This window comes from Thunnus thynnus, chromosome 6, assembly GCF_963924715.1.
Source record: "Thunnus thynnus chromosome 6, fThuThy2.1, whole genome shotgun sequence".
Lineage (NCBI taxonomy): Eukaryota > Metazoa > Chordata > Actinopteri > Scombriformes > Scombridae > Thunnus > Thunnus thynnus.
Genome location: NC_089522.1, coordinates 32,569,972 through 32,641,381, shown reverse-complemented (window position 1 = coordinate 32,641,381; position 71,410 = coordinate 32,569,972). Strand labels below are relative to the sequence as shown.

General features: G+C 39.9%; 3 protein-coding genes across 6 annotated transcripts in view; 1 reads left to right on the top strand and 2 right to left on the bottom strand.

The window, feature by feature from the left end:
* otud5a (OTU deubiquitinase 5a) overlaps positions 1 to 8,946 on the bottom strand; it is a 37,163-nt gene extending 28,217 nt beyond the window's left edge. Inside the window, exons 1-2 of one of the 2 annotated variants that reach the window (XM_067593447.1) lie at positions 8,091 to 8,946; positions 1,717 to 1,810 (exon numbers count right to left, since the gene is read on the bottom strand). In XM_067593447.1, coding sequence (XP_067449548.1) covers positions 1,717 to 1,810; positions 8,091 to 8,684 — 688 coding nt within the window. In that variant the 5' untranslated portion in view covers positions 8,685 to 8,946. The remainder of the gene's footprint in view (positions 1 to 1,716; positions 1,811 to 8,090) is intronic. The other variant, XM_067593448.1, reaches the window with a different exon arrangement.
* A 7,478-nt stretch (positions 8,947 to 16,424) lies between these two features.
* LOC137185151 (alpha-tectorin-like) lies at positions 16,425 to 36,558 on the top strand. 3 transcript variants are annotated; one of them, XM_067593446.1, is made up of 18 exons: positions 16,425 to 16,661; positions 17,347 to 17,432; positions 19,298 to 19,522; positions 19,601 to 19,681; positions 20,492 to 20,591; positions 21,169 to 21,292; positions 22,547 to 22,781; positions 23,048 to 23,204; positions 24,425 to 24,509; positions 24,618 to 24,680; positions 25,413 to 25,615; positions 26,286 to 26,417; positions 27,166 to 27,353; positions 29,723 to 29,877; positions 31,482 to 31,727; positions 33,095 to 33,257; positions 33,422 to 33,515; positions 34,561 to 36,558. In XM_067593446.1, the coding sequence occupies exons 1-17, from the start codon at positions 16,616 to 16,618 to the stop codon at positions 33,470 to 33,472; spliced, it is 2,340 nt and encodes a 779-aa protein (XP_067449547.1). In that variant the 5' UTR covers positions 16,425 to 16,615; the 3' UTR covers positions 33,473 to 33,515; positions 34,561 to 36,558. The 3 variants fall into 3 exon arrangements, with proteins under 3 accessions (XP_067449547.1, XP_067449545.1, XP_067449546.1); XM_067593444.1 differs by having other exon boundaries at positions 19,298 to 19,681; XM_067593445.1 differs by lacking the exon at positions 34,561 to 36,558 and having other exon boundaries at positions 19,298 to 19,681; positions 33,422 to 33,901.
* Positions 36,559 to 43,189: 6,631 nt separating this feature from the next.
* On the bottom strand, positions 43,190 to 55,948 carry si:ch211-180f4.1 (uncharacterized protein LOC100144405 homolog). Its single transcript, XM_067593443.1, has 12 exons — positions 55,767 to 55,948; positions 55,531 to 55,676; positions 54,938 to 55,039; positions 54,456 to 54,640; positions 53,616 to 53,858; positions 53,406 to 53,528; positions 51,911 to 52,033; positions 50,900 to 51,329; positions 50,667 to 50,796; positions 50,183 to 50,373; positions 49,886 to 50,044; positions 43,190 to 48,859 (listed from the first exon to the last, which is right to left on the bottom strand). Exons 1-12 carry the CDS (start codon positions 55,846 to 55,848, stop codon positions 48,296 to 48,298), a joined length of 2,478 nt encoding a protein of 825 aa, XP_067449544.1. The 5' UTR covers positions 55,849 to 55,948; the 3' UTR covers positions 43,190 to 48,295.
* Between the last annotated feature and the right edge of the window lie 15,462 nt (positions 55,949 to 71,410).

Here is a 71,410-nt window from a genome sequence, read left to right as displayed (position 1 = left end):
AGCCTCTGTCTGAAACAGGCCGTTTTAGCTCCTGTCTCTTTAAGGCCCCGCCTCCTGATGAGCCCACTCTGTTCTGATTGGTCAGCTTTCAGGAAGCTTCCTCCGGCTCCGGAGGCTACGTAAACAAACTATAGTAGCAGGATTTTATGTGTTTTTCTCCTTCTTTACTCCAAAAGGAAACTTATCAAATCCACCTGTAAGTGCTGCCCCATAAAAATCACCGAGTTGATGATGATGTTGATTCACTGTAGGTTTTTTTTTCTCCACGTTATGATACACAGAGTAACGCAGCCTGACAGGCCTAAACCACCTAAATACATAACAGTGATGGAAACAGAGGACAGCGTGACGCAGTGTGATGGTGTTTCCTGCTCTGAACTCTCAGCTCTGGTGTTAAATGTGCAGCTAAACTCTCTACCGTCCGGCGTGATCCACTCGTCAGCTGACAGCACTGTCAGCAGCCAACCAAATCTGATGTCTTAAAGGTAAAACATGAGACTCATGTAGTTGTTATATGAGTTTAGTGCGGGGCGGCTGCTCTGCTGCTGCACCGGATTGTATTTTAACTGCAGTTATCGGGCAGAGACATGAATAATATTACACATAGGAGCCTGTATTGAAGAAATAAATAAAAAGTAATTAGAAAATGAGTGTGATGTGTTTGGGACTAGTTAAGTGCAGAAGAAATGAGGTCAGAATAAAAATAAAGAGCGTGAAGAAGAAAGTGTGACCGCAGTTATCACACAATTATTTCAATCACTGTGAAAATATACGTAATGAGATAAATATAGAGAGATAGAGATGCTAACTGTGTCAGTTTGGTACTGAGCAGGTAGTGTACAGCGGCTTTTTAGAGTTTTTTTTCTCTGAAAACGGCGCTATGAGACGCTGAGAGTGAACCAGAACAGTAAAGTTGCAGCCGGACAGATAAACAATGAGCTGAAACTCACTATAAAGCTCCGTAAAGCCGAGAGGAGCTGCAGAGTCGCTGATAATTCTCTGTAGGTTCATCACTACGAACCACAACCAACATTAAACACCGACACATCAAACTGTGGAGTTATTATAATATAGACTGTAGAAGCTTTAATAATCCAGTGTATAAAATGTCAGAAAACTGTGAAAAATCTCTGAGCAGGAGTCAGAAACACAAAGATGTTGAGTTTACTATCATGGAAAACTGTTGAAATCAGGAAATGTTCACATTTGAGAAGCTGCTATCAGAGACTTTGTGGCATCCAAAAAGAGAAGAAAACAATAAAGAAATACAACAGCTGTGCAATAAAATCCACCGTCATTAAGGTTGTTTGTTTTTTTTTACATTTTTGTCCACCACATTTAATTAATTAAAGGGAGACAAAACATTAGAAACACCTCAGTAATAAAATACAGTCCGACACTGACACCTGCTGGTGACCAGAGGAACTGCAGACACACCTGAAAACACCAGGCCTGTATGTTTCTGTCATAGGCTACATCTGGGGACACATCTCAGACTAAAAGACCTGCTAACTGGGGACGGCTGGTCCAACTGGGGACAAAAAGCTGTGTCCCCAGTGAGTAAAACACTGTTGTTCGGATCAGTGGTTATTATTAGGGTTAGGGTAAGTCTCCAGGAAATGAATGTTAGTCTATGTAATGTCCCCAAAAATGGCCTAAGCAAATGTGTGTGTGTGTGTGTGTGTGTGTGTGTGTGTGTGTGTGTGTGTCACTCACCGACAGCTCTGAACAGACACGCTCCGTCCTCCTTCATCTTCTTAATGACAAAGCCTTTCTTCTCTCTCAGAGCTTTTTCAAACCAGTGCTCCTGCTGAACACACAGGCACACATGCATGCGCGCGCACACACACACACACACACACACACACACACACACACACACACACACACACACACACACAAACATAAACACAGAGGGTCAGCTGGACAGCTACAGGTAAACAGTCACATTAAAGCTGAGCTGAGAGGACTTTACTACCCAGAATCCCACAGGAGAGACAGTTTGTCCAGATGATCTAAACTGAAAAACGTTGCTATAATCCCTCATTGAACAGAAAAAAAAAACTGAGTGCGATAAGTACGATGAGTCAACACTGAAACATGAGGTGAGTCTGTGTCTCAGATATTAACTTGGTGAGTTCGGTGTTATTATTACTAATAAAAGTGATGAAAATCAACCCAGATCTTTAACCTCAGTCTCGGCTGGATGCATGACTCAAACGTCTCTTTTCTCTGCTACACAGTTAAATGTTCTTTCACAGACACAAAAGATGTGGATTAAACAGCTGAAACAGAAGTGGAGACGTGTCTCTGCTGAACACGCTGAAATGTTTCCAGTTGTCATTTGAACCGTGATGAAGACGAGACAGAGAGACACGCAGAGTACTGTCTTTAGGGAGATTCATGCTCGCGGCTGGATTAACTGACTCGAGGGCCAAACTCACTGTGGTTGAACACAAATATATTTGGGGAGATCCAGCTTGTACAGCATGTCTGATAATGCAGGACCAGCCTTTAGTTAAGGCTCTTATCAGCTGATGTTGTGCTTTGGTGGAAAATATTATACAAACCAACTGACACACTGTATAATAAACTGCAGATGTCCCGAGATATCTGATCCAGATATGTTTTAAAGGATTGATTTTGGCAAATAGTCTATAAAACTACCCTGAACAACAGGCAGCAGAGTTCGCTCTCTAATAACATTAAATAGAACATATTCTGCACATTTCCAGCTCTATATTTATATTCTGGGGCTCTACTGGAATATCTTTACATGATTTCCAGTTAAAAACTCCTTTTTCATCTTATACTGGTCCTTTAAGGCCCCCCCTCTCCCAATGAGCCCACTCTGTTCTGATTGGTCGGCTTCAGGAAGCTGCGTCTCAGCCGACAACGTAAACAAACCATCAAACAAACTACAGTAGCAAGATTTCACTCATTTTTCTCGATCTTTACGTGAAATGTAAACTTCTCAAATCCATCCGTACATGTTTGAGCTGAAATCCGATCCAAAATATGAGAGTGGACAACACATGGAAACACTTCAGCAACCACCTTAGCAACCACCTCAGTGTTTCCCCTATAATAGTACAACGACAACCCCGGCCAGGCCAAAAAATATTTTTTTAAATGCCAAAAATAACGCCAAATATCCATTCATTCCGAAATCAACAGCGTTTAGGAGCCTCTGAGCAGCGCTGTTTCAAAACGTGAGTCAACATCTGTGTCGTTGCCTGGGCAACTCCAAGCAGCTTAACTCCTTTTAAGGAATAGGGCAGTACCAGTGTACCAGAAAAGTGACGATGAATGCAAGCGGAGCAAATCAGGCGGTGCAGCGTTCAGCCACAGGATGGAGCGGAGGTGTGCGGGGGGGTGTGTGAGCGTGTTTATTTGTCCTCTGGAACGTAACCGCTGTGAAACAATCAGAAAATAACGTTTTATTGATCTGATTCACCAGCATTCCCGCTACCAGCGCTCCCTCTCTTCATTCACTCTCTAGCTCGCTCGACCACTGCTGCTCTCTCTCTCTTTCTCTCGTCTTTTTTTAAAATGAGTCGGGAAGCAGACAGCAAAGCCTAACTTTACTTTTAACGTTAGTTGTTGTTAGTAAGTTGTCAGTCTGGCAGTAAATGTACAGACTACAGTGTGTCAGTTAATAAATGCTGCAGCTTGTCAAGACCAAGAAAAGTCACGTCTGTTGTTTCCACAACTGCTGGAAAACTGAAGGGTGTTAGCTCTGAAATTAGCAACGACGGGTTAGCATAACCTGACGACGCTAAACAGAGAAATAGAGAACGGAGAAATCCACCCCCCGCCATGCCAAACCACTCAACCTAGGGAAAACACTGCACCTTAGCAACCACCTTAGCAACCAAGGCTACAGACAGACGGCTGTTTATGTGTTCATGTGCAACGAACTGAAATCAGCTCGTCTGCAAGGTAGAAAAAAACGTTGCAAACAAAGCGTTCAGAGCAGGTTGAAGCCCTGACTTTTGACTTGCAGGCAGCATTTCTATATACCATCACCTCGAGTTTTGTAACTTTGACATCAGAACAGGATATAAATAAAAAACAGGAAACCACAAAAGGCAGAACGTCCCCTTTAAATGACGAAACCGATGTGAAAACGTATGAGCAGATCCTCTGTGAGCGGCGCCGTACAACGACGCTCATTCATAAAGACTTCAAACATCCGTCGGCGATGCAGCCTGAGAGAGAAAACAAGAAAACTGTCTCACATTATAAAACTTTTAACTCACAGCTGTTTTCCAGCAGTGATGCTGCTTCCTCTCGCTGTCTGTAAACATCCTGTCATGTCTGAATGAAGCTGTGAGGAACACTTAAGTAAAAGTCTCCTCTGTCTGAATCACAAAAAGCTCTTTAACAGACAGATGTCTGAACAACAGCAGACCAGTTATTGGTCACATCTGGCAGCAGCTGGAAGACGCCGCAAATATCAGACAGTCAGACACAGAATGAAAATGAGAACAGCTACACTATGTAATAATAATAATAATAATAATTATAATAACAGCAGTCAGTCCGCAGGTGTTCATGTAGTTCAGTGGTTCCCAGCGTGAACGCCTTGATGAAAGATTAATCATACTGTTCATTTAAGGTGTATTTTCAATAAAGTTTTACCTCATTAATAAATTCTGCACCAGTAACATGAGCTACGTTTTATGTTACCTTTCAAACACATCAAAACCGAATTAAAAAAAATGCAATAAATATCACAACAATCGCTGCGTTAAAAACAGTCGCAGGTTGCCAAAGAAAAGCTGAAAAACATCTCAACACGAACACGAGTGAATCTGCAACAAAACAAAACAACAAAACTCAGACTGAACGCGACTCGCTGGCGGTTTAACGGACGCGTCTGATGACTGATCACTGTGGTGTTAATGTTCCCGACATCATACGTGTGTGACGTGATATGAAAACAAGACCTGCGGGTTGTTCTCTCATCAACAGCAGCAAGTCGAATTATTTTGATTAACATACACGAGGGGAGCAAAATATTAGGAACACTTTTCAATATAATGCAAACCAGCCTCCACTACCACCTCAATAATAAACACAAAGGAGAATTATCACCTTTCTGACAACAACTTAAAAATGTAAAAGCTTCATAAAAGTAGAATTTATGGCAGATTTGTTGTGTTGGATTATTGCATCAGATTACACAGGTGTTCCTAATAAAGTGCTCAGCGAGGGTATGTTAGTAATTTAGGTATCAAACTTCAACACACGTCTTTCCTTATAAATAAAGAACAGTTTCCATCAATATCACCTGCTTTGAAAACAACAGTTACACAAAATTAAGATTTAATCTTCATGATAAAAACTCAAAAACTGGCATCTACAGTTTCTCATCAGAGCGACGTCATCACAACATTAACATCATATCTGGAGCTGCGACTAATGATTATTTTCATTAGTAATTAATCTACTTTTTTTCTCCGTTACTGGAGTGTTTGTGACCAACAGTCCAAAACCACATAATCATCACTTTATTAAGTGTATGAAACCCAGAAAATATTCAAATTTTGCTTCAAAAATTTGTTTAAGTGATTAACTGATTATCAATTGTTGACTTCCTGTTGATTGACTAACCGATTAATCAACTAATCATTGAAGTTTTAATCATGTTTCATGTTTTACTGACTGATTATTCTGTAACCTGAGTTGAGGAAACACCTGCGCAGGTGTTGGAAAGTGAATAATCCAGGTTTCTGAAAGCAGGATGTGTTGTTTACTTGGACAACTACCAAATATTTTCATTATTGATTCATCTGTTGTCTATAATTACGATTAATCGATTGATTTAGTCTATAACATGTGTCAAACTCGTGAAAAAGGTCCGTCACAGGTTCCCAGACACCAACATGACGTCTTCATACAAACAGCTCAGAACATAAATATCTTCAGTTTACTGTGATTAACTGTTAGAACCAGAGAATGTTTGATGCTTTTCTTGATAAAATGACATAAATGATTCATTGATTATCAAAATAGCTGCTGATTAGAGCTGCAGCGATTAGATGATTAACAGATAAGTCAATCAACACTAATTAACTGTCAAATAGTTTGATAATCAAATCAACGTTTCAGTCATTTATTAAGCAAAAAGGTCAAACAAACATAAATGTGAGGAAGCTTTTCTGTGTTTTACATGATAGTAAACTGAATATTTATGGATTTTTGACTGTTGATTATAGACAAATTACAGACTGTTTATATTATAGACTGTTTATATTACAGACTGTTTATATTATAGACTGTTTATATTATAGACTGTTTATATTATAGATTGTTATAATTACTCGCAGTCCAACTGCTGATTCATTTTTGTTCAATCAACAAATCGTAAATTATTGCAGCTCTATTGTTTACATGTGTAAAAACATAAACATGTTAGTCAAAAATCCCAATTAGAGCTGCAACTAACGATTATTGTCATTATTGATAAATCTGTTGATTATTTTCTGCATTAAACAATTAGTCGTCTGGTCTTTAAAATGGTGAAAAATGTCGATCACATGACATCTTCAAATGTTTTGTTTGGTCCACAACACAAAGATGTTCAGTTTACTGTCATAAAGGACTAAAAAAAAACTGAAAATATTCACATTTAAGAAGCTGGAGTCAGAAAATTTTGAAAATCTTTTCTTAAAAAATGACTCAAAGCGATTAATTAATTGTCAAAACAGTTGACAATTAATTTAATAGCTGGCAAGTAATCGATTAATTGTGTAATCACTGTGGCTCTACTCCCGATCACGACCAAAATACTTGAATGTAAACACACTTATTTTCCAGATTTGCTCGGATCCATTTCCGACTTCATTTCTGCTGACTGGCTTATCAATAAATCGTTTCTGCTCTGCTTTAATTAATTATTCACTATTTACTTTAATACTTCAAAATGTCCTAATTAAAGGCAGAACCGGTGGAGTCGTTTCTTTTAAATGAAAGAGCAATTAGTCATCATCTTCTCCCTGAACGGTTCTGTCAACGAGACATCATCTAAACTGACTTCATACATCCAGTCTGATCCATCACAATTAATAGACAGATTACAGAAAACCAAAAAGTAGAAACTAGCTCCACCTCCAGCAGCTACAACAGTAACATGCTGCTCTACCACTGATGCTTCACTATTAATAATCTAATGATGTCATATATAATAATATATCAGTCAGAGGGACCAAACCACTACTTTTACTGCAATACTTTAACTACATCAAGCTCATAATACTTATGTACTTTTACTGCAATACTTTAACTACATCAAGCTCACAATGTACTTTTACTGCAATACTTTAACTACATCAAGCTCACAATGTACTTTTACTGTAGTAAAGGGTCTGAATACTTCTTCAACTGCAGCCAATATAACCCCATAAAAATACTCTAATTATTATACACTTATTATTTATTTATATATTAAGCTGCAAATACACATGTTGTATTGGAGTATTGAAGCTTTTAACAAAAGTCATAATTTTATGCAAGAAAAGTAAATATTTTGAGATTAAAGTAGTAATATTTCACTAAAAAAAAGGTTTTTCATGCAGGACTTTTATCTGTAACGGAGTATTTTTACACTGTTGTGTTGACACTTTTGCTTAAGTAGAGGATGTGAATACTGCTTCCTCCACTGGTGTGTAGTCAAGTTTAACAGATGGTTAAGTTTCGTTTCACCGGTTAATTTAACTACTAACAGAGGCTGCAGCATCTGTACTGTTGCCATGGTTACCTGCACTTTAACGAGAGGAGGCTGAACTGTTGACCTGAACCGTGTTTGAGATGAACACAAAGATGATTCTGAACAGACACCAAAACAGGACTTTACATGAGCATCGTGTAAAAAGATATTTGACACTGGAGAACATTATTCTACCTTGTTAACACATACTGAGTATAATTCGCCAACTTCTGTTTCTGAAACCCTGTTTAACCGTTTTAAAAGCTTTGTGATATGTTTTGTAATTATCTGACACATCGGTAACCGTTTTAGGTGTTCAGAGTGTAGCTGTGTAGCTTCGTTAGCTCGTAGCTCTCAGCTAACGTTAGCTTCCTACCTGCTCCACGGTGGCCGGGTCCACGGACTGCAGCCGGGCGGCGTTCTCGTACTCGTCCTCGCTGTTGTTCCCGGCTCCTTCTTCCGTGTCCTGGCTGGACCCAACTCCTCCCGGCCCGGTCACTCCGGGCTGGCCTCCGCCGGCCAGAGCCGCCACCACCCCGCCGGAGCAGGTGCCTGCCTGCCGCCGCCTCTTGCTCAGCCCGGGCCCGGAGCAGCAGCTGCCGATGCCTCCGCCGCAGCCGACCACACCGGCCGACACGACGAGCTCCCCGCGGGCCCCGGCCACCATACCGCCGCTGCTGTCCCTACCGTCGCCCGGCCCTACCGGGGAGACGGAGCCGACGGGCGGCGGAGAGGCCTGCTGCGGCCGGGAGCTCGCCTCGATGCTCCGCCGGTCGTCCCTACTGGAGGGCGGAGCGGGCTGGTAGGACCACGGCGGAGGGGAAGCCCTCGGCCGGGCTCCGGTTCGCCCCGTGTGCGGATGCTGGTGCGGGTGCTGGTGCGGGTCGGAGCCGCTCCGACGGTCACTGTCATCGGCGTGGTCCGAGACGCCGACCCCAGAGCTGGGCTTCTTCTTCGGCAGGATCGTCATGGTCGTGTGAGGCGGGGAGGCAGGGAGGGGGTCAGCGGGGGACGAGTCCTCCCTTTCTGGATCAAAAGCGTCGGTGTGTTCGCCCTCCGGCCCGGCCGTCCGCCTCCAATCACCGAGCTAAGGCTCCTAACGAACCGAAACGGGCGGCAGAAACAACGACGCGGCTTCTTTTCGACGTTTTAGTTGAACAAAAACAAAACGCGTCTCCCTCTTCCCTCCTGCCGTCCAGTCCACAAAACATCAACACAGGCTGACGGAGGGCCGCGACGTCACTTCCGGATTGCGACGGCATTTTTTTTTTACGTCATGCCGTTCATCGGACCTTTATTATTATTATTATTAATTATTATGTTTTTGTCCATATCAAACAATACATTTCTTCTATATCTAAATGTACAAACAAAAAAACGTTAAAACTTCTAACTCCTGTAAACTTATTTAACTATTCTTTTCTTTTAGTCCTCTGACACAGGGGGGGCCAGTATCCACGAAGCTGGCTCACTTTCAACCGGGATAAATCACCATGGTAACCTAAACTGAACAGTTAACCTGCTCCGGAGCAAGTTTACTTCAGTCACCATTGACCAATCGGCTCACTGGGGGGTAAAAAAGGAGCCATCACACCTACCTTACAGGATCCTACGGAAGCTGATGCAATTATTTTGTAACGCCGTTATCTCGAGATAACAAATTAATTATCTCGAGAAACGAAGAGAAATGAAGCTTTCTGAAGCAGTGAATCATATGAAGTAATTATGTTGCAGTTTGATGGAGTCAAAATGGCTGCTGGGCAACTTTAACATTGCTTTTATATGTAAGGATTCAGGGGAAGATGTCAAGAAACAGACAAAATATACGTAAACTTACTGCTGTCATATGTTTGATGTTTTCTGTTAAATAAAGGTTATTTACTAAAAACAGTGTCAGTGCGTGGATGTACAAGTATAAGGAGATAATTAGTCATTTGCTAATAAAGCTCATAGTAACCCTTTACTACTTTTATAAACTCTTTGATAAGTTAAGGATGAATCTTCCTGACAGTCATGACTGTGATCTTGAAGGCTGAAAACAGGTGATCAAATGAACCAGACGCTCATTTCTGAGTTCTCAATAATGAACAAAGTAGGTAGTTCCGGGTCTGAAGAGTGAGGTCAATGCAGAAGTGCCTTAAAGCTGCATCATGACCAGCAGGGGGCGACGCCGCTGGCTCCAAAAAATAAGATATATGTATATATTTATGTATATATATATATCTTCTTAATTATTTTGCTCACAAAATTAATAAAATGTTCAATAAAAACAGGATGAAGGAGCCGTTCTGTCTTTAATTATTGTCTGAAAGGTTTTTTATTTATTACATAACGCCGCCTTTGTTTTGAGTCTTTCTTGCTCTTTTCTTACTTGGTCACGTGATGGCGCTGTTGCTCTTGAATCTTACAATAATGTTGAAGAATGTTTGATTAATACACGTCATATTTTTTGATTGGAGTACTGTGTTATTGCCAGGGAATTCAATTATGACATTAAAATAAAATAAAATAAAATAAAACAATTAGCAAAGAGATTGTGGAAGAAGCTTTTTACATTCAATAAAACCTAAATAATACATAGAAGGGGGGACATTTAAAAAAAATAAATGAATAAATACATAAATAAAGTAAATATCTAATTATTCATGTTTTTTGTCAGTTTTCCCGGTGAATATGTGTAAAAGTGTGTTATGTGAAGGTTGTTTCTCATCATACAGACACATTATTCTGTCTAAAACGAGCAGTTTGATGCAATAAATGATGAATATTTGTTGCTGATCATTGCTTGTATATTTCACATCACACTACGAATAAAAAAGGGACGACTTTCATTTTTCTGTTGTTGAACTCAAAGACTTTGACATCTTGATTAAAGATCCAAAAGAACCAAAAAAAGAAGATTTTTTACATTAAACTTTAGTTAATGGACTTCAAAGTTTGTTCTTCGCTTTCACTATTTTTTGTATAACCAGACTTTTTTTTATATCTATTTGTTGTAAATAAAGTTTTTAAAAGAGTGTGACAGATGATGTTGAAACATTCTCACACCACAACATCAGAACACAAAAATACCTGAAAACAAAACTACTCAGGAAGGTTTTCAGTCAGTTTATCTTCTCGTCCAGTTCAGGCTGCATTGTTGTTACATCAGGTCTGTTTCTGTTGCCTAGCAACCGGAGGAGGGAGGAGGAGGGACGGTCAGTGATGGAGAACAAAGGAGCTCAGCTGTTTGATCTGTTTGCTTTCACATCCAGAGGAAAACATTTTGAGGAAACTGGAGAATCTGACAGACGTGGCTTTGATTTTCCAGAGTTTAATCTGAAGTTATCGGAATTTCATAAACAAATATGAAACGACTGGAAGGTGATTTTTATCACAACTTTACTGCTCCACATGGTGGAGGAACAAGACTATTACAGCTGACAGGAGAAATGATCTGTCAACACTGTGATGAGAAAAAAAGTGTTATTGATCTGGTAGAAAATCCTTTCTGTTTCACTTTTACAATGAATGTTTACAGCAACAAGATGGTTGTCATCATTATGCTGTCATCAGATAATTACAGTGGTGGAAGAAGATTGACGACTTTTATTATATTTAGACTTTAGATGGTATTCATCTGTGCAACAACTCATAGACATGTGAAATGTGACCCCGACTACACACTGCTTTCTGTAAGACGTCAAAAGCCAAAAAGGTTGGAAACCACTGGTTTCATCTTTAACAATGTGTTGTATTTTAAAAGCTTGTTATATTATCCTTTGTGTCAAATCTTCATCTGAAAAGTAACTAAAGCTGTTAAATAAATGTAGTGGAGTAGAAAGTACAATATTTCCCTCTGAAATTTAGAAAGTAGCATCACATGGAAATACAGTACTTGAGTAAATGTACTTAGTTACTTTCCACCACTGATGAATGACACAGATCTCAGGTGTGTGATGTGTCATCATTGCTACATAATTCTTCCTCTGTGGTCTAAACTTCGTGTACAATTAAAGAAAAAACAGACAAAAGCATTTTTTTCATCTTGTTGCTGCAGCACCCGAAGTTTTTTTTAAATACGTGTGAGCGTCCTGATGATTACGTGTCTGTCATACACACAACAACTAAAAATAAAAAAGTTAAATGATAAAGTCATGACTCAATCCCCTCCAGTAATAAAACCTGTTTTTCTTGTTCTTTGTGACGTTGTTCTCGTCTCTCTGCGGTGTCTGTTCTGAAAGTTTCTCACCTTAAATCTCAGCGCTGATCCTAAAAAGGCTGCACAAAGGGCTGGTATGAGATGAATAAGGAGTTTTTAACTGTAAATCATGTGAAGCTATTCCAGTGTAATATACATATAGACCTGGATATGTGCACAATATGTCCCCTTAACCCAGAAACACAGAAGGTTGATTAACAGCTTTTCTCTTTGTTGTACAGAGTTTTACTAATTTTCCAATGATTTAATTATTGAACATCGTTGAACATGTGACCCCCCGCCCATAGACTATATATAGAGATATATATATACTTATATACAGTCTATGTTCCCGTCTTGCAGAGTTATGTCAGCGTCACATGAAGAACCCGCCATTGTTGGCGAAGTCTCTGGTGTCACATTAGATTCCTCTGAGACTGAAATGATAATTACACCTTTAACAACCTGCAGCTGCTCATCATTAAAGGAAATAAATGAACTGTTTTTTCCTGCTCAGCTCCATTCCTGAACCACAACTCTGCACAAATAATCTCCTGTCAATCATCCTCTTCTGCTGATTAATACGTTCAGTCACACACACACTGTGAAGGTCATGATTCCCCCTGAATATATTTATTGATTTAAATGTCCGGTTATGTTTTCTGTAAACGTTAGACTCCAGTTTATCTGCATATTTAAACTAATGCAGTCTGATAGAATAAATCCTCCTTTCATGAGGCGTCGGTTTGTGTTGGATCTGTTTCGCAGAGCTGTTGATGCAACTTTACGCTCATTCTGGAGGCTGCAGTTTGGGCTGCTGTTGAACTGGACTGTGTTATACTGGGAGGTGTTTCTAATATTGTGTCAACACTGTGTTTCCGCTGTATTGTAGGAAATATAATAACAGGAGTTTCCCCTGGATGGAGAGAAGACTCTGGTGGTGGTGGTGGTGATTCCTGAGGAGCTCATTGGACAGCTGGTTGTGATGTAAACAGGAAGTGGATCACGTCGACCAGACAGTGAATTGACAGCAGCAGAGAAAGGAACAAGTTCTTAAGCCTGACAGCAACAAGATGATTGGATCACAGACTCTGTGGCGGAAAAATGTGATTGATTGGAAGTGAAAAGTGTGAATTAATATATTATTTATATATGTATGTATATTAAAAAAATCCCCCTCTCACCCCCACCACCCCCCTCCCATGGTGGTGGTGGTGGTGTGTCTCTACCAGAGGCCTGCTGGGAGTTTGAGGGTTCTCTGCAGTATCTTAGCTCTGCGCTCTTCTGGACAGAGACCTCAGATGTTGTACCTGGAATCTGCTGGAGCCACTCTCCCAGTTTGTGGGTCACAGCCCCCAGTGCTCCCATTACCACTGGCACCACTGTTGCCTTTACTCCCCACATCTTTTCTCCTCTTTCAGCCCTTGATATTTTTCGATCTTCTCGTGTTCCTTCCTCTTGATGTTGCTGTCGCTTGGGATATATATGTATACTCAAGTAAAGTACAAGTACCTCTAAACTGTACTTAAGTACAGAACTTGAGTAAATGTTTAGTTATTTTTTGTGTTGGTACTTTTAATTATGTAAAAGATTTGAATGCGTCTAATAGTTTTTAAATTCTCGTCTTGCAGGTTGAACCAGTCTGTGACGACACAAACACAAGAAGAATCTGAATATTGAGAGTGTATCAGGGTGGAGACACACACACACACACACACACACACAAACACAAACAAACACACACACACACACACACACACACACACACACACACAAACAAACACACACAAACACACCGATCAGTCTAAGAAGGACGTCTCAGCATCCAGCATCGTGTCCCTGATCCTTCAGAAGGTAAAACAACCTGAACTCTTCTGTCTCCGTCTGTTTGACCACAAAGACAAACAGGATCCGTAAAATCACTCCGTTAACTGTCGAGTCAGGTGAGAAAATATCATCTAAAAACAAAACCGGCTTCACTCTCTTCATCATTAATACAGAGACACAGAGTGTTTGAATAAATTAAATATAAATAAATAAAGAAGAAGAGAGAAGATTTCATGCTATTTCACCTTTACACTGTAAAATATAACTTGTTGTTTCAGTTTCAACATGAGAGAAAGAGCTGCTTAAAAAAAGTCAACAAATACAAATAACATGTTGACTAAGTGTTGCAGGTTGTTTAAACTCTTGTCTTTGTTCGGTAGTTTTAGATTTATTAACTTATTTAACTGCTCAGGTCATTGCTTGAAATTGTGATTAAAATTGGTTTTCATTGATATTTTAGTGTGAAGAGTCAGTTCATTTGATATTAATAACCACCTGCTGCTGTTGCTCTGTAGCGTCAGTAGATAATGAACAACGCTGCTCTCAGTGAGCTAATTATCAGAGTGCAACTTTTATTATGGTCTGCATTGTTTTTATTGTTACAGAAAGAAACTATAACAACTATAACTGTGACTTATTTAACAAGTAAAGACACACAGCAAGTTTCCATTTGTGTTTTCTTCAAACTTTCAAACCACAAAAAAATTAGTTTTGACTCAAACATCTGCTAATATGCTGAACACATTTCTTTAAATACTTAATTTTACGAGTTGAATGAACTCTCAGCAGTTAATTTATTCATGTCATCATTCACAAGTCAAAGGCATTGTTCGTTAACCCGACGTCATTCATTAACCCGACGTCATTTGTTAAACCGACATCATTCATTAAACCGACGTCAATCATTAACCCAACATCATTCGTTAAACCCTTCATTCGTTAACCCGACATCATTCGTTAAACCCTTCATTCGTTAAACCGACGTCATTCATTAAACCGACGTCATTCGTTAAACCGACGTCAATCATTAAACTGACGTCATTCGTTAACCCGACATCATTCGTTAAACCCTTCATTCGTTAACCCGACATCATTCATTAAACCGACGTCATTCGTTAAACCGACGTCATTTGTTAAACTGATGTCATTTGTTAACCTGATGTCATTCATTAACCCAACATCATTCGTTAAACCCTTCATTCGTTAACCCGACATCATTCGTTAAACCGACCTCATTCATTAAACCGATGTCATTCGTTAACCCAACATCATTCGCTAACCTGACGTCATTCGTTAACCTGACACGTCAGATGGTTTGTTACACAGAACCATGTGAGAAGTCGTCCATGGAAACTGTTTGGAAAGGGGCGGGCACTTCAAAACATACTTGTTAGGTGATTGGATGAAACATCTGTCTATCACCGTCTATCACTGGCACACTTCTCACTGTCGTCACACCTGAACCTCACCTGTAGCTGCCAACAGGAAGTCAGCCAGTGGAAGCACATTTGGTGCATGTCTCGGACTCCACTGAGCATGCTCAGTGTGCCCGAAAACATGGAAGCGTGGCAGACTTTTTTGGCTTCATGCGTCACTGAGCAACTTTCATAGGAATGAATGGGCGCCATCCTCGAAAGCGATATCCAGTCCTCCTTAATACATCCATTACTGCCGTCGTTCTGCAGTCACATGGTCAAACAATACACTTGATCGTTTCGTTTAGAGGACTTTTTGGCAGAGTGAAGTGCACCTCACTTGTATAAAAGCATATGTTTTCTCCCATCAGTGTATTTGTAGCGATGACTGAAATCCATTATGAATGACTGAAAATCTAAAATTAATTGTAAATATTTAGACTTACAACGCTGTGGCCTAACACTGTACGTTTTTACATTTTAGGAGACCTAACGAGGAAGCTGAGAGACGAATGGAAGCTGTTCTAATGAGAATGCATTTGATATTTAATGTTATTTAGGCCTACACAGGCTTACGTTAAAGTTCACTTGTTATCCTGTTCATACTGGCCAGGTATATGTAAATCTGAAATGTTCTTTTTATTCAACAATTCATTTGCTGTGACCTCGTTATGTGTTATTATTACGTGTGTTTTCAGTCAAACATTTCGGTAAAACGTGCTTGTCCATGCCTTTATTTACACCTAAGTGATTTATCATTGTATTTTTTGTTAGATTATTGGGAAAGTGTAGAGAATGCACTATTTTTTTGATTTGGTTTAACTTTCACCATGCTGTAAGCCTCTTGCCCCCCCCCGGATATTTGTTCTAGCTCCGACACTGCTTTTCGGAAAATTTTGAAATGGTTCTAACTGAGAAGCTGAAGCTTTGGCATGAAACTTAATATCAGTATTTGGATCTGTCTGTTTTTTTAAAAGTAGAGATGTAATGGCTCCTACAGATTAAAAGGACAGACTGTTTTCTGATCTGATGCCTCTATCAGCAGAAACACATCATCCGTCTGTACCGATGCCGATGAATTGTCACTGTTGGGAAATAAATACGTTTTATGATGTGACAACGCTGTGGTTAAAGTTTAGTCAGGGGCAGATTTAGTGATTTCTGGGCTGCAGAGAAACTCTGTCTTGCTTTATTTTCAATGTTTCTCTAACTAAACGTTGGTATTGGCAGCGGTAGAAGACATACTTAGAAGGACCTACAAGTAAAAATATTAATACCGCACAGTAAAAATACTGTAAAATAAAATAAATACATTTATATACAGTCAGTGGTTGGAAACAGGAAGTAAACAGATCTGATGTGTTAAAGTCACAGTGAGGTTTTCTCTGATTAGCTGAGTCAGCTGCTTCTAAACACACTAAATGTGACTTTCTGTCCGACTGTGTTTCAGCTGATTCTGTCAGCTGATTGGCCTCCGACATGCTCCGCCTCCTGCTCTGCATGGCCGCACTCAGCCGGCTCACAGGTAAACACACCTGACTGCAACTGACTCACAGCTCTGAAAAACTAATAATTTGAGAATAAAGAAGTAAGAGGATGATTTTAATCTCAAAACATTACAACTTTTTTTTCATGAAATATTACGACTTTAATCGTAACATATTTACGTCTTTTTCTTGAAAAATTACAACTTTAATCTTGAAATGTTACAGATTTAATCTCAAAACATGACAACTTTTTTCCTTCAGAATATTACAACTTTAATTCTGAAACAGGAATGACTTTGATCTAAAAATATTACAACTTTTTTCTTGGAATATTATATAATAATATAATATTATATATCACATTTTTAGGATATTTTTTCTCAAAATGTGATTGAATGTATTTGAATTTATTTAAGTTAATTTTAATCTTATTAAAAATATTAAATTTTTCTTGAAATATTTTGACTATTTAAAATCTTTTTGCAGCTTTAATTTTTAATTTCTCAACATTTTGACTTTTTTCCTCAAAATATTAAGACTTTAACCTCAAAATATTGCAACAGTTCTTCTTTGAAGTTAGCATTGAAATTACTTCAATGTTGCAATATTTACTTTTCTTGCATAAAATTACAACTTTTGCAAAAATATTATACTTTTTTTTCATAAATTCTACCTGCTGACTGACTTTATGTCTGAACTCTCGTCGTGTCTTCACGTCTGCAGCTGCAGATCCTGTTTCGCTCCCGGCTGAAGTCGACATCAGCACCTGTCGCATCCCGTATTTTGGAAAGCTCTACGACAAACTGTATGTGAGTAAAGTTTATTTATAAAGAGCAGATTTACATGTTCAGGTTCAGCATCCTCAGGCTCAAACACTGTGATCCTGGATAACTGAGCTGGTAACGTACGTACAGACGAATCAAACCTCCATCACTGCAGTGGCAACGCACCTTTTTATTGACAGGCTTAAAGGATGGGTTCACAATTTTTCAAGTGTGTCTTAAAACAGCCTGTTAGCAAAGACAGATCAATCATGTCTAGTAAAGAAGCGCTAACTGAGGGTAAGACTTCCTTAAGCAGCCTGGCAGGGACAGGGTCTAAGAGACAGGTTGATGGTTTAGATGAAGAAATCGTTGAAGTTAGTTCAGGAAGGTCAATTAGAGAAAAACAAAATAAAATATTAGGGATGTGCACATTGCCCAGTATTTGTATTTGTTAAAATTATTTGTATTTGTATTCAAATAAGTGGAGAATCCTGTTTTTGTTTTTATTACACTTATAATTTTAGAAAATTAAAGATGAAAATTAAAGCGATGTCTAAATTAAGAAATATGCGTCATGTAGCAGATGGATGTGACTCCCCTCGTTGAGACCTGCTGGTCGACGTCACAGCGGAGCAGAGGAGAGACACTGAGATAGTGACTGTGACTAATTTTAAAAATATTTATATAAAACAAATATTCATGAAAACCCCACTATTTGTGCTTTGCCGAATAACGTATTTGTATTTGGGCACATTCCTACTAAATATATATCAGGTTTAATAGCTGTTTCTAAGGTTCCTGTGTTCCTGTGAGGTGATGAATCTTATCTCTAATAGTTAGAATTTTATCATTAAAGCTCATAAAGTCGTTACTACTGAGAGTTATAGGAATACATGGATCTTTGTCAGCTTGGCCAAAGTGCTGATAAGAAACCTCAGGCTGTTTTTATTCTCTTCTATTAATGATGAGTAATAGGTGGCTCTGGCCTTACAGAGGGTCTTCCTGTATGATTCTTCTAGTTTGGTTGAACACCAAATCCTTTTACATTCTCATGATTTTTGCTTTAATTTACAGGTTTGGGAGTTAAACCACCGAGCTAACCTCTTATGTTTTATTATCTTCTTTTTTAAAGGGGCGATGGAGTCAAGTGTTTTTTGCAATGAGCTTGCAGCACTATCAACAAGATGATCAATTTGGGATTAAAATTAAAATTAGCATAAGAGTCCTCAGTAGTATTGAGACATGGCAGTGAATTTAATACCGATGGAATTGCTTCCTTAAATTTAGCTACAGCACCATCAGATGGACATCTAGTGATGACATTTTAGTCTAATGGTGTGTAGTCCAGTAATAGGAATTCAAAAGTTATTAAATAATGGTTCCACAAACGAAGATTCTGTGGAAAGACTATTAAATGTTCAATTTGGATGCTATAAGCCAGAACGGGGTCGAGGTTGTTAATAAAACAGTGAATGAGTTTATTTACTGATGATTACAGCAAGAAAAACATGTTTCACTGTTCATTTGGGCTTCTGACTGTTGTTTTAAGACACACTGGTAAACTTATGAACCCGTTCTTTAAAGACTGGTGAAACAGGAAGTGTATTGATATGCAAATACCTGATTAAAGTTATGTCTACATCTATTTGTGGAAATCAGGCTTGTGCACGCACAGCTTTATAAATCTGATGAAAGGAACGGGTCTGCATGTTTCTGGCTTCGTATAAGTTTTATGCATCTGGCCTCTGAACTACACATTCACACAGGTATTCTTTCCAGGAAGTGGGAGCAGATTTTGTCGAGAATTCCCAAGAGATCGCTCGATCTCAGTTCCTTGCATTCAACCCCAAACCGGCTTCCCCTCCATCAGTGTTGTGGTTTGACTTGTTGTGTCTCTCTGATGTTCGCAGGTGGGCAGCAGCGGAGGCAAACTCTCAGTTTGTTTCACTGGACCTTACAGTCCTGGAACCAATAACGACTGTCTCCTGGCAACTTACAATGGAGTCACCAAGGTCTCATGGAAAATAGAAACCGTTACGATTAACGCTGGTTCAGATTATCACACGTCTCTGGAACAGCTCACAGATTCGTCTCCATGCCGCGTGGTCCTGAATCTGCAGGACTCCAATGATCATGTGAGTACTGTGCAGTTTCATCAGCAGACATCTGAATATCTCAGAACAAATCGATTCCTGACAGCTTCATGTTTCCAGATTCAATTCCATCTCCGCCCGTTTGACGACCAAGCAGCTGTACAAGTAAAGCTCACTGAGTCCTTCACACTGAGTTCTCTGGTAAGTAAACCTGTGAGATAGTTGGAGAGAAGTCGGTTTAAAGGACTGGTTCACAATTTGTCAAGTGTGTTAAAACAGCAGTCAGGTGTCCACGTTGAAAGATATCTACTTGATTTGACTCATTTGGAGGCTGAAGTTTCATATTAGCTTCAGAAGAAGCCAAAAAAACACTTCCTGCTGTAAAGAAATTCCCCGTTCAAAACATACTGAGCTCTATGGGCTAACTTCCAGTTTAGCCCTCTTGCTAACTTGAATGGGAATACAATAATTCAATCATGCAGCCCTTCTAGACTTTCCAAATGTTATCAGACCGAATGGATGTAATTCTGATAATTAAACAAGTAATTTTGCGCAGATTGTGACACTCAAAAGAATTTATCCACCATTTTATCCACCAGCTGCTCCTTTCCCCATGATTATATGTGAGAAAAATGCTTCTTGGGCCCCTGTTGGAACTGGAAGCTGCAATTCCATCGTTTGGCCACTATGTCAAACTGGCTTCAAATCTTGGCACACTTCCTGGGGGCTTGACTTTAATACGAGAGAACGCTGTTCACTTCCTGTTTCCAGTTACGAGTCAGCGATCGTCTTCTCGTCTTAACCACGTGGTTATTATTGTAACCATGTTGACAAAGGTCCCCCGACTCTAAAATAACCTTATTTTAAACCAAACTATGATCTTTCCCTAAAGCCAATCAAGTGTTTTAGTGCCTGAATGTAACCAGACTTCAACCACAGCGTTGTCACATCTTAAAATGTGTTTGAGTTTGACGTGTTTGATGTTCCTGACGTGCTGTCGCTCCTCTGCAGGCCGTCGATGTGCAGGTCGATGGTGATTGGTTGCAACAATGGAGTTTCACACAAAAGCAGTTTGCGTACTACAAGGACATGAGTGGATGCAGACACTCAGGTTAGCAGAGCTGGCGGTTCTTAAAGGGTCAATTCACCTAAATTACAGAAATACATTTTTTAAGAAAGGAAGGACTTGTTACTTGGATATCCTGGCCTCAGTGACGATATTGACATAAAAAGTCATGAAAATGAAGTGAATTAGGTGTTAATTTTCCCTCCTTTTGATTCTCTCTTCCCCCATTTTTACTTTTACAAGAAAAAGAATAAAGACAATTAAAGTGGGGACGTTGCTGTATGTCTTAAGCACTTAATTATTACAATTTAATTACATTAAATTGTTTTATATTGTTTTATTGTACTCAAATTTATTTATTTAAACTATTTTTATATAATTCTTTAATTTATTTAGGTTTAATTCAGTTCAGTTAACTTCAGTTATTTTATTTTATTACATTTTTAATTTTTTTTCTTCAATTTTAGTATAATTTAATTTATAATTAAATTTTACTTGAATTTAGTTTTATTTAACCAAATTCAATTTAATTACATTTCGATCTTATTTTATGTTTTTTGTAACGTGGGTGAACGTTTGAATGTTGCTGTTATTTCAGTCAGTCGTCTGTGTTTTGTTTCAGGTGTTTTCTATGAACGCAACGCGGTGGCGTGCGACTCTAAGGCACGTGTTGTAACCTGCAACGCTTCAGCCGCCCTCAGCATCAGTTCCTGTGGCCCAGGAGGGCGTTGCCAGGGCAACGGACAGTAAATATGTCCCATATGACACTAGAGATGTCCCATAGTTTAAAACTTGTCTTTGCCCCAAATCAGAAGTTTGAAATCTTACAGCACTACAGTTTCCTGCACCAAACACCCACATTTAAGTATTTAAGCCAAGTCAGTTTTATCCTTTTAAAGACATTAGTTTAGCCTGATATAGGACCACTGTTGGCTGGTGCAGCGTTCCTTTCATGTGCTGCTTTCATTGATTGAAAGCAGATTTTCTTAGTGGGATTATGAAGTTTCCTCTTGTAATCCGATTTGTATTTACTTGTATTACTTGTATTTACTAACAAAGCAACTGAGTGAGAGAGGAGCCATGCCATGAACAATTTTATAGATAAGACATATATTTGCATATTTGATTATGTTTTTAGATCTATTTTACCACTGAGTAAACTGATGACCCCTGACAAACTGATATATTTCATGGATGTTTCATCTTATATTCAGTGCATAATGAACCCAAATAGTGAAGTCAATACCTGCAGGAAGTCTGAGTAAAACTGAAATTTTGAACAGATTGTTTCCTGTGAATACTGCAGTGCATCAGAGACTAATTTTCCTTGGGAACTTTGTTCATTTTTGAATCATCATACACACTTATTAGGCTTCTTTTTTACACATTCAGTGTTCTGTTTCTACTCACACTTTAGCTATTTGGTTGTTTTAACTGCTGTTCTTATGCAGGATTAGGCTAACTAGCTGGCTTGCTACCAAGCAGGTAGCTCCAGGTCTGAAAAGTGAAGCCAATGCTGAAGTGCCTTAAACCTGCATTTTCTCAGCAGGGGGCGACTCCACTGACTCCAAAAAGACAACCTATTGTATGGAAGTCTATGAGAAAATGACCCTACTTCTCTCTTGATTTATTATAGACTTCCATACAATCTGACCTCTTTTTAGAGTCAGTGGAGTCGCCCCCTGCTGGCCGTTAGAAAGAATGCAGGTTTAAAGCACTTCCGCATTGGCTTCACTTTTCAGACTGGAAGTTACCTGCTTGGCAGAAATGTGGTTCTGTTCACAGCTTTGGTAGCTTGTTTTGCTACATATCACAACCTCTGGACTTTGTGCTACATTATGAATTTCTCAAAGAACTTCAATACAAAGTTAAGAGGTTGTGAAATGTGATATGATCACAACAAGCTAGCGAAGATGTAAACAGAGTAGTAACACGTTTTCATGTCTCGTTTCGTGTCAGTTATTTCATCAATGCTACCTCTCTCTCACCACCCCTGTCAGGTGTGTGTTGGACGCCATTTGCACTGTGAGCGGCTCCGATGTCATCGATATCAGTGGAAATATTGGCTCTGTCCTGGATCGCTGTGCATACAGTCTGATATCAGACACAGGCTTCAAGCTGCTAGCCGTCTTCCAGGAACGCCGCCGTAAAGATGTGAGCTTTTTGGACCATGTGATTCTGCATCTGGACGAGAAGGACGTTAACATTCAACTGGGACCAGGCGGGGGAGCTCAGGTAAGTTAAAAAGCTTGAATCACTTCAAAGGCCACATCAGCATCTAAAATAGCTAAACTTTCCAATTAAATCAGGTCAACAGGCAGCAAAACATCAACACCTACGCTGATGATACTCAGTTGTACATTTCAGTTGAGCCTGACGACCTTCAGGTTTTGAACCTGCTTACAATCTGTTTATTAGCCGATCAATTGTTTCAGCTCTAATGGGACAGATCAGAGGTTCCTCCTCAGCTGTGTTTGTTCCTCGTCTTTATATCTCTGCAGGTGGACGACTCGGCGCTGAGCCTGAACAGCTCAACTCAGCTGATTCACGGCGTGGAGCTCTCTAAGGACCACACCGGAGTCACCGCAAAGATGACGCTCTCCAAATACAACGCTTCTATCTTCTTTGATGGCAACACCGCACAGATTCACATGACAGGTACAAGGACACTTCACAGCTGAGTTAAGAAAGACGAAGATATGCATTATCGATCAATCTGCGGATTATTTATCATTTAAGTCTATGAATTGTCAGAAAAAGCTGAAAAATGTCCAATATAATTTCCAGCAGCTCACGGAGATATATTCAGATATCTTGTTTTGTCCAGCCAGCAGTCAGATAATGTAGTTTACTGTCATTATGTTAAAGAAAAGCAACAAATCAACACATTTGTGAATCTGGAATCAGAAAATGTTTTCTTTTTTGTTTAAGAAATGACTAAAATTATTAAATCGATTATCAAAGTAGTTGCCGATTGACTCATCGTTGTAGCTCTAGTTATCATGACATCTTTTGTAATTTATTTCAGACCAACATACTTTTAAAAGTCGCACTGAAATCCATGCACACCGTACACCTGATGCTGAGTAGATGGAAACAACTGTTCACAACATTTAGATGGTTTTCTTGAAATTTTGTAGAAATCTGAGCTGCATTTGGTTGGAAATTTGCCTTCTGACCAGAAGTTGAGTAAAGTTGAAGTAAAGGGCAGGTTCATAATTTTTCAAGTGTGTCTTAAAACAACAGTTAGGAGCCCAAATGAACATTGAAATATGTTTTTCTTGCTGTAATCATTCCTCCTGTTCATACTGACCATTAGAAGATCCCTTCATAATGCACTTACAATGGAAGTGATGGAGGACAAAACCCACAGTCCTCCTTCTGTGCAAAAAATGTATTTAAAAGTTTATCTGAAGCTAATATGAAGCTTCAGCGTCCAAATGAGTCAAATCAAGTAGATATCTTTCAACATTATAGTCTTTTTAGTGCCAAAGTCCCTCTTTTTGTTACTATACTTCCTGACTGACCGACTGTTGTTTTAAGACGGATTTGAAAGATTGTGAACCTGTCGTTTAAATAAAAAAATCAAGGTATTATAAAGCACCAAAGTTAAAAGATCCCCTGTGGATGTCTGGTAAACATAAAACATTTCTCCTGCTGGATGTTTTAAATTTGCTGTTTTCCTGGTTTTCAAGCTGCTGTCTTGAGTTTAATCTTTCTTTTGTGATGGGTAGCGATATGATGTGAGCTACTGGTTTAATGTTGGTGTGTTCTTATTGCCTCTGTGCTGTTTAATTATCTTGACCTTGGTTTTTGATCTTGCCTTGGGCAGTAAAATGTCCCAGATGTGACTGACTAGTGTGTAAATCTGCCTCCAGGAGCAGGACCAGCTCCCCTGCAGGGTTCATGTGTGAACTCCAGCAAGTTGAGTGAAGCGAAGCTCTCCGAGTACAGCTCTGACAGGTAAAAACCTCGTCTCTACCCTTAACGTCCCGCTGAACGCTGCCACTGCTTTCTATGTTTGTATGTGTTCACATGACCTCCTGCTGTTTGTCTGTCGCCCCCCCTTAGCTGTGAGACGCAGTACAGCGAGCCTGCTGACAGTCAGATCAACTGCACCACCATGGCTGAACAGTAAGCAGAGACGCACCTGAACACACCTGAACACACGTCACACTCTCCTCTGGTTGTTTACTTTAGAGTCTTTTTAGCCCCAATAACAAAAACATGACAGCAAGTGTGAGAAATGGATTTAAAAATAACCTACAATGCTAACTTTAGCATGCCCGGCTAACTATCTTACTACCTACAGTACTAACTGAGTGTTACTCAGGCCAAAGAGCATGTCGTTAATTAACAAAAGCAATTATATCCATTTGAATTTTAGGTGTTTGTACTTTATTTTTAAACTTCTGCTTCACCACGTTTCATCAGGAAAACTTTTGTCCTTTTTTTTACTCCGCTACATTTATCTAACAGCTGTAGTTACTGGGTATTTTCCAGTTTAAGATTTTACATTTGAAAACAACTTAACTTTGGATAATTTTATAAAATACAATTTACGCAGTGCATAGTTGAGGCACTTTACTCAGATGGTTTCATTCAGATACTTGTTCCAAGTCCAAATACATAAAATATGAGTCACATTTAAATGGTGGTTTATCTGGTTTTAAAAAGGACGAGTTCACAGTGTTTGAGGTGTGTCTTAAACAGCAGTCAGGTGTTCATATGAACAGTGAAAGGTTTTCCTCGCTGTAATCATTCCTCCTGTTCATACTGGCTATTAAAAGAATATTAGAATGACATAATATATTAGATAAGTAAAGACTCTGAATACTTCTTCCACCTCTGTTTATCTCCCAACAGCTGTAATCTCCTGAACGAGGCTCCCTTCACCTCCTGCCACGACCACATCGATCCAAATCCGTTCATCACCGCCTGCACCAACATGCTGTGCAAATACCCGGCGGTGGACGGTCTCCAGTGTCAGTTCCTGGTGGCCTACGCCAGAGCCTGCAGCACGTACAGCAGCAACACGCCGGAAGGCTGGAAGTCAAAGGCCAGCTGCTGTAAGACCAGCCTTAATAGACAGGAACAACACAACCTGAAGTTGTTAAAACATCATGTTTACGTGATGAAATAAGTCCCAAAATGAATCTTTAAATCCTTCACTAAGCCTCTTCAAGTGAGAGTTACATTTAAGCAAAGCTTCTTAGAGATAAATGCAAAAGTCCCGAGTCAGTCGTCCTCAGTGGGAGCTGAAACATTCCTGACAGCAGTCTGAAAATAAAGACAACAGCAGCTCAAACATGTTTCACTGAAACACATTTATTAGGGACCGAGCCCAAAAGGCAGAGGACTACTACTAAAACAGTAGTCCTCTGCCTAAGGGCGAGGACCCTGTTGTTTTTCGTGTGTTTGTTCGTTTCTTTCTTTCTTTATTATTACGGGACTTAAACCCTTAATTTGACCCCCTAAACATGCTCAAAAACTCACCAAATTTAGCACACACATCAGGTCTGGTTAAAAATTTGATAAAATGTAAAAATTAACCCCCAAAGCTCCAAAATGTGCTCTCTAGCGCCACCTATGTAACAAAAATGGCCACCACGGTCCGTAGGAATGTCGTAGAGAGATCAAACCAAAACTCAATTATACGTCTCATCAAGACCTACCAATCATCCTCTTTTATTCTCTGGTTCATTAACGTTGACCCCCCCCCCCTCTCTGTCTCTGTAGCCCCTCCTCAGGGTTTCTGTCAGGACACCGTCTGCAGTGCTCATGAGTTCTGCGGTGAAGACGTCTGTGGTCAACCTCGCTGCCTCTGTCGCGCTAACTTTGCCTCCAAATACAGATCGATGGGAGTTTTCGGTAAGACGGCCGCCATCACCTGACGCATCATCATGAGATTTGTTTACATTAAATTCAAACTCCGATTGACAGAAAATGGATCAAAAAATTCCAAATTCTCTGATTCGAGCCTCTTAAATGTGAATATTTCTCACTTTTTTTGGAAATACAGATATAAAATTAGACCTGAAAGCAAAGTCTACCAGGGTCACAAATACAGATAAATAAACAGACCTGCAAGATGGTTTAACAAGGTCACAACACAATTCAGGAATACAGATAAAAAAAATAAAAATCAGACAGTGTGCACATACAGTCAGATGAGTATCTGTTACCACATTGGTCAGAAATGAGCTGCTGACTATTTTCAGTCTTATGTAAATCATATTGAAATGTGTTTGTTGAAATAAATAAACGAAAAACAAGAACAAAAAAATTAATTAAAAGTGAGTAAATAATAAGACAGGAAGGATTCATAACTAACATTGACACAACGCTGACATTTTCTCATTTATTTTGTTCATTTCATGGACCAAAGCCATCATGTCTGACAAGTTTTTTTTTAATGTTTTTGTCTGTAGTTTCAGTTTTTAGGTGATTTTTGTCCATTTTGTAAACTTCCTTTAATATGTTTATCTGTTCTCATGTGGAACCAAAAGAATATTTTATAAGTGAGAATGTCCACAATTGCTGGTGATATTCTAAATCCAGCCCACCATGGGATTTTGTCAGTTTATTGTATGTATTGTATATCTGTTCTGGCGTTCAGGCGAGCCGACGGTCTGCAGGATGAACTCCGCTTCAGTTTCTCTGGCTGGTTGCCTCCTGGCGGAAAAAGGCATCGACTACTCTAGCTTACACCTGAATGACAAAACCTGCAAAGGTCAGATGGATGAGAAGACCCACATGGTGAACTTTGGCTTCAACAGCAACAAAGACTGCGGGACGATTGTCTTGGTGGGCATCTTTTATACACTAAACACACTAAATGAAGAGTATATTGATGTCAGATTCAGGGGAGCCTCTCTGAAGCCTTCGTTTTTATTCTTCACAGAACTTCTACCGGCACTTTTCATGTGCAACGCCAGTTCACTAACAAAGACCACGCCATTTGAACGGTATAAAAGTAGATTTATTTGGATTGTCCAGAGGGTTCAGGATTGATGAGGAGAGTGTATGGCGGGCTGGATGCAGATCGAGGAGAGGGATGAAGGGGTCGATGCCGGGGGATGAATGGGAGCCGAAGGTTGGTCTGGGTCGTGTACGGTGGGATGAAGGGGGTCGATGGCGTTGGGACGACCGGGGACCAAATGGAATCACAAAGAGGCTGGAGCGTCTAGGAACCCGGGGGTCGAGACTCAGGGTGGAGGACATGTGTCTTGATGAGCTTTCTGCTTCGTCATCCCCCTGTGGTTCCTAGAATAGGACAAGAAGAATTACTTATGTGGAAGTATTAACCCTAAGTTAATACTGTGTGGGGGGGGCGTGAGAACTGAGACGTGCAGGAGAGAAAGGGGGTTAGACACGCTTATATAGGTATGCACGGATGATTGAATCAGTGAGGCACAGGTGATTGAATTAGTGAAAGAGAGGGGCGTGGTCTTGTTCCTGAACCTTTGTTATAATAATAACTCCATGAATGTCTGATTTTAATGCCTCAGACTGCCGTTCATTTGCAAGACAAGGGAATTATTGCTTCAGTAAACCTGATCAAAGACATTCATGGTGTTGTTCACATGAAAAAAATGACAGAAGAAGTTTTGTGATTTGATTCATGTTATTATCAAATTGTTTTGCTGAAACTTGTCAGCATTTAAATGAAGAGAGAGCTTAAAGGACCAGTGTGTAGAATTTAGAGTAGAATATAATATTCATTAGTGTGTTATATATTTACAGAGGGAGCAGGTCCTCTTCCACGGAGCCCGCCATGTTGGACTGCCATGTTTCTACAGTAGCCCAAAACGGACAAACCGAATACTGACTCTAGAGAGGAACTTTTGCATTTCACGCTAAATCCTACACACTGCACCTTTAAGTCAACAAATACAAATATTTCTTCTAACACCACTGAACATTATCTTGACTAAATATTGCATGTTGTATAAACACTAAGCCTTCGTTTGGAGGATTTAGATCTGTTAATTTATTGAACTGGTCAGGTTGGTGTTTGAAATTGAAAATCTAATTCAGGATCATTTTGGTTTTCATTTATATTTCTTGATTTTCATTTGATACTAAGAACTTGCAGCGTTGGTGGCTGCTGTAGAGTCGGTGCAAAGATCAAAATCAAAGCTGCTCTCAGTGAGATTATTATTATTATTAATATTATTATTGTAGTTTACGGGGATTTAATTCAATATTAACCTTCATCATGATTTTTATTGTTTTTATTCTTATGAAAAGAAACAACCATGACTTATTATAACATGTATTAAAGACACACAGCAAGTTTCCATCATGTCTGTTGTTTCGCAGCCACTGTAGGTTCTTCTACATGCTTGGAAGGGGAGTCGGGGGGGTGTTCAGTTAATTGCAATCTGCAACCTCACCACTAGATGCCACTACATCCTACACACTGGTCCTTTAAGAGCAAAGTTCAACCCTCGCCTGCTTTCCCGCCTGCACACACTTGCATTAAATGGACATGATTTCTGTGTTGCCTGTTTTGAAAAGTTTTAAAAGTTGTCAGACGCAGCTCCCTCCCGTTCCGATTTTGGCATCTCATAGAAATTACGTTTATATACAACTAAACTGTTTTTAACTTGCTTTGGCGAACGTAGATTATTATCACAGGCAGCGTTTTTTTTATTGAATAAATTAAGTGCTACATGAATATATCGCTCTGAATTCAGAGGGAGGAGGTCGGGGTGCATCTGGAATCCTACAGTAGAGACCCGGGTTCACATCCTGAGTCCAGCGTATTTATAGGTTTAGACAACAAAAGCACTTTGGTTCAGATAAGTGATGGTCGTCCTTTCGTTTAAATGTTAAACATGTTTCCCTGAGTTTAACAAACTGCTGCCAGTGCCTCAACACAACCATAAAAAGTTTAATATTACTGTATTTTCTACTCACCGATGTTTTACTGAAAGATCAGATATTCTGGTGGAGAAAAAAAAGAAATAAATTGTCCGTGAACATTTCACTCATACGTTCAGTGTCGACTTGACAAATACATTAATTAACAACATTTTCTCATTATGTTGAGCGAAAACGAGATTCTTCCAGCATTACGTTTCTAGCAAAACATATTTTCTGTAACATCTGTAACATCTGCACCTATAACATCACGCAGTAACACCGTCTGAATCCTTGTGACTCCGCAGGCCGAAAACCAAAAAATCATCTACAAGAACACCATCAGGACAGACATCAACGCCTCGTCGGGTGTGGTGTCTCGCCACGGCTCGGTCCAGATGGACATCTCCTGCTTCTACATCCAGCCAGAACTCCAGAACATCAACTTCAAAATAAAAGGCGGGTGAGTAGTTCAGCAGGATTAACCATCCGACGTCACAACTGTTATGAAGGACTCGTCGTTAATAACAGAAGTGCGGAGGCTGATCTGTCTGTGCAGGTAGAAACTGTTATTCCCTAAAATTATTAAGTGAAAAATCTGCTTCCACCAGCATGATGAAGCAGAATTAGGGCTGAAATTGTGCTGCTATCAACAGTTTTCTAGGTGTTAAACGTACAATATGTAATTTCAGCCGCTAGGGGTCTCAATCAAAACAATAACAAAAGACGGAGTGTGATGACGGTGTGAAGTAGCAAGGGATCATGGGAGTTGTTGTCTTCCTCGTTAAATAACCAGCTTTACCGGGATAGGATTACTCCAGTGTTCATCATTCAGGATGTTTTTACCCGCAGAGGTCTCCTCCTCTCCAGAACAAACGGAACCGGAGATTACAGGTAAAAACACTGAATACCACCTAAAAAATCAGTGTTTCTCCGACGATGTTCGGCGACCACCGGACGTCCGTTATGGGCCGTTAGCCGAGCTGCTGCTAACACTTGTTCGGTTTATTTCTACTATAACGGTCAGTCGCTTTCTCCCGGGAGCTGAATTATCCGCAGAGGTCTCCTCCTCTCCAAAAACAAACATACACGCAGATTAAAATCGTTAAAAATACTAATTAAAGCTGTTTTACCTAAAAAATCAGTGTTTCTCTGACGATGTTTGGTGACCACCGGACTTCCTGGAGGGGCTGTTAGCTGAGCTGCTGCTAACGTTTGTCCAGTTTATTTCTCTGATAATTTAAGATCCAGACGTCCAATGACTAAAATCCTTCTTCCAGCTAAAAGATATAGTTAAAAGCGACCTAAATTTATCTTGAAAATTTGGCTTAAAACTGAATAAAAGTCCATTTATAACAGTTTCTGTGGAACAACGACAATGCCGATGTATTATCTTGTATGTGTGTAAGTTACTCTTTGGTAGACGCCATTGTAGCGGACAAACACAGCGCCGCCGTATGCATCTCGTGCGTGTTTACTCTTTGGTAGAGGAGGTATGACGCCATTGACAGGCGACCAAATGAAACGGTCCGTTACTTTGATTAAATGACAGATTTCTCTGGGTTTGAAAATTGTTGGAAACATTTGGGATAAACAAAATATATAACATAGTTGTTTTTAGACATTTTAATGTGGAATAATTACATATTGTGCCTTTAAACGAAAATGTCAAAACCAGTCACAAGTAGAGAGGCGCTAGAAAACAGAGAGCTCATGTGTTGAATTTAACTGAACAACAAGGAAAAGTTGATGAAAGGATGTGGAATACACTACATACATGGTGTATGTGACACAAGCATCCAAAAACAAGACTTTCAGGTAGTTTAAGTTACTCTTTAAACTCCTGTGGCAGAGCAGAGGGCCACCGCAGTGTTTGTGTAGTGACTCGTTTCCCAAAATGAGTTTAATCTTCTTTTGGTGTCGTCATAGTTTATATTTTCCTCCACAAGCAGTGAGCAGAGTTCAAATTTCAGCCTGACTGCAAGACTTGGTTTTTAGGTTAAAGTTAAGGAATGTGACAAATATGTGTGTGTGTGTGTGTGTGTGTGTGTGTGTGTGTGTGCGCAGCAAAGCGATGCAGCAGATTTTGTCTGGATCCTGGAATTACACTCTGTCTCTAAAAATGTGCGCCGACCTCGCCTGCACTCAACCGCTTGACTTTTCGAAAGGCGTCCAGATGGACGAGACCATCTACATTCACGTGGAAACTGACGGGCTGGACGGCAACTTGATCTCCTTGGTGACCGACTCCTGCTACGCAACCGACGAGCAATCCGGCGGCGACGGGTTGAAATACGACCTCGTCAAAGACGGGTGAGTAGAGCGGGTTTGTTTCAAGACTGGAACACAGACACATTCAGCTGTAGGCAACATTAATCAAACCCAATGAACGGTTGGTGGCTTTCTGCCTCCATTTACTTTACATCAGTGATAATTGTGATCACACAACAGCAGCGGATAGAAACAAACATTCATTCAAATTTTCTTTTCCTGATATTCTGGAAAATTGGTTAAAGTTTCTGCAACACCTGGATGGAAATCTGGCTGTTGCTACTTTTACATTGAAGTAAAAGGTCTCAGTGCTTCTTTCACCGCTGCAACTCACAGGATTAATATTAATTAGCTGCAGCTGAGTAATTTTACCAGTTGACAGTTGACAAAACCTTTCAGCTCCTACAGCTTGTTGTAGCTGTTGTAGTGCAGCGATTTGCACTCTTTCACATTTAAAACAGATGAATAGATAGATTCCAGAGGGCATGATTTGGTATGATTGGTGGAAAACACACCAAAATACTACACAGTCTCTGAGACGGAGAGAATTCTATTGCTGGAGATTGTGTAACCGCATGGATCCAGATCACACACACACATTTTTTCGGAAATGTACGAATGTGAAGCCCTTCTGGAGGAACGTTCACTCGGTTCTCTGCAACGTACTGGGAGGAAGGCCGTTACTAAAAACCCCCAGTAGCAAACAATGGATGTCAGTTATAGATGATATACTGGTGATGGAGCATCTTACATACAAGTTGAAAATGAAAGAAGAGATTCTGCATAACTGTACGCAGACTCTGTTCTTTCTGATTGGTTATTACTGCTTTTTTATTTGTCTGTCTGTTTGTTTCCCTTTTTTTTATTATTATTATTATTATTAGAGAGATTGTCTTGCAATGTATTGTCAACATTGATAACTAAAATAAATAAAAATTGTTAAAAAAACAACAACAGATTAATAGTTAAGTCGTAGTGCACAGACTGCAAACAATGACACACACTCACTGTTTGTTTGTTTGTTTGTTTGTTTGTTTGTTGCGATCCTCATTAGCTGCTGTCTCACAGCCAGAAGATTAATGTTGAATATTCGATTCCCAGTTTGTGATTAGTGGAAACTGAAGCTTGTAGATAAATAAGAACCAATAACCAAACCAATATGAACCATCAGTCTTTGTCTCAGAAGCTTGAAAAGCATTTAATTAGTATTATTCTAATTCCTCCCTTATCATTATTATTAATATTATTATTATACAGAACAACATGTTTTATTAGTCATTCATGAATTTTGTCTGAAGATCTGACTGAAAATTACTTAAATTGGTTTTCTTTGTTTTTGGACTGAAGTACCTGGTCGTGTGATGTCGTGTGATGTCATGTGACGCCATGTGTTTCCTGTTTCTGAGCAGCTGTGGGAACCCGCAGGACAGCACGGTGAAGGTTGTTGGTAACGGAAAGGGAACGGGAACCATCGTGTCCTTCCAGATGTTCCAGTTTAAAGGGAGTGACAGCGGCGTGTTCCTCAACTGCAAAATGAAGCTGTGTTTGAAGAACAACCCCAGCTGTGTGCCGGTATGACACACACACACACACACACACACACACACACACACACACACACACACACACACTGTATTTGATTTACATTGTTGTCTATGGTTAATAACTACAGCTCTGATGTAAATAAATGAATAGAAATGTCACCTGACCTGTCTCTGTCTTTAATATTACTGCAGAAATGCCAGCGAGGGAGGAGGAGGAAGAGATCCGTCAGGCCTGAATATTAAGATGAGAATCCCGCCTTCATCAACGTGTTCTGGAGCACTTAAGGTAAGACTCAGCTGCTGACCGCTCACATCAGGACACAGTTACAGGTCAGTGTTCGTCTGTGGTGTCGAGTACATTTATGGTGACAGACAGCGACAGTAGGGGGCGTGGCCTCGTGGCTACATAGTGTGTGATGGAGCCAAGCCTGCAGGAACAGCATAGTGGCCAAACCGTGTAATAACAACTTCCGGGTCTGTCATGTGATGCACACTGGCCCAAAAAGCATTTTCCCCATAGACCGCCATTGTAAAAGAGACGTCTGTAAAACTGTTGACAGGACACCTCGAACTGCAAACAAGGTCAATTATGACTCTATTATATTTGGATGAGAGGGTGGGGCTGACCATAGCGCTAGCTGCTAGCGTGGTTAGCATAGTGCAATTACATTCTATGGTTATCAGTGATAATGCTAATGCTAATGCTAATGCTAATCTTTGCTAGTGAAAAACAGGCCTAAAACCGTTAAAACAAAATGTACTCACCGTAAAAACTGATCATCCGACTCTTTTATTACAACCGAATGCTGAACAAGACTGTTTTTAGGCGACCACAATGTTACAATTAACTTAAGTGAACTGAAAACACGCTGTGAAATAGCAGCAGCTACACCTATACGCCGTGGTTACATTACGTAGCATCGTTGTCACCGTCCTGGCGACTTGTCAATCACAACGTAGCCACGCCCCAAAAGCATACGCTGCTTTGTCGTCTATTTTACTCTAAATGGGGCCATAATTTACTAAATGAACATCACGCTGTATTGAAGAAGACTTGAAACTAGCGATTGAGACCATAAACTCATTAGGAAACAGTTTACTGAGGTAATAAATCAAGAGAGAAGTAGGGTCATTTTCTTGTAGACTTCCATACAATCAGACTTCTATTTGCAGCCAGTGGAGTCGCCCACTGCTGGCCGTTAGAGAGAATGCAGGTTTTTGGCACTTCTGCTTTGGCTTCATATTTCGGCCTCGGAGGTTGATGCTTGATTGGTACATCTGGTCAGGATGTTGGAGCTAACCAATCTGAGTTGTTCTGGTTGTCTCCTCAGGTCGTTTTCGTGGTGACTGACCGGCTGCCCACCTTCAGAATGATTCCAGATTTTTGCTTCGTCCTGATCATCATCATCATCATCATCATCATCATCATCATCATTCCGAGCCTGGATAACACTCAGCCCCTCCAGGACCTCGCAGAGGTTCTCTGATTATTGATAACCTGCAGTTTGCAAGATTTCTTCTAATTTGACCTTTTTTGTGAAAGCTCTCCCCCAGCACCAACATCAGTCTTCTGTTTACTGTCCAGCTGTCACCTTTACTAGAAATTCAGTTTTTTAAAGATCTGTCTGAATGCAAATTTACTTTGCATAAACACATCTGGCAGCTCCTCATATTCCAGTGGGAGGTTTACTTATAATGCGATCTGCTGATGTCCTGTTGTCCTCTCAGTACATTAGACTGTTATTCTCTTCGCTTGCACTAAATATATTAGACCAGCGAGTCACGCAGAGCAGATCTGAGCAGAAGTATTTTTGATTCAACACCACAGATGGAGAAATTGTGGTTAATGGTATAGTAAATTTTTGAAAATGCACAGAAACACAACACAGCACAGTCAGATCAGATTTCAGCAGGTGAAATTTACTCGTAAACGGAGGTAAAAAGACAGGAAATGAACAGGGAGTGAAATCCGGTGTGACCACTGCCGCAGCGTATTTTAGGATCAGGCTACATGTGTTGTGTTCAAATCAAATCAAACTAATTATGTGTTTGTTTGAGATTGGTTTCTGGAAAAAGTGACATTATTCATCATTTAAGTCCCTGAATGCCCCACGCTTATTTTAGTTATTAAACGCCCTACACTCACTTTAGTTCCTGAATGCCACACGCTTATTTTAGTTATTAAACGCCCTACACTCATTTAAGTCCCTGAATGCCCCGCGCTCATTATTGCAGATAACAAGTTCCTGGAGGGACTGAATCTATAATCAATATTATAACTTTACTTTTATTAACATGGTGAAGGGAAATGTGTCTTTGATTTGAATTATAACCTCTTTATCACATAGCAACACTCTTAATAAACAACGACAGTGATTATGAGAAGAGTTTCCAGTAATCAATGGGAGTGTTTGTTCTTCTATATGAAACTAATAGAAAGTATTTACTGTGTTTTTACATTAGTGCTTCATTCAGTTTTTTTTTTAAATTTTCTCCCTTAAACTCATTGATTAAAAACAGATTAATTGAACTTAAATTGAACAAGACAAAACAAGAACATCTGGTTCATGAAGCGTGAGTTACATCTTTGTGACTCTGGATAGTTAAACAGACTGCAGATAAATAATCCTATAAATGGCAGCAATCACCAATAATACTCACTCTACTTAATGGACTACATTTCCCAACATGCTCTGGGGCTGTACACCAGGTTTCTGTTCCAACAAGCAGGTTCATTGATCGTCTGAAACTCCTTTTAGTTCTCATGTTTTAACTGCTGCTTTAATCACCAATATCAACTTTTCTTAAGTCATATGATAAAAAAAAAGGTTTTGACTTCAGGTATTACTGACATATAAATGAGTCTCAACAGCTCAAGAAAAAACATTGAGACTTCAGGTTTTCAGCTCAAGAAATCACAATTAATTAATTTTATTTTGTCTCCTAAATTCATTAATTGAATTATAAATCAGTATAAAATAAGTAAACTCTACGTCCAGCCTACACAGCGAGTTACTTTCCTGATGTTTCCAGTTTGTATTTTCTGTCTAGTTTCCGGAGAGCGGCAGCCTGTAACAGGAAGTCAGCTCAGCTTCATTCGCTGAGCTGTGAGAGAAGCTCCGACACGACGAGGTTTAGACGTTCAGTCAGAATCAATCGACATTCTGATCATTCATAGATTCATGTTAAATAATGACTGTAACTTCAGACTTATTGACACTGTTGACATGCTGTTGTGCTGTATGTCCTTCATTGTGTTATTGTTTGTTTAAGCATCCCAAAAATACAATAAAAATAAATAAATAATGGGAATCTGGGTAAAAGACAAATATGAGTTTGAGTCTTTTTTTAGTGATTCGTCAGTTCCTTATTTTAAAATACGTCCTCCGAATGAAACAAGCAGATCTGTGGTTTGATCATGTGACTCCAGAACGACACATAGGAGTGTTTTCTAATCTGGCGTCTCTATCGGCAGGACGACATCATCTGTCTGTGTTTTATATAACTGTTACACATCACTGTTAAACAATAATGATGTTTTATAATGTGACAGCGCTGTGGTTCAGGTCGTTGGTTAGCTTAAGTTAAAGATGACGGTTTGGATTAAAATGATCATTTTGTTAAGGTTAGAGAAACGTGTGGTGGGTTAAAGTTACTACTATCTTAAAGTTAGGCCACTTTTATCATCATGGCTACTTTGGATGTGCAGAGAGTCCAGTATTTGTATTTGTATCTGTATTTGTTGAGGCAGAAAAATTATTTATATCTGTATTTGTATTCAAATAAAAAGAGGCTTAAAAATCCTGTTTTTGTTTTTATTACACATTTAATTTCAGAAAAGCTAAAAGCTGAGCTAAAACTTTACTCATTGCCTCAATGCAGACAGACCTCTACCTATTTATACACCCATAACACAGAGACAGCACAGCCTGTAACATGTAGGAAAGAACTTCACAAGGTGATTATTGCTTTGCACTTTTCATTTAAAGCCTATTTTTTACAACCTAACTTTGTGGAAAGGAGAAGGGGAACAACAGGTTATGGAGAGTGTGTATGTAAATATTTATATTACATTAGTAGATTATTAGTATTCATGCATTAAGTTATACGCAGCTCACTGAGGTGGAATTAATTTGAACTATAAACAGTGTATTTAACATATTGATCATGTGATTTGTTTTCAAAATCTTAATCTGCAAAGTAACAAATAACTGAACTTTTAAGTTATATTACTTACTTATACTTTTAAGGGGCAGAAAATGTAAATACTTAAAAGTACAACAAAGTTGTAAACAATACACAATTACAAAAACTAAAAATGATTTGCAATTCATTTTTTAAATTTAACTGTTTATCATTTAAAGAAAGAAAAAAGAAAAAATAACTGTCAACTTGCTACTTTGATAATCTTTATCAATTAGCCTATTTTTTTTACTATACTAAATGTATCAATTTAATAATTGAGCTCGTTAACCCAAAGTGAAGAACTGTGTACTTACTGGCGTAGTGTGCAAATTTTGACAGGATAGTGTCGTCTCAAATCAAACGCAGCCATTGTGCACTTACCGGAAATTAGCATTAGCTAGTGTTAGCATTCGCGTTATCGTTCACGCTACCAAATCATTACAGACTGCTAAATTAACCCAAAAAACATACTGATGGCTTATATCCGACAACAGTATAGTGGTGTATAATGTGGTGATGTTCACCGTAGTTACAACGTACTTAGCCGCCCTCTCCAGTTTGAAAAGTGGTCCCTCCCCTTCCACTACGTAGCCAAGATGGCGACCATTGAGGCCGAGAAGTGTCCATAGTTCCACACTCAACTTTTTGACAGTTTTGAGTGCACTATCTGGGTACTCACTCATTTTTCCATACTTCTGAGTGTGAATGCACTTATGCACTCAAAATTTTAAGTGTAAGTACAGAAGTGTGCGATTTGAGACACAGCAACTGTGTAATGCTGTTCAGTTCTGCCAAACCCTGACTACCTCTAAATAAGGTTATTCTTAACTCATCTATGCCTCTACTGGGCATTGAACTATAAACAAGACACTATGCTGACTAAAGTTAACTGAAGGTCACAGTGCAAGGCAGAGTAAAAGGAAACCAGTCTGACCGTCTGCACAAAGCAGCGTATCTCCAGCTGACCTCGGTTGTCATAGGAGACAGCCGACCTTATCAAGACAGCTGCTTATGCCAGCCAACCGGTAGACAGAGAGATGAACCGCTCTGAAATAGAAAGGTCATGACCTGCTGCTCCCAGGATAGAAGATGACCAGAGAATGACCTGGAGAACACGAATAATTCCCCCCACAGTTGATGGTAAAACGTTATGAAAGTCTGCGATTGGCAGTTGATGATTGGTGAGACTAAACCCCCAAAGTTAGCTGGATAAACCCACTAATCACGGAATATAACCTCAGTGACATCCACAGTTACACAGCAACAAGTTATACACACACAAACAGACAGAAGGTGTATCTGACTCACATCATCTGAAGCTCTTCTTCTTCCCTTCATTAAGGTGAACTGCTTCTTATCGCTGTGATGCTGTTTTGTTTGTTTGTTGACGGATCTCTGTACCTTCCCACCATCACTGCTAGCTAACAAGTCAAACAGCATGTTAGCTGATAGCTTTAGCAACACTGGAAAACTCTGCTGCTTTGTTCCATTTAAACGATGACGCCGTCTTTGTTGTAAATGAAGAGTGAGACAGTTCACAGTTTTTTTCACCAGAGTCTGCAGCTGATTGTAATCAGTGAACATCAACTTCACCTGCTGTGCTCCAGCAGGCTGCAACCTAAAATCTTACTGAAACTAAACTGCATGTTTTTTGTCGTCTAACTGGTGAAACTGGGGAAGAGATGGACGATGAAATACAAGTGTAATTTTGTGTTATTTGACAAAAATGACAATGACAACTATTCTGGATTGGTCCTGGTTTGCATTTAGACATTGTAGTCTTTATGTCGTTATTCTTTGTTTAGTTATTTACATTTACATACCAATATACCAAACATATTCACAATATTAAAGTGGCAATCTTGAAGACCTCCGTTTCCCTCTCTTTGGCGGCGCCATCTGGCGTTAAGCAGTAATTGCAGGTGTGTGTTTTGGAGCTCGCTCACTCAACCTCCCAGAGATCCAAACAGTGTCGCCGTGTGACGTCACACTATCACAAGTGACTTGAAGAACGAGTCTGTTGCATTAAGTCCACCTTCCCTCTCTGGTGGATCCACCGCTGGCTGATGGAAAACACGTCACTAACTTGTGATTTGAATGCATGGCGGGAAAATACTCATAATACTGCAAATGCAAGAGCTTTGATCAGCTGAAGTACCAGACCATAATGTAATGAGGAAAAAAATTACAGACATTATAATTGAAATTTTGAAATAAGGAATAAAATGTTAAATGTTGTAATTAAATAAAATCCTGGAAACGGCTCAGTTCATGTTGGAGAACCAAGCAGATGAGTTGTGTTCAGGAACCTGCAGAGTTTCCAGCAGCTCTTTGGCTCGTAGGCGTCGAGTCGCTCAGTGCTGGTTGTAAAAACATTAATGTAACATCACTGTAGAACATTAAGCTGGAGCTAAAACACTACATGAGACAAAACCAGTGGTGGAAGAAGTATTTAAATCTTTTACTTAAGTAAAAGTAGAAATACTCAGTTACAAGTAAAAGGCCTGCATTCAAAATGTTATTTAAGTAAAAGTAAAATCAAAATAGGCCATCAAATACAAAAGTACTCATTATGGCCCATTTCAGAATCATATATTTTATATTACTGGATTATAATATTGTTATATTACTGTGTATCAGTAATGTTGCAGCTAATCTTAACTACTTTATATGCTGCCAGGTAGTATAATCTGTAAAAATATATTATAATTTATGAGTTGATAATATTTTTGGTTTAATAATCTGAATCTGCACTGTATAACTAAATCTGTCAAATAAATGTAGTAGAATGAAAACAACCATATTTGTCTCTAAGATATAGTGGAGTAGAAGTATAAAGTACCTCATATTGTAATTAAAGTTATATTCCACCACTGAACAAAACCCTCATCATCATCATCATCAGCTGAGGCAGCTGCAAACAGAGTGAAATTATACAAATTATATACATTATATATATTATATACATGAGTTAGTAATAAGACACCAGGCTCAGGAGTGACAAAGTGTGTATTTATATTATCTTCCCCTCCCACACACACACACACACATACACACACGTCTTTAGTTACAGTTTGTGCTCAGTGTTGAGTAATAATAATAATAATAATAACAATAATAATAATAATAATAATATAAGCAATAGTTGTCTTCAAATATAGAGCGATTACACTTTATACAAAATACCCTGCATATTACTGTCAAGTTTAATTTAAATGACATGAGAAGTGTGATGTCATTGTTTCTGGTTGTTCACCCTGTTGGCCACCGGAGGGCACCACTGCCGCTCAGTTTTCACCCTCAACTCTCTTCATAGGTTCAGACTGAATGAAATCAGATCCAAGTATCATCTTTTGTTTGATGTTTTCAAGAAGAAAAAAACAAAGAAAAGCCAAAAAAGTCTCAGCACAAGGTCTAAGTCAGAGAGGTTTCTGAAGCTTTCAGCCTCATTGTGTGGACTTCATCAGTGGATGGAGATGCTCAGTTGTCATTGAGATGGTTTCCTTTCCTTTCCTTCCTTATTGTGGGATTTTGGTCGTATATGTGGTTGAAAGTCCAACCTTGTGTTGAGACCTTTTTTTGCCAAACTGGCATTTTCAAAGTCTTCAATCTCAAACAAGCAAAATGTAATTTTGCAGTTAATAAAACTATAAAATTACAGTTGTAGTCGTGTATGTGTTGCTCGTGGACACTCAGTCCAGACATCTTGACCCTTTAATGCTCCTTTAAAGCTCAAACTAAAAACTACGTCTGCAAAAACCATTTGAACAATGAAAGAAAATATTTAAATTTGAGTTTTGTGAGCTGCAACTGTTGACTGTTTTCATAAGTGATGAACCTGCTCATTATGTTCTTGATTAATCAATTTAAATCAGTTAATGATAGAAAACAGAGAAAAGCAGCAAATCCTCATATTGTAGAAGTTGGAACCAGAGAAGCAAAGAAACATCTTTAAAACAGTATATATATATATATCTATATCTTTAAAATGCCCAGAGCATCCTTTGAGTGTTCCTGAAGTGTTTTGGTTGACAGACAGTTGAGGGAATTTTTGGCTAAAAGTCTGAACAACAAACCTGCAAACTGATGGATCATTTTAATACCTGAACTGTTTGTTTAACGCTGTGGGTTTAACTCAAACAGTCTGGATTTACATTTCATAAGACGTGGAACCTGTTCAGTTTATTTCTGAAGAGTTCATTATTTCTTTATCCAGATAGTTTCAGGACAAAAGAAGGAACAGCCATCATGTATCTATCAGACCAGAGACACGCTGCATTCAGCTCCAACTAACTACTATTATCGCTATTTTTCATATTAATCAATTAGTTGTCTGGTCTGAAATATAGTGGAAAACTCAGTTTCTCAAAGTGACGCATTTAAATGTCTCGTTTTGTCCAACCAACAGTCCAAAACCCAAAAATATTTAGCTCAGATAGAGATTTTGAGTTTTGCTGATAAAAGACAATAAATCAATTGATCAAAAGCACTGATTGACTAATCTACTCAGCACCAAAGATATTACCTCATAATTATGACAAACTATAAGATCTGTATTTCATAATTATGACGTATGGATCTTAGATAGTTTTCCTACAATTATGAGATACGTATCTCATAATTATGAAATCTGTACCTCTTAATCACATGAAAACTCATAATTGCAAGATGCAAATCTTGTATATATGAAATTTATGTGATTTTGATTTGTGTGTCTTGTAATCATGACTCATAATTATGTATATAGTAATTAAGTGTAAAATATATCATAATTGCAAGATGCAGATCTTGTAAATATGAAAATTATGACTTTTGTGTCTTGTAATCATGACCCATAATTACATATCTCACAATTATGTTAAAACTATCTCTTAATTATGAGAAAACAATCTGACAATTATGAGACACAGTAGCAAAGCAGATGGCCGCCCACCAAGAGCTGGGTTCTGCTTGAGGTTTCTACCTGTTAAAGGGGAGTTTTTCCTTACTGCTGTCGCCAAGTGCTGCTCATGGGGGAATTGTTGGGTCTCTGTAAATTAAAGAGTACGGTCTTGACCTGCTCTATGTGAAAAGTGCCCTGAGATGACTTTTGCTGTGATTTGGCGCTACATAAATAAAAACTGATTGATTGATTGATATGTATCTAATAATTACAAAAGCTTTACCCCATAATTACATGAAAACTCATAATTACAAGATACAAATCTTGTATATATGAAATTTATGTGACTTTGATTTGTATGTCTTGTAATCATGACTCATAATTATGTATATAGTAATTAAGTGTAAAATATATCATAATTGCAAGATGCAGATCTTATTAATATGAAAATTATTATTTTTGTGATTACATATCTCGCAATTATGTAAAAACTATCTCCTAGTTATGAGAAAACAATCTGACAATTATGAGACACAGTATATATGTATCTAATAATTACAAAAGCTGTACCTCATAATTACATGAAAACTCATAACTATCTTAAAACTTGTAATTATTAGATACAAATTTTAAAAATGAGATATTTGTCTCATAATTATAACTTCCATATGTTTCAATTATGTCTTAGCATCTCATAATAATGAGATCATATCTCATAATTCAGAGGACTAAAAATTATACCATGAGATACGGATCGTATTAATAAAGAAAATTATATGTTAAATAATAATAATGATAATGTTATCCTGTAATCATTACTCATAATTACGACAAAACAATTTAATAATAATATATATATATATATTGTTAATATATATATATATATATTAACAATAAATGAGATTGATTAATATGTCATGGTTATATGAAAACAATTAATAATTATGAGATCTGTATATCATAAATATGTAATCGTTTTCTTGTTATAATGAATTCTGTATCTTGTAATTATGACCCAGCATCTCCCAATTATGAGATTCAAATGTCACAATTACACGAAAACTCTCAGAATGAGATGCAGATCTTGTAAATGTCAGATTTTTGTAAGCATGACTTCTGTATCCTGTAATTATGAATATATCTTGTAATCTATCTTGTAAATGTATGTGATTCAAAGTCATAATTATGATATATGGAAGTCATAATTATATCTGATATCTGAGATAATATCTGCTTTTCTTTGGTGAATGCAGGGTGCTTCTGTACAAACACTTAGCTTGTGTAACATTAGAAGTCTTCCTGCAGAACTCTGCCGCTGGTTCAGCTGGGATCGAACCCACAGCTCTTCCAGCAGTTTGCAGGTTGTCACACAGACGAGGTTTCATACAAACAGTCCTAAATATGAGTGCAAAGGCATGCAGCACCACCCGCCTCCCGAGTGCAACGTCATCAACAGCTAAAAACTCCACAAACCCAAAATAACTCAGTGTTACAGGATATAAAACAGTCAGAGGTTACAACTCTGCGTTTGTGACAAACAAAAGCACAACGTGGTCACTGTTAGTGTCAGTGCAGAGGGTGTCGATAAAGTTGGATGTAACAGTGCTGTCAGTGACTGAGCTTTAACCTGAATCCATCCTGCTGCAGGACCACACAGGTCTAAGACAGTTTTGGATTGTCTGTTTTTGTTTTTTTTTTTTTTTAAATGAAACTGAAGCAGGATGGATGCAGGGTTAATACATGGACGACTGTCACCATGACAACCACTGTACACATTCCTGATGCAGAATAAATGCACGGCCCACTGAATAATTGCAATAATAATAATAATAATTATGCATTCATGCTGTGCTGATGAAGAAGCACAGGGCACAAAATTAGCACCAGCCACAAGCCAAATGCCGGTAAAATATGCAAGTGGCTGGTAGGTTTGCTTCACTCACCAGCCAAAAAAACAATGGTCAAGTACTGACTGGCTGGTAAAATGTAAACATTCACGAGCCATTTGACCAGTGGACAAAAAAGTTAATTTTGCACCCTGAGACAGCGTGTCAAGTAAAGTGAAGGTTAAAGGTCCCGTATTCAGACAGGAAGTTCTTGATGTTTGTTTGGTTTGAAGCTGAACTTAAAGCGAATAAATGTGCAGACTGAAGTCCTGATCACACAGGACGAGCTCTGCAGGCTGGAAAACATGAGGTGTATCGCTGGTTTTATGATGAGAAACCTGTCATCACCAGAGCAGCAGAGGAAAAAGTTTTACACTGAGTTAACCGAGGACATTTCCCCCTAAAAACACAAACAAGAGCAAATGCAGCAAAACAGCCTGTAAAACACCTGAAACTACTGCCAAACTATTTGTTAAAAAGAAGTTTCTCATGTGTTCATGTATTCTCTTTTGTTGAGTCCCAGAACTCAGCATCAAGATACTGTAGATCCCTTTGAAATCTCTTTTTGACAGTGTATTTCCAGAATCTGCTGAAAAGACTCTTTTGCACATTTGGATCATAAAACATTCAATATACAGAAACAGTGTTGCAACTATTATCAGTGAAAAGTAGCTTGAAAGGTCGCTAGGTGATATCACATGCTAATTTGAATCTGAGTTAAAAGAATTGTGTCAAGCTAAACTTAACTAATTAGCTTTACCATTTGCTTTTATTATTTTTCAAGCTGCTATCGTCTCATCAATATGCATCTAAATCTACCTCTGATCAAAATCTAAATCTTTTTATAAAGGTGTGCAAACTGTGGAACCACAGCCTGTATATAATGCTGGACATAGCGAGCTGTGATGTCACCCATTGGTTACATTGGAGCCAGTTTGAAGCCCAGAGTTGCAGCTTATGTTCAGCGCCCTCTTTTACGTTTGGCTCTGGAAACAATCCGCGCCACCTCAGACTGAAGCTAACGCTAGCTTACTGGGAACGATTGCTGCACACTTGGGCATTTGCTAAATAACACAGCAGGCATCATTATCAAATATCATTAAACTTATGAAAATATTGCGGCAATAGTCTGACTCAGCGGGAGCCGGGGAGAGCAGCAGGTGAGCCAACTGTCAATCACAGCTGTCAATCACCACCCACATGACACACATCAAAGCAGCTATAAGTCTTCCAATCTTATTAACGGAGCAATAATTTTAAAAATGCCCTCAGTGGCACTTCTGCATCAGCTTCAGCCTCAAACCATGCTATGTGCCGCTTGTGTAGAACTGAAGTGTCATGAATAGAGAGACACTGGAATCAACTCATTTTTGTAAACTCTGCCTCTAAACCTCTAAACTATAAAAAAAACTTAAATGGTCACATTAATAATTTAGGATGAAAACAAAGAACAAGGAGTTCCCTGGAAGAAGTAGGCGCTTTTTTGGGAAAATAGTCACTAAAGGGGGGGTAAAAGTCTCCAAATCTAGCGGGAATGTCTCTAAGTTGGCAACAATGGCAGGAAATGACATATGTTCATTCTAGTTTTGTACAACATCAACCGAAATTAAAACATTTCATTATCAGTTTTGTAAATTTATGCTTTTTTTTCCATTATTAATTACATTATTATTTTTATATAGAAAATAAGGCGTTTACATTTCACTGTGCACTGTGGACAGAATGTTTTTTGATCCAGATGGAAATACCTTTAAAACTTTGTCAAGTGTAGATAAACCACATTCTGGGTTTTTCAAAGATCATCAAAGAATTATTTCTTTAGAAAAACATTTGCAGTTCTCTGGGAGTCAAATGTAGTGATGACAGACAAAAAAATGTTTGTAAAGACAAAGTTGCAACCCTTAAATAAATACCACCATGTGTGCACCGTCATCCAGCTTAAAAACTGTTGTTTTTGTTCATACATTGAAAGTTTTTACTTGCCTGATGACAGTAAAATTAAAATCAATTCTTCATTTTTCTAATATTGTAATTAAAGCAACTGACAACAAAAGTAGTAACCAAAAGATTTATCAAAAAAAAGTGTTATTCTGGAGGTACATGGCGAGACAGAAGGAATCATGCAAACTAGATAAGCTTAAATGTAAAATTCTGGGTGTAAAGTAATATATCGTCTGCATACAGTGATATAGTTTGATTTATATTGGTGGTTTGTACTCCAGCATGTTTGAGCTTTGCAGGATAACTAATGGTTCTATGAAAATGGCAAATATTGAGGGAAGGAGTGGACATCCTTGTGTTGTACTCGTGTGTAAAATTAAAGCTTAATTCAACATTATTTCCATTAAATAACTTTTATAAGTATTAATTATGTTAAGAAAAATTGAACATTTGAATACGGGACCTTTAAGTGCTACGCTGAAAACATTTAGAGTGAAATCTTCCACATGGCTGCCTGTGCTGAGTGTTAGTGCTGCATTCGTGTTCATCAGATGAACTAAATTACAATAATCTGATTTTTTTTTTTTTTAACAGTACGATTACTGTCAGTGTGCTTGACAGAGAGAAGACAAGGGGGAGGAGGACAGAAGAGAAAATGAAAGGAGAGGAAAGAGGTGAGTAGAAAACATCTGGACTCACAGGTCAACAGTTCATCTGTCCTAAAAGGTCTCTTCAGATGCTGCTCCCATTCAAACCAGCTGACGGCCCAATTACAGGCCCCCGACCCTCAGTTTGAGAAACAGATGTTAGGGAAAACAAACCCATCAACCTCTTCTGTTAATGTCTGTCCGTCTGGTGTCTCTACAGGACGTCCAGCTGCCCGGGTGGTGATAAAATAAAAACTGATGCTGTGAGAAAAGTTTATAACAAACCTGGTTTGATGGAAACAGATGGGTCTATTTTCATATTTTAGCCCATTAAATGCAAATCTTGTTTACTTTCTGTTACTTTCTTGCCAACACTACAGTACTTGCTCTTCTTCTTCCCTGCCTTTATTGCTGCATTTCTTGGTGCATTAACGCCACTTGGTGATCAGTGGAATTGGGTGAAACCATCAGCAGGACTATTGATCATGTCATCCATGTGCATGTGTCCATGATAACAAACAAAATAGAGGCCCACTCGTAATAATATGAAGCCAAAACTCTGCAGGGTACCTTTACACAAAGTAGCAGTAACAATTTTGTATACAAAAAACACATCAATTATTTTGTGTGGTAAAATGAAGAAAATATTGAAAAATTCAAATTTTGTGTATTTTTTGTTTGTTTTTTTAAACTTATTTTTACTGCCAAGTCCTGCTCAGTTCTTATCTCGGTTACAATTCTTATCAAAAATGTTTTTTTTTTTAATGTGTTTATGTTAAACAATGAATATCAACCTAAAAAAAAGGAATTGATTAGACTAAAGTCTTTAAAGTCTTTTTAAAACATGACTGCTTTTTTTCTGTCTGTTATCCACATTTACCCGTTTATTTATTCTAAAGTACTTTTTAGTTTCCTGTAATTCACCTTGTTGCTTTTAAATGAGCTCAAACAATAAACTGATTTTGAAGTTTGCTCTCAGCTGCATTAGTACATGATTATAAAATTAAAGTTGACTGTACATCATCTGTGGTGGATTATTTCTCTCTCTGCAGATTTTGATAGAAATTTATGAAACTGATGTGTGTCTAAAGGAAGGAAATCAATTTAAAAACTGATGAAGGATTTATGATCAGCAGGGATGGAAAGTTAATAGTCTAAAACATGAAAAAAAACACCAGAATGGTGCTTTAAATGTGAATTTGATGGGTGTGATGTTGTGTTTTGGGCAGATGGAGCGTCACTGTTTTTATCCGTCATTTAGTTCTCCTCCCTTTTTCTCTCAGCAGCCAGATGTGTTCGTTATCGACATCTTTAAATATTTTATACCTCCAGTCTGTCTGGCTCTTCAATGAGTCACATGATCTCTCTCTCTCTCCTCTCTTTCTCTCTCACATGTGCATCCTGCAACTTTCATCCATCCAGTTTCTCTTCTCGTCGTCCTCGTCCCTCCTGAAACTCTCCTCGCATGTCTGTCTTTCTATAATTTTAAAACGTCCCCTTCGCCTTCCCGTCCTCCCTCCTCCAGCTACCACATGTAAGTCTTTGTTGTGTCGATTTGGCTCCCCGTCGCCTCCTCCTCCCTCTCCCCGCCCTCCCGCTCCTCCTCCTCCTTGTCGTCCTTGTCCTTCTCGGCCTCGCTCTCCCAAAGCGTGATGAGCGGTGGGTACAGCTCGTTCAGAGGGATGGACGTGGCGTGCTGCATGTACTTCTTCAGCGAGTGGCCGCAGGATTTGTGCTGCTGCACGCGGCGGCCCATGTAGACCACCAGCAGCGCCATGATGGACAGAGCGAACATGGAGCCCATGACGGCTGCCAACGCCACACTGCTGCGCCGCGACGCCACCAGCTCCACAGAGAAACCCGCCTCCTTAGTGGTGACGTTGAGGCAGGAGGTGTGAACAGGAGAGGAGGAGGAGGGGGAGGAGAAGGAGGAAGAGGAGGAGGAGGGAGTGGTGGCGGTGGGGAAGGAGCTGGGGGAGGAGGAAGGGGAGGTGGGGGAGGGAGGAGAGGAGGAGACGGTGAGGCAGATGTGGTACTCTGTGGCAGGAAGGAGGTGAGTCAGGTTATACTCCTGAACATCCACAGGAACCTGGAAGACAAAAACAAAGTTACAGGAAATGGTGCAACTGGTTAAGCAGGTAGGCTCTAATGAAAGACACTATCCAGTTGCATTATGGGAAATGTAGTTCCAGTGTTTTGGGAGTTTAAAAGTCAGGACATCTCGACCTCTGCTGCAGAAATTTGTACAGTTCTTCCATCTTTCTTTAGTCAATCTCTCACAAGTAAATAATCAGAAATACAAAATTACTGGAATGGTAGAGTAAAGTAAAGTAAGCTGAGTTAAGTTAAGTTGAGTTTAGTTATGCTGAGCTAACTTAAGTTGAACTAAGTTAAATCAATTTAAGTAGAGTCATTTTTTGCAGGCAAAACAGCAAAGCAGTGAAAAATATTAGCAGCTGTTGGCCTGAAACCTGCCATCTTACAATCAGGACAAAGAGCAATAAAATAGCATAAAGACAAGAAACAGAGAAACAAGTTGGACAAAATATTCTTCATTCTTCATACGTATGGGCTGAATCACAAACATATTTTTTTAGAGTGAATACTTGAAAGAATTTGGCAGAAAATAGCAGCAAAAATCATGTAGATGTATACAGACAGGATTTGAAGGTGATTTGGTTATTAAAACATTCTGTTATTGATCACAATTTTAATTAAGAAGAAGGAGTATTTCTAATGTAATATGAGATTTTATTCTTATTTTAGTGATATAAAATATGTGCAGAAAAATAAAATTTGATGTTGTAATAAACTTCAAATAACGCGGAATGATCCTTTAATTTTGACTCATATCACTTGAAAATTTTGATTCGCTCTCAGGCCGGATGTGTGCTGTGTTTTATAAGTCAAATGAACGAGCCAATCAGAGCCGTCTGTGGCTGTGATGCAGTCGATGTCAGACAGATGTGAAGTCTCTAATGACCTTTAAACTTTCATGAGATATTTGCTCTTATTTCTCCATCTGAGGTGATTCTGACAGTACTGGAGCTCCCTCCAGTGAAGGGACAGCATTAGTTCACATGTGGGAGGGTGGAGGGATGGCGGATGCGTTCACCTTGGCGGTGTAGCTGATTTGAGGATTGTCGATGTGCACGGTGGCGCTGGTCCAGCGGGGCAGAGGTAGGGGGGCGTCCTGCTGGTTCTGACCCACAGATGAAGCTCCTCCGCTGGGATACAGCTTCCACTCCAGCACCACCGACTGGGCGTGCACCACCTTGCACAGGAAACATGTTAATCTCCACTGATGAATTCATTCAAGGAGCGTTAATGATGTTAATAACATTATTAATTACATACAAAAAAGATTAAACACAATGTGCTTTACAAAAGATGAAAAACACACAGCAGGTACCTTCGCCAGCACGACCAGAGAGGCTGCAGCGCTGGACGAGTTCCCCAGCCAGGGCTGCTCTCGGCCGGGCTGACCACCCTGCCAGCTCCCCCTGTCCGACCACGAATCCAGAGACCCCTGAGAGTCCACAAACACCGAGACGCTCTTTGTGTCTGCTCCCTCTATGTTCCACGCTACACAGGTATACACACCTGAGACACACAGAGAGAGTTTTAATACCACAACAAAACTGATACTGATCGGCTCCAGTTGGTGTCTCATTTACATGTGAGACTTTGAGTTATATATCGTTAAGAACTTTATTATTTTTAATGTAGAGAACAGTATTTTGCTTCAGCATGCAGCTTTAACCTCAACACAGGACAACGGAGCAGTGAAGTGTGAGGAGTCGCTGTTCTTCCTCATTCTGCATTCACATTTCAGTTTTTCTCCTCAAAGACACCGAACATAGAAACTCTCCTAAACATGTGCTTTAGTTCCTGACCTGCGTCTGACGGCTCGGCGTGTTCGATCACCAGCGCTCCCGGCTCAGACACACGATGCTTCTTCTTCTTCCTGCTCAGGCCACGCCCTTCCTCTGATATGATTGGTGCAGCCACGGCCTCTGAGCTCACCTGACCAGGAAGACAGGAGGAAAGGTTTGTTTGGGTGATGAACACTATTACCAACCAAAACACACACACACACACACACACACACACACACGACCCCGCTCACCTTGTCTCCAGTGGGCGTGACCCAGTAGAACTGGGGGGCGGGGTCAGCGTCAGCCCAGCACTCCAGTGTGATTGGCTGTCCGCCGCTGACGTTGATCGCAGGTGGAAACGCGTGAACAGAGATGTGCGGCAGGCAGCTATTGGCTCCGGGTCCTCCGCCGTCAGCCCCGCCCCATGCGACCGCCACCACCTCCTGCAGCTCCCGACCAATCAGGTGAGGCGGGGAGGAGCAGATGGTGACGGAGGACTCGAGCAGCTTGAGATGTGATTGGTTGCCGAGGTGAGGACCCCAGGAGGAGAGACAGTCACAGCGCAGAGGGTTGGAGTGAAGAGACACCTCCTCCAGGGAGGGGAGGGAGGAGAGGAGGTCTCCAGAGAGGAGGCTCAGCTGGTTGTTATGGAGGAGGAGAGTACGGAGGGAGGACAGGTCACTGAGAGGGGGAGGAGGAGGAGAGAGGAGAGGAAAGAAGAAGAGAGGAGGAGAGAGGAGAGGAAAGAAGAGAAGATGAGAGGAAACAAAAGGAGAGGAGAGGAGAGGATGAGATTACAGGAGAGTAGAAGAGTAGAGGAGGTGAGGAGAGGAGGAGATTAGAGGAGAGTAGAAGAGTAAAAGAGGTGAGGAGGTGAGGAGAGGAGGAGAGAGGAGGAGATTAGAGAGTAGAAGAGTAAAAGAGGTGAGGAGAGGAGGAGGGGAGAGAAAACAAGAGAAGAGGATGAGAGAGGGGAGGAGAAGAGGAGAAAAGGGATGAAGGGAAGGAGGAGGAGCAGCAGAATGAGAAGCAGAAGAGGAGAAGAAAATGGAGAAGAATGAGGAGGACAAGGAGGCGATAAAAAGAAAATGAAAAATGGAGAAAAAGAATAAGGAAGAGAGTTTAGATCTTCATCTTTATTTGTCCAGATTAGTTTCTTCTTTCATTTGTTCTCGTGTAAAATTAGTTGTAAACTTTGTGAAATTGTGTGAATTTGTCTCCATGTGACGAGACAGTTTCTCCAGTTATTTCCCAGCAGTCACCTGAAGGCTTGCGGGTCGATGTAGGACAGTCGCGGGTTGTTGCAGAGCTCCAGTTTGGCGATTTCTGGAAGGTTCTGGAAAGCTGCTCGTTCCACCATCAACAGCTGCTCCATGTTGTTCAGACTGAGTCAAACATAACTAACAGTTATTACTGAACACAACACGCACAATACTCTGAAATAACACGACATCACAGCAGAATGTTTAATTTATTTAATATCATGACGCACCACCACCACCGCCTCTGGGCAGAGATACAGGTACCGCAGGGTAAAAAGTAACAGGTTTAAATTTTCCTTTGTTCCAAGTGTAATAAATGTATTTAATTTGCACTAAACCTGGACTATACTGCTAAACAGCACATTAGTACGACTAACACTCCAGTGTTTGATACTTTTAACGAACAGATACCTTCTTTTTTGGTTGTCTCAGGTCTTCCCACAGGCCCTGAACACTGCCGTCATCAAGCCACTATTAAACACTCTAGACACTTCACTAATGAGCAACTATAGGCCCATATCAAACCTTGTGGCACTAAACAACTGTTTTGATGTCTTCCAGTCAGGATTTCGACCACACCACAGCACTGAGACTGCTCTTGTTCAAGTCTTCAATGACATTCACTTAAACACTGACAGTGGCAGAGTTACAGTATTAGTATTACTAGATCTCAGTACCGCATTTGACACGGTCGACCACAACATATTACTAGACAGACTGGAAAACTGGTTGGGACTTTCTAGCACAGTGCTGGTTTGAATCCTACTTAAAGGACAGGGACTACTTTGTGTTTATAGGTATTTACACATCTCAGTGGACAAAAATGACATGTGGAGTTCCCCAAGGCTCTATTCTGGGGCCTCTTCTGTTCAACATCTACATGTTGTTCTCAGTTTTTCAAGTGTCTTAAAACAACAGTCAGGAGCCCAAATGAACATTGAAACGTGTTTTTCTTGCTGTAATCATTCCTCCTGTTCATACTGACCTTTCAATGGAAGTGATGGAGGACAAAATCCACAGTCCTCCTTCTGTGCAAAAATGTATTTAAAAGTTTATCTGAAGCTAATATGAAGCTTCAGCGTCCAAATGAGTCAAATCAAGTAGATATCTTTCAACGTTACAGTCTTTTTAGTGTCAAAGTCCCTCTTATTGTTACTATACTTCCACCTGCAGCTCAACAGGGAAACACTGTCCGAGGAAACACAAAGAGGGAATTTGATGCTAAAAAGACTGTAAATGTGTCAGATATCCACTTGATATGACTAACTCAGACTGATGAAGCTGAATAGAAGCTTCACACAGACTTTTAAATGACTGTGTGGACACACTGTGGATTTTATCCTCCATCACTTCCATTGAAAGCACATTTGAAGGATCTTTTAATATCCAGTATGAACAGGAGGAATGATTACAGCGAGGAAAACCTCTTTCACTGTTACTATGGACACCTGACTGTTAAATATAGTGAATACGGGGACAGTATGTTGTGACTCACCTGAGCTCCTCCAGGTGCTGAAGGTTCTGGAAATCTCCCTGCTGGACTCGGCTGATTGGGTTCTTGTTCAGGTCCAAGAACTTGAGGTTAGGGAGCATGCTCAGAGCGTCCCGGGGAACAGACCTGTCAGGAGGACGGCAGGTCGTCAGTCATCGCTCGGCATCTCAGTGAGAGAACATTACAGACAGCAGCTCCGCTGGTCAGACTCACCTGAGCCGGTTGTCGTAGAAGGAGAGGCTCTCCAGGTAGTCGAGGCCCAGGAAGGCGGCGGCGGGGATGGAGGCCAGTCCCATCCCGGCCAGCACCAGGCTGTGGAGGCGGGACAGAGGCAGGAAGTTCTTCTCCTCCAGACCCAGAATGGGGTTCTCCCCGATCATCAGGATCTCCAGGGAGGGCAGGGACTCGAACCAGCGGCTGTCGATCGCCACCAGACGGTTTGAGTTCAGGTGGAGCCTGAAACACAGAAAACACAGTCAGACAGGGAGGAGACCTGAACACCTGCAATGCATGCTGGGTAAAGTTCAGACTTGTCTACTTGTGAGCTGGAACTAACAGACTTTTTACAAAGAAAATATGACCTGACAGTGAGATGCAGTCAGTTAATCTGTAATCTATATTAAAAAATAAAATGAAATGTAATACAGACCGCACTGCCTCTGTTCATGTTCACGTATTGATTAGTGTGAAATGTGTTGATATCTGTTCATATGAGAAGCCCACAGAGGCAGCGATAATGTTCTGTCCAATAAAAACATGAAGCTTCACATTATCTTCAGACAAACTAATGTGGCAGCTACAAATATTAGATTTCATCTGTGAGACCAACATTTATCTTCTTGTTCGTCATCCGGCTGCGATGCAAACTGCGACTACAGATTTGATTTGACTTTCTGACCGAGGAGACAGAGTTGAGTAATCCTACAGTGCAGGAGGCCCCTACATCACCCTGATCCACTCCAAAGATATTTTGTCTTGTTTTCCACAATACCAGCACTTTAAATGAAGTTGGAGCTGAACAGAAGAAGAAGAAGAAGTAGGAGTGCGAGGTACCGCAGCAGGTTGGTGAGGCCGGCGAAGGCTTTAGGTCCGATGGAGGAGATGTGATTGTGGTTTATGTAGAGCTCCTCCAGGCTGGACAGGTTCCTCAGACTAAAGTCCTCCAACTCCTCGATCTGGTTCTCCTCCAGGTAGAGAGTCACCAGGCGGCCCAGAGAAGACAGACCCATAGAGCTCACCTGGACACACAGCAGCGTTTTTAACACACCTCCACAAAGCAGCAGACAGAAAGATCAGGATTATGTAGACTGAGGATGAAAATTAATTCATTAAAGTAACAGAAATGTAACATGAGGTGGAGACGTAATGTTGCTGCTCTGTGAAAACTGTATTTTCATAAATACAACTTGATTAGTTGTTACGGTTGTGATGGTTCAGTTTAGTGCCAAGGAAGGTATCATGTTAACGAGGGTCCTCACAAGTGTAGAAAGACAAACGTGTGTGTGTGTGTGTGTGTGTGCGTACGTGTGTGTTACCTGTGTGAAGTGGTTCTGTGATAGGTCGAGCTCCGTCAGGTTGGTCAGACTCAGCAGTTCAGTGGTGATGGAGGAGATGTTGTTACTCTGCAGCAGCAACACCTGAAACACACATACATGACCACTGACATGACAGGTGTGACTGTTACCTGTGTGATGTCAGTGTTACCTGTGTGATGTCAGTGTTACCTGTGTGATGTTACCTGTGTGATGTCAGTGTTACCTGTGTGATGTTACCTGTGTGATGTCAGTGCTACCAGTGTGATGTCAGTGTTACCTGTGTGATGTCAGCGTTACCTGTGTGATGTCAGTGTTACCTGTGTGATGTCAGTGTTACCTGTGTGATGTCAGCATCACCTGTGTGATGTAACCTGTGTGATGTCAGCGTTACCTGTGTGATGTCAGTGTTACCTGTGTGATGTCAGCATTACCTGTGTGATGTCAGTGTTATCTCTGTGATGTTACCTGTGTGATGTAACCTGTGTGATGTAACCTGTGTGATGTCAGCGTTACCTGTGTGATGTCAGTGTTACCTGTGTGACGTCAGTGTTACCTGTGTGATGTCAGCGTTACCTGTGTGATGTCAGTGTTACCTGTGTGTCGGCAGAGATGTTAGCTGGGACTCTCTGCAGGTGGAGTTCGTTGCAGTCGACGGTCCTGGCCTGGTGATACACAGACTGCGGAGTGTACCAGGGCCGCGTCTCACACACACACTGCAGAGGACACAGCACGGCGCCACCTGCAGGACAAAACATACAACCAAACCTCTGTTTAAAAAACCGATGATTCAAACCAAAAATCATCCGCACAACTTTTAACTGTCCGTCACCTTGGCTGGCCCCGCCCACTCCCACACACACTGATGATGTCACCAGGGAGGAGAGGAGCACAAAGAGGACTGCAGATCCCATGGTGCACTGGGGCCGGGTCAGAGCAGAGAGGAAGTTCTGGCTAAACGGTGACGACGACTTCCTCCGTTAGGTCAGAGGGGGGCGAGTCACATCTGCAGCTGGATGGAAACACACAGAAGACAAACAAAAGACTTTGAATAGTTATACTTCTATAAACTTTCATTCCAACCAATTTGTTTCTAATTTGTTTCATGATTACAGAGTAAAAACCTCACAAGAATCTTTTTTTTTTTTTAAATGAATAAAAAAAAATTGAAACCAAAAAATGACCTCAATGGAAACACTTACAATAAAACTATAGCTGAGTGTTACATTTGACAACAATATTCTTCACTTTTCTGTCACTGATCGCAGTTTCTATTTTCACTTTTGTCAGTTACGTTGCTCACGTGTGGGCGGGTGTTACAGCGCTGCATCCCTATTGGCCAGTTACCTTTTAAGAAGAGATTTAAAGTGAGACAGTGAGGAGGCCTGTCTAATGTGCAGCGGTTCACCTCTGAGCTTAAGCCTCGCTGTAGGCACCGTCAGGAGCAGCTGGTCAGCTGACCTGAGAGAGCGGCTGGGAGTGTCTGGGTGCTGCAGCTCAGAGAGGTAAGGTGGGGCTGGGCCATTCAAGTCTTTAAAAGCAAATAAAATCATTTTAAAATGAATCCTAAAACGGACGGGCAGCCAGTGGAGTGAAGCTAAAATAGGTGAAATGTGCTCATACTTGCTTGTGCCAGTTAAAAGACGTGCAGCAGCATTTTGCACCAGTTGAAGACGAGCAATGGAGGACGCACTAACCCCCGTATAAAGTGCATTGCAGTAATCCAGCTGGGTGGTCACAAAGGCGTGGATTACTGTCTCAAAGTGCCGTCTCTGAAGGACTGGTTTAATTTTTGCCAGCTGCCTCAACTGGAAAAAGCTTGACTTCACCACAGCTTTAATCTGGCTGTCAAATTTAAGGTCTGTGTCCACTTTTACCCCCAGATTGTGCACAGTTGGCTTGTGATACTGTGCCAAAGAACCCAGATCAACCAGGTGGGTCACAAAAGTGCCACCAAAGACCATGACTTCTGTCTTTTTTTCAGTCAAATTTAGGAAGTTTAGAGACATCCAGGCTGACTTTTTTTAGGGGGACATAGATCTGACTGTCATCCGCATAGCAATGAAAAGAAATGCCATGTTTCCTGAGAATTGAACCGAGTGGGAGTAGATAAAGGGAAAATAAAAGAGGGCCGAGCACGGAGCCCTGTGGTACTCCACATGAGAGGGGAGCAGTGGACACAGAGTCATCAAGGCTGATGCCCACCCACTGCTGCAACCGAGAAATCAGGGTTTCATGTCCACTGTATCAAAAGCTGCAGTCAAATCTAAAAGGACAACACAGTGACCAGAGTCAGTAGCTAACAAGATGTCATTAAAAACTCTTAAAAGCGCTGATTCGGTGCTGTGCAATGTTTTAAAACCAGATTGGAAAATCTCAAGAATATTTTGTTCATTTAAAAAGTCCATGAGCTGAGAATAGACGACCTTTTCTAAGATTTTAGAAAGGAAAGACAATTTAGAGATCGGCCTGAAATTTGCCAAAACAGTAGGATCCAGCCCAGGTTTTTTTTTAAACAAAGGTTGCACAACGTCATGTTTAAAATGAACAGGAACCACTCCAGAGGACAGACTGATATTAATAACTGTGAGAGAAGATGGTCCAACATCAAGTCTAGAAAGGTTCATACTGGCGACACTTTATATTCTATGATGTTTGTACAATTTCATTTATATTGGCAAAAACCAAAAAGGTATTTAAAATAAGAATCCATGTGCATAAATGTGCGATTTTGCAACATGGACATGAAGCGTTCAGTCACTTTGCATTTTAATGAGCATAAACATGATGTCAGCCACCTCAGGTTTTGGGTGTGTTAAAAGAATTTCTTCATAATGACCGTTAAACAATAGAGACCGGAGCCGAAGTATCAAAATTTAACAGAATTTATTTTCTTGTACGAGAAGGAGCGTTTCACAATGCAACACACAGGATGAGGTTACAAAGAAAAAGGCTTATAACAGGGTTTTATACACCTTAAGTGGGCGTTACAGTTCTTTTCTTAATCTATCAAAATACAGACTTATAGATAACGTCATGTCTGTTTTCTGTCCAACTGACCCCCTGATGACATGTCTCATCCTGTCTCCAACCAATTTTCATTTTAATTTAAATATAATGCTGAACTTCCTTTAACCTTCACTGATGTGTCTGTCTGCTGATGTTGCAGAGTTGCAGGACAAGACAGGAACAATTCATCATGATCTATGTTAAATAGTAACACTCATACACAGTGTAATCATCATTTCTATGACAGGGTGTAGAGGAGATTAATATGTCTAAATGTTGACAGATTGCAGAGCTTCTTGAATAGATTTTGCAGCCACATTAAGTGTTTAAATGAAGATTCCTCCCTGACATCTTTATGTAAAGATTCACAGGGAAACTTTGTATTGATTGTTTATTTCCTTGTGTTGCTGACTAATCAGTCTACTGCCTTTGTACACACTAAACATCACAGGATCAATATGACATCACTGCAACGCTGAGTTAACTGTTAACACAACAAGCTTTCACTAAAAACTGTCACAGATTCATTGTTTCTTGATCAGAGGAGAGAAACGATGAATGTTGGGTTTAAAAACAACAACTGAGAAATCCTGCATAGTGCACCTTTAATACAGCTGCACACACACACACACACACACACACACACACACACACACACACACACACAGGCACACACACACACACACACACACAATGTTCATCCTCACGCAGCTCATTAGCAGTAACTGTGTCAAACTCGTGTTGCAACAACCATCGACACGAACCAGCAATTAGTCTGACAACACTGAGTGTGTGTGTGTGTGTGTGTGTGTTTGTGTGTGTGTGTGTGTGTGTGTGTGCAGAGAGGAAGAGGCAGACTGGTGACAAATATCATCAAATCAAAGTCTCTCTACGTCTTTCTGCAGCCGACAACAAATCCCTCGTTAAGTTCTGAAAAAGACACACACACACACACACACACACACACACACACACACACAGCGGGGCAGAAAAAGGGGAGACACCTTGCCTCTAGTGCCATGGCAACCAGCCAGGAAGTGACATAGGAGGAGGGGGGACGGGGTGGGGGGAGGGGGGGGGGGGGGCAGAGCGACCTCTGAGCTGCTCTGCTATTGGCTGGTCTGTGTTTTCACACTGATTTTAGAGAAACAGTCACATCAGTCAACAGAAGTGACCCACATTCAGCGGAGAAACAGGAAGTGATGTCACAGCTCACATGTGGGTAATAAATAAATAAATATTGACAGTAAACAGTGAGAGAGTGATGTATTTTAGACTTTATTTTATTTAGTATTATTTGAGACTTTATTCTATTTATTATTCTATTCTATTTTATTTATGTTTCATATTTTTATTTTTATTTTTTAAATACATTTTTTTAATCAATTTTCCTTTGATTGAAGGAAATAAGGAAAAACAAATGAATGTTCTTATATATTGTATATAATGAGTCATATATCTGCAAACAGCTTGTTTGTGTTTTATGATATTTGTAGTTTGTTTTATAGTTTGTGTTTTATTTCACTTTATTTTATAATTTTTTTGTTTTACACAATTAAATCTGTGTTTCTTGTTTTGGTTTTCTTTTTTTGTTGTTTTGTGAATATTTGGACATGTGTGTTATTTATAATAATGATAATAATAATAATAATAATAATAATAATAATAATAATAATAATAATAATAAAGGCTTCACGGGATAAAAAATAAGAAAACACAGCTCCAGATTGAAAACTAAAACAACACAAATAAAGACATGAAATCAACACAGAGACAAAATGTAGTGAAAGTAACAAAAAGAAAGAAGACACATGGTTGTTAATGACAAAACAACAACAAAAACAAATGTAAAACATTCTTAATATTCAGAGTAAAAGGCAAAAACAAAAAGCTGAAATCAGAGCAGACAGCTGGCAGGTCAGACAGAAATAATCCTCTACCTGCTGTTCTCCCTGAAGGAGACACACACACACACACACACACACACACACACACACACACACGCACACACACGTATGTGACCTCAGACACAAACATCAGCAGAGACTCTTGACCACAGTTGTACTATAAGAGCTGTTTACTGGACTCAAAGATGGCGGCTGATCAGTCGAGTAAGAACCGTTCACCTGACTCGTGAGCTGAAACAGTTTCTAGCTTCCGTGTTTTCAGGGATTAATAATCCACAATACAAAGAATAATAATTGACTTTATTTTTTAGAGGAGTCCTGTCAACAGTTTTACAGACGTCTGTTTTATAATTAGACGTCTGTGGGATTTCTTTCACTGCAATTCGAGGGAAAGCTGAGCAGCGGCGCCGTGTCCAGAACTCTAAATACATCCACGCTGTCAACGGACAACTGTGACCTGCAAAGAGAGATCATGTGACCCACAGGGGGTAGCCGAGCTAGCGCTACTGCTAGTGAGCTAATCTTGTTTACTACCGACTGAACGCTGTGCAAGCTGAAACCTTATCTTATAAACCACACTGACTGTGTTCCAGATGTTGATTTATGAGCTTTTTATTAGAAATGTTATAATAGACACGTTATAGTAGGTTTGTTGTGTTTTTTCCACTTTAGCTTTGAGCTGTGTTGTTATTATCTTGTCTCCTAGAAACTACATTCATATAGAAATTATTCTCCAAATCATGTTGTGTTCGCAAACATAATCTCTGCCTGGATGATGTTTACAGTAATGAGGCTACATTTCTATGTGTCACTGCAGTGGGGGGTGGGGGGGGTCTGGGTGGATGGGGGGGCGACAAGATGCAGGACTCGAGATCGAGACTGGAGTCCTGCGTGTGTGAACCGTGACCTTTCTCTGACCTTAACCGAGAGCTGCCAGAGTCTGAACACAAACCACAAACACGTTCATACTGCTGCAGTTTCAACCTGCAGATGTTTTACTGCAACAACCAGCTACGTCGTCTCTGAACATTTTTGCAATTTGCCAAATACGTTAATTAACATTTTCTCATCATGTTGAGAGAAAATGTGATTCAGCAGCGTTATTTGAATCAGGCTGAACATCTGTCAGATCTGTTGTTGTTTGACGGGCAGTTTGAGGTCACGACGTTATAATCAATCACCTGATCGATCAACAGTCTGACCGTCGATCGACTGAAGGAGACGCACACACGCTGGTTTTTCCACAATAACATGAATCCAAGTTAACTGATACAAGAACGACTTCTTCACCATCAAAGCCTGATGGGAGATATAGTTGCTGCTGAGCGTTAAAGCGCTGAGGTGTTCAGGTGTTTCTCTTCTGTCAGGAGTCGATCCGAACAAAAAAAAAACTCAGAAACGTTTCATCTCTTCACAAACACAGATGGAAGAAAACTCTGCGTGTGATGAACAGCAGCTAACGAGGAGGTTATGTCAGGACTTTATAGAAAACAGGTTTTGATTTTTATGCTTCTCTAGCAGGAGTTTCTACTTTCCCAGGTTGAACCTGAACGCAGCATGGGGGCAGATTGCTGACAGATCGTTAAAACATCTGAACGGTCCTTCTTCTTGTTAACGACAGACTGAAGGCGGGTTTGTCTCTCTGCTCCAACATCTGAACACATCCACCCCCCACCCTCCACACCCCCCCCCCCTTTGCTGCTGCAGCTGAGCAGATGGAATATTGATGAGGTGATATTAATTATTTAACGAGCTGCGAATGCCTCGTTAAGTGTCCTGCTGCAGAGGCTGTGATTGGAGGAGAGGAGCAGGAGATGCTGGTTAATTAACTCTGAACGGTCAGACGGATGGACACACACACACACACACACACACACACACACACACACACACACACACACACTCTCATAGCCTCTTCAGGTGGGTGGAGACTTAAATATAGAACAAACAGCCCACGCTGCTAATGAACTCTCTGCAGCTCAACACAACAAGCTCAGTCTGATCCGACTCCAAACTGACAATACAAAGATTTCTTTACAATAAAACAGAGTCGTGCACTTCTTCATAGTCACAGTATTTTACAAAATTAAACAATAAAACAACATTTTATAGTCTAGTCGTCTGAGATAAATCGTCTAAAAAGTGGGCGATGCTGTTTTGTCCACTAACGCCGATTCATACAAGTCAGGAGAACCTGAGACAGAAGAAACAACAACAAGAGAAACACTAAATATTTTACACTTTTGTGAAAGATGGATGAAACTATTTTAAAGTCCTAACTCTTTTTAAAAAACACAGTCACTTTTACGTAAGAGTCCAGAGTCAGAGTCTTCCTTTCACTGCAACACATTTATCATCTTAATCTTCATCAAATCACTTTAACAGACGATGAAAAGCTGTGAGAGAGATTCTCCTCCCATCAGATCAGCCTATAAAAACTATTTACAACCACAATAATAATCTATATTTGACATTTTCATTCAGAACAGCCGCAGGATGAATAAATGAATCCTCAGCTTTACATACACGTGAGCTGAACGTCCTGTCATTCAATGTTTGTGTGCATGTGTGACTTTATAAAAAAAAAAAGTCTAAAAAATAACAATAAATGATGAAACCGATGTGAAAACGCAGCAGTGGATTCACTGTGAGCAGTGCTGCAGCCTGAAGTGTCGGCTTCCTCCTGATCACAACATTTTAACTCACCGCTGCTCTCAAATATCAGCGAGCATTAGTGTCTCTTTACTTAAATGTTCTGTCATGTCTGAATGAAGCTGTGAGGAAAAGTCTCCTCATGTCTGTCTTTTACTTGTTAGCGGTTCTTGGAGGAGAAAAAGTCACAGTTTTATGGACTGAACTCTTCTACAATCTCACTGAAAATTAAACAGGAAGCAGCAACAAAACAGCTGCGACAAACACGCTGATATCTGACTTTCATGTTTATCTGCAGCATTAATGTCGGCAGTCAATAATCTAAATCTTCCTCTACTGTAGACGTTCACTAAAGAAACATCATATGTGTAAAGAGATAAATCCAGGACATGTTTTGCCTAGCTTAGCACAAAGACTGGAAGCGGGGGGGGGAAACTGTTAGCCTAGCTTAGCACAAAGACTGGAAGCAGGGGGGGGAAACTGTTAGCCTAGCTTAGCACAAAGACTGGAAGCAGGGGGGGGAAACTGTTAGCCTAGCTTAGCACAAAGACTGGAAGCAGGGGGGGGAAACTGTTAGCCTAGCTTAGCACAAAGACTGGAAGCAGGGGGGGAAACTGTTAGCCTAGCTTAGCACAAAGACTGGAAGCAGGGGGGGAAACTGTTTCCGCACTGCTTTGTGTCTTTTTTTCCTCTCTGCCTCCTCTGCTTCTGATGGAGGACAGAAACTGTGAATCCACAAAATTTCCCCCCAATTTCTCATTAATATTCACGTCCTCCTCCTCCCCTGAACCTGCAGGCCAAACAGAGGACAGACAAAGACACACTTTCATTATTCTGCCTCTTTACAATTTTAAAGTCAAATCACTTCATTATATGAAAATCTGATTATCGTTCCTGTTTCAGTCCTTTTAGTTCTGCAGACTCATTTGGTTTGCAGCAGAGTTTTAATTGGTTGAACAGACGATAGTATAAATGAACTATAAATCACATACAGAACTTTACGTTTCTGTCATTTTTATATAAGTATATTCAACATTTCTCCTTTTACATATCGTGTATTTACATATATATCATATATATGAACGTACTGCTTTAAATTAACCACAGCGTTGTCACACCATAAAACATTATTCAATGGGAAGAAATGCTAATATGCTACGTTTGTAGAAATGTTCATGTGTTGAAACGTACATATTCAACGTTTCTGTGGTTTGCAGAAACGTTTAACACCTACGTTTTCTTCTGGCGACTGAGTTGACAAATCACAAATTCGCCTCAAGGGGCTTTAAAATCCTTAAACCCTCGATTCAAATAAGGACAAACTCCCCCCAAAGTACCTTTAATGCGTCAACATGATCCTACGTTAAAGGCAGCAGGTGACGGTTACTGCTGTTACCAGCCAAAAGCACTCAAGCTTTACTGTTTACATGCACATCTCTGGACGCAGACACCTGTAACCACACCTGACGACGTGTGATGTCACGACGTACCGGAGTACACTTCTACATCAGTGCAGCCAGGTGAGAAGTTAAACAACTGCAGGTCAACAAAAAAACAACTTTCAGCACGTTGAGTTGCTCTTTAAAGTTCGTTGATGATCTTATAGAACATAAAAGAAGTCTGAGATTTGATTGAAACGTTTGGGAAACATCAGGGAGACTCACAGATACTCAAAGATTAGATATTTAATCACACTTCCTGGTTAATAATTTCACAGTTTGCTGTCTGATCCTGTTTCTTTTTGTCAGTGGTAACTCGGTCAGTACAACGTTATTATTACTGATAGAAACGATGGATACAGAAATAAAACCAGACTATAAATACACCTGATTTATCCTTTAAGACATAAAGAAAGCAGCTCATCGGTGATTACATAAAGCAGAGATGTTGTTACTGTGGAAACCTTCTGAATCTGAAACTCTGACCTACTTTCCTCCAAGAGTTTCAGAACAATTATTACGCAACAACAACTCAACTCACCCTACTTTCTGTCTGAGTCTCCACCCGTCTGTCAAAGTTTTACTTTCAAAACCTCCTTCAATGAATCTGCCTCTCTGACTCACCGTCTCAGAGGAGGAGAGAAGAGGAGAGGAGAGAAGAGGAGAGGAGAGGAGAGGAGAGGAGAGGAGAGGAGAGAGGAAGAGAGAGGAGGAGAGGAGAGGAGAGGAGAGGAGGAGAGGAGAGGAGAGGAGAGGAGAGGAGAGGAAAGGAGAGGAGACAAGAGAGGAGGAGAGGAGAGGAGAGGAAACAAGAGAGGAGAGGAGAGGAGAGGAAGAGAGGAGAGAAGAGGAGAGGAAAGGAGAGGAGAGGAGAGGAGAGGAGAGGAGAGGAGAGGAGAGGAGAGGAGAGGAGAGGAGAGGAGAGGAGAGGAGGAGGAGAACTCTTGTAAAAATGCTCCAAATTTAGTTTGAACATCTGAAGCTCTGTGACAACTTAAACTCCATCTACTGATGAATCCTGTGTGACAAAGTCAGAAGATATAAAAGTCTGCAGAGAAACCAGCGAAGCTGCAACTGAACACCAGTTTCATATTCAGTTAGTTAGTAACGTAAGAACAACGAATTATAGAGAAAAAACACAAATCTACACTTATATAAATGAGTTCTTACAGCCAGCGAGATGAAAGGTTATTTGAGGAATGTTCCACTTTGTTGGAGATTTAATTTCCATGTACTTCAACATCTAAACAACATCTAAACAACATCTAAACAACATCTAAACAACATCCATCAGACAAGCATGTAGTGCCAAAAACAGATCAAGACAACAAGGTAAAGATAAATAAATAAACAGAATACACAGACGAACACAAAGAGCAGCAGCAGACAGATACTGCACATGTTCCTGGTACGACGTCCACGTCATGTGACCATGAAACTAAAAAATAAATAAGAAATGCAATAAAATACCATCGATCATCAACACATTCATATCTATGTCTTGGTGCTATTTAAAAGTCTAATGGAGGATGAAGGACAGTTGTTGTTGTTGTTGTTGTTGTTGTTGTTGTTGTTGTTGTTATGTGATCATGGTCCAGAGTCAATAAATAAATCAAAACTGAAACTGAACTGCAGAAGTTAGACTCACTAAATTTAGTGTTTAAGCAGCATAGAGACACCATCACACTTCCCATCATGCCCCTGTGTGACCTTCATACAGAGAAACCAAACAAAACATCTGATTGGTTCAAATAAAAATAAACGTTTGCTTCCCTCCTGAGATGAAGAAGAAGACAGATATCGAGACGACAGTTTGTGGTTTCAGGGGGAGTTACACGCTGGGACTATTTCTTGACAAACAACAGTGTATCCATCCGCCGAGATCCAGTTTTCAGTCTGTGTAAAAGTTTAGAAGATGTATTTTTAAACTGTGGACAGAGACATGCTAACTGTTTCCACCCATTTCCAGTCTTTATGCTAAGCTAAGCTAAACACGTGAGACTGATTGATTATTTATCTTTATTATCATTACTAGTAGCAGCTATTAGTCGTCTTCTTTAAAATCACTTCTTAAAACTCATTTTTATTGGCATAACTATGACTTTTATTATTATCCTCACATCTTTTATTCCTTTGTTTTTATTGTGTCTCGTATATAAAGCATGTGCTATACAAATAAACTATTATTATTAAAGTTTATTTTAATTATTAGTTAAAGTCTCGTAAATATCATCTGTTGTGCTCGTTGTGAGTCTAATGTGACGCTGATATCTGTCTGAAATCAGATTCCACTGACCTGCTTGTGTGGTCATTAATAAATAATTGATTAATTCATTAATAAATGATTGATTCAGTCATTCACTTGTTTTACATCTCAGTTTTATAACATTTGAAACTGAAACACAAACATGTTTATCATAAATTACATTATAATCTGATAGATCAACTGATAAGAAGTTAGCAGCATTTGGTTTATTATAATTAGAAATCTAACTAATTTATTGTGAGTTGTGTTTAAAGAATCCTGCAATAAAAACCTAAAATATTCCAGTTGTGATTCTTTTCCTTCAATCAATAAACAGTTTCAGACTTTGTGCTGTTTTCATCTTTAATCCTCCAGTAACAGAAACACTTTGTAATCTGACTTTCCACCTTAAACTCCAGCCTTCACACCTGCTCTGTGATACATGTATAATATTCCTGTAGTGATTCTATAATATCCTCATAATATTCTTACAGCGGGATTAAAGCGCTTCACAGCGACCTGAAAGAGTTTTTTTTTTTTTAAACTGGCGGTTTTGGGAATAACACCGGGATAATCTTCCTGTGTGCGCTGGAGGACAGACGCCCATGTTCTCACCTTGCTCCTCCTGCCTGCAGCTCCTCCTGCTCCGCCGCTCCGAGCCGCAGCAGCGGGACGACAGGCCCGGGGGGGGGGGGGGGACGGTCACACTGCAGCCCGGGGCTGGTGGGGGGGGGGGGGGGGGTCTCACAGAAGCCGGTAGAAACAGAGCAGCAGAGTCCGGTGAAAGCGGTTCCCGGTTCCGCAGTTTCTTCAGGTTTCTGATCCAGATGAGGGCGGACTGAGTTCTGCTGCTGCTGCCGCTTTTATCCGAAGCATCCCTGCCCTCCCTCTCTCTCCTGTCCTCTGTCAGGTCCGCAGCAGCTGACCCGGAGTCAGCCAATGGGCTTTATAGGCCACCGGGTGATGGACCAATCAGAGCTCGGATGCTGCACAGAGATGATGGAGGAGGGATGAAGGAAGGAGGAGGAGGAGGAGGGGGGGATGCTACCATGACGTAATGCTCCAGATTCTCCTTATGACTCCATCTCTGTGATTCTCTTGTTATCTCTTTCTACTTCATTTCTTCTCTCAGCGTCTCGCTTCAGTCTGACAGCAAAAACAATAAAAACACAACCTCATATTCTCTGGAGAAAGTCTGAGAGATGTGACTTATCAGAAATAATCAATATTTAAAGAAAAACATGAAGTTGTGACAATAAATTTAAATTATCATGATACTGAGATCATGTCCTGATCATGTAGTTGCACATTCATCACACACGGCGAGTTTTTAAAAGACTGTTTCTAATAACTTTTAGATTAAATATGATAAATAAATAATACAATGAACAGCGTTTATATTCTCTAGAGTTAAAGTAGATGATATTTACTGTCTGTCATAATTTTAGAAGATAAAAGTTAAAAAGCAAATGACTGAACATTTAATTAAAGACAAAAATATGAATGTCTGTTTTTTTTTTTTTAATGAAAATTATATAGAGTTTGTTTGGTATCATCACGTATCAGCTCTGCAGGTCGTTGTGGATATTTGGAGCGATGGTCAGCAGTGGAGACTTTTCATGTCTTAATGCTGAAAGTGTTTATTGAAAGCTCTCGGCCAAGTGGAGAACCAAAAACAGGAAATACTAGAGTGTTCTGCTCCGATGCCGTCTCTGAAGGTCCGAGTCCTCGTCTTCATCAGCCTACGATATGAAGAATTAGTCTGATTGGTTCACTAGTTTCTAAACAAGGGACTGCATTTCACCCCTGACCAGCCTCCTCTGACCTTGGTAACCATGGAGATGCTGATATACTCTCTATCAGAGAGGTTCCTGCCTTCCCCAAAACATCACAGACAGCTGGAGTCTCAAGGAGAAGATATCTTCATCTCTGTGACCTCAAGGGCCAAGCTTGACCCGAGGAAACCCAATCTGTAACCTCTGAAGATGGTTCAGATGTTTAAAACAAACAGAACTGTAATTAAATCCCCAAATATAGTTGTGAAAATCTGAAGAACTTTAATGCAATAAATAAATTAACAAGGTTGTGTTGATGTCAAATTTCAAAGTTACTCCAACTTTAATTAACAAAAAGTTACAAGTTTGAAGTTGAAGTTAAAAGCAAAATGTGAAACCGTCTGAACTTCAGTTTTAATCAGTTTGTTTCCTTTAAACTTTGAGTTCTGGCGTCCGAACACTGAAGAGACATGTTTGTAATGTGAGACGCCTGCTGACATCATCAGCCATGATGTCACAGTGATCCAGTAAATACCGAAGCCTGACTCAGCGTTACTGTCGGAGCGATGAAGAGACGAGGATGACCACGCTGAGGTGAAGAAGGGTGAGATCAGCTGAGAGGAAGGAGGAGGAGGAGGAGGATCATAATAACAGTGATGATGATAATGATGATGAAGCAGAACAGCATGGTGATGATCAGGACGATGATGAGCATAATGAGAAAGATAATGATCAAAAATGATGATGATGGAGCTCAGTGTGTTGGTGGTTCTTGTCAGTGATGATGATGAAGAAGTTCAGTAAGTTAAAGGACGAGTTCACAGTGTTTCAAATGTGTCTTAAACCAACAGTCAGGAGCCCAAATGAACATTAAAGCTGTTCTTCTTGCTGTGATCATTCCTCCTGTTCATACTGACCATTAGAAGATCCCTTCATAATGACCTTACAATGGAAGTGATGGAGGACAAAATCCACAGTCCTCCTTCTGTACAAAAATGTATTTAAAAGTTTATCTGAAGCTAATATGAAGCTTCAGCGTCCAAATGAGTCAAATCAAGTAGATATCTTTCAACGTTACAGTCTTTTTAGTGCCAAAGTTCCTCTTTTTGTTACTATACTTCCACCTGCAGCTCAACAGGGAAACACTGTCCGAGGAAACACAAAGAGGGAATTTGATGCTAAAAAGACTGTAAATGTGTCAGATATCCACTTGATATGACTAACTCAGACTGATGAAGCTGAATAGAAGCTTCACACAGACTTTTAAATGACTGTGTGGACACACTGTGGATTTTATCCTCCATCACTTCCATTGAAAACACATTTGAAGGATCTTTTAATATCCAGTATGAACAGGAGGAATGATTACAGCGAGAAAAACCTCTTTCACTGTTACTATGGACACCTGACTGCTGGTTTAACACACACTTGAATAACTGTGAACGTGTCCTTTAATATAGTGAATGATGGATTAAGGAGACTGGATGTTGTGTCATTCATTCCTATGAAGGTAAACCAAGAAGGTTTTTCAGGTTTTCTGTGTTTTTGGGTCCATAGAGTCAGTAGAGTCCTTCTCTGACTTCCTGTTGGTTCACATGAATGACTTCACAAGGTTGTTGTCGGATGTTGCAGCTTCAGTTTATAAAGTAAAATGTCTTGTTCAAAACTAACTGATACAAAACAAGAGAGGTTGTTTAAGGATGACTGAGCTGAGAAATACGAGTTTGTTTAGCTCGAGGGAAGTAAAACATCATTCTGCTTTATCTGCAATGAAGAGCGGGAACACAGAATGCCACGAAGACGCCAAACACGTCTGTTCTGAACAAAACTTGCAAAAACATGAAGGTAAGAACCACAAAACTGAACCAGTTGAAGTCTTGACATCAAGACTTCAGCAGAATAAAAGTAAAATCAAACATTTTCAGCAGTGAAGAACTCACTAATGAACTCTACAGCAGTGCCTGACATCACAGCTTTTATGCTCAAGTTTAAGGACTTTGTATAAAGAAGGTTTCACGTCTGTGGTTAATACAGAAATGCTGTTTATTTGCAGAGTTCTGAGATTAATCATCATGTGATGCAGCTTTACTGGACCTGTGATGTGGTGGAAAAGTGGTTAGTGAACCTCTGAGACTTGTTTTATTTTTATTGGATCAAATTCAGTTAAGAATCATTTCACTGCTGTTAATTCTCTAATGATTGTGGAGGGAAACGATCAGAGTGCATCATGTGATCCTGCAGTACCGAGTGTGACCACTGCGCCAAAATCACCTCGAGAGAGTCCAGTTGTGAGCCAATGAGAAGAGAGAAGAGACGCCAAACATCACATGCCATACAGTTCTGTAACATCTGTGTAAACATCTGCTGCAAGTCAAATAAAAATACAAGAAAGCTACAAAAAGTGAAATGTTCAAGTATTACTGAGCAAATATTACTTGATCTTTTGTTAATAACATAAACATTTTAATATTAAACTAACACTAATTAGTGTTACGCTAATGTGCTGTTGAAGATTAACATATGATTTTTTATTTCTATATATTATAATAATAATTGTATATATGCTGTATGTGGTGGAAGTTTACTGAGAAGCTTCTCTGTTGGGTCGTTCATGACGTTCATAACTGTGTGTTTTCTGTCCTACAGCAGTAAAGAGAAGATGTGTCCTTGCAAAGAATCTTCTTATATTGTGTCACCGGGTCACCGGGTCACCGGGTCACCAGGTCAGTAGGTGGGAGGTTAAAGGGAATCAATGAGCCTCATGGAGGAACATTTTTGTATTTTTATCCTAAAACGCTGACTTTTCTCTGCTCGTACGAATGTTCCAAATCAGATTCACAAACTCTCTTAAAGGAGCAGTCTGTAGGATTTAGTGCCATCTAGTGGTGAGGATGCAGATTGCAACCAACTGAATATCCCCCGACTCCCCTTCCAAGCATGTAGGAGAACCTACGGTGGCCGCAAAAGTCACAAAAAACATGAAAGTCCCTCTCTAGAGCCAGTGTTTGCTTTGTCTGTTCTAAGCTTCTGTAGAAACATGGCGGACTCCGTGGAAGAGGACCCGCTCCCTCTGTAGATATGAACGAGTCATTCTAAGCTAACGAAAACACAACAATTCTTATTTTCACGCGATTATATATGGAGCTTTTTCCCTATCTTTATGCAAGAGCGTTGTATATCAATTTGAGAGCATAATTTATTGATTTCACGTTCAAATTTTGTGATATTGTCCCTCAGAACCCCGCCCTCGCACTCAAATATAATGCTGCTTGCACAGATTTCCTGCATTCAAGCTTCAGCTCGTCTTCTCCTCACTCTCAGGCTGCTTCTGCCCGCTCGTGAAACTTCTGCTCTTAAGATTTCTCCTCTGCTCTTGGATTTTTTTTGTGCAACAACTCTGTCAAAGTCCCCCAACCAATAGAGGGCCAGGTTTAGTGTTGACCTATGAA

Excerpts from the sequence above, each read along its gene's own strand:
- LOC137185151 (XM_067593444.1), top strand. The coding sequence starts at position 16,616 with ATGCTCCGCCTCCTGCTCTGCATGGCCGCACTCAGCCGGCTCACAG. Across the intron at positions 17,433-19,297 it reads AGCTCTACGACAAACTGTAT|GTGGGCAGCAGCGGAGGCAA; the intron begins GTGAGTAAAGTT and ends TGATGTTCGCAG. Across the intron at positions 19,682-20,491 it reads CCTTCACACTGAGTTCTCTG|GCCGTCGATGTGCAGGTCGA; the intron begins GTAAGTAAACCT and ends GCTCCTCTGCAG.
- si:ch211-180f4.1 (XM_067593443.1), bottom strand. The coding sequence starts at position 55,848 with ATGGGATCTGCAGTCCTCTTTGTGCTCCTCTCCTCCCTGGTGACATCA. Across the intron at positions 55,040-55,530 it reads ACATCTCTGCCGACACACAG|GTGTTGCTGCTGCAGAGTAA; the intron begins GTAACACTGACA and ends TGTGTGTTTCAG. Across the intron at positions 52,034-53,405 it reads CAGCACCTGGAGGAGCTCAG|TCTGAACAACATGGAGCAGC; the intron begins GTGAGTCACAAC and ends TGTTTGACTCAG.